This window comes from Gnatocerus cornutus, chromosome 1, assembly GCF_029298725.1.
Source record: "Gnatocerus cornutus isolate USDA-ARS CGAHR chromosome 1, icGnaCorn1.1, whole genome shotgun sequence".
Taxonomy (NCBI): Eukaryota; Metazoa; Arthropoda; class Insecta; order Coleoptera; family Tenebrionidae; genus Gnatocerus; species Gnatocerus cornutus.
Window position 1 is genome coordinate 22377177 of NC_142233.1, and position 72089 is coordinate 22449265.

Below are 72089 nucleotides of genomic sequence, written 5' to 3' on the forward strand. Positions count from 1 at the left end.
GTTGTTTTCTGGCTTGAATTCGCAAAGAAGAGCACGAAATCTACAAAATCATGACTTTTTACCAAGATTCAACGGCTGAATTGCAAGAAAACAGCAGAATTATGCACGAAATCATCAAAATTCTTACAGAAAACCGCCTATTTCGATGCAAAACAACGATTTCTCGCCGATTTTCGTTGTTTTCTGGCTTGAATTCGCAAAGAAGAGCACGAAATCTACAAAATCATCACTTTTTACCAAGATTCTACGGCTGAATTGCAAGAAAACAGCAGAATTCTGCACGAAATCATCAAAATTCTTACAGAAAACCGCATATTTCGATGCAAAACGACGATTTCTCGCCGATTTTTGTTGTTTTCTGGCTTGAATTCGCAAAGAAGAGCACGAAATCTACAAAATCATAACTTTTTACCAAGATTCAACGGCTGAATTGCAAGAAAACAGCAGAATTCTGCACGAAATCATCGAAATTCTTAGAGAAAACCGCATATTTCGATGCAAAACGACGATTTCTCGCTGATTTTCGTTGTTTTCTATCTTGAATTTGCAAAAAGCACGAAATCTACAAAATTATGACTTTTTACCAAGATTCAACGGCTGAATTGGAAGAAAACAGCAGAATTCTGCACGAAATCGTCAAAATTCTTAGAGAAAACCGCATATTTCGATGCAAAACGACGATTTCTCGCCGATTTTCGTTGATTTCTGGCTTGAATTCGCAAAGAAGAGCACGAAATCTACTAAATCATGACTTTTTACCTAGATTCAACGGCTGAATTGCAAGAAAACAGCAGAATTCTGCACGAAATCATCAAAATTCTTACAGAAAACCGCATTTTTCGATGCAAAACGACGATTTCTCGCCGATTTTCGTTGTTTTCTGGCTTGAATTCGCAAAGAAGAGCACGAAATCTACAAAATCATAACTTTTTACCAAGATTCAACGGCTGAATTGCAAAAAAACAGCAGAATTATGCACGAAATCATCAAAATTCTTACAGAAAACCGCATATTTCGATGCAAAACAACGATTTCTCGCCGATTTTCGTTGTTTTCTGGCTTGAATTCGCAAAGAAGAGCACGAAATCTACAAAATCATCACTTCTTACCAAGATTCTACGGCTGAATTGCAAGAAAACGGCAGAATTCTGCACGAAATCATCAAAATTCTTACAGAAAACCGCATATTTCGATGCAAAACGACGATTTCTCGCCGATTTTCGTTGTTTTCTGGCTTGAATTCGCAAAGAAGAGCACGAAATCTACAAAATCATGACTTTTTACCAAGATTCAACGGCTGAATTGCAAGAAAACAGCAGAATTCTGCACGAAATCATCAAAATTCTTAGAGAAAACTGCATATTTCGATGCAAAACAACGATTTCTCGCCGATTTTCGTTGTTTTCTATCTTGAATTCGCCAAGAAGAGCACGAAATCTACAAAATCATGACTTTTTACATAGATTCAACGGCTGAATTGCAAGAAAACAGCAGAATTCTGCACGAAATCATCAAAATTCTTACAGAAAACCGCATATTTCGATGCAAAACAACGATTTCTCGCCGATTTTCGTTGTTTTCTATCTTGAATTCGCCAAGAAGAGCACGAAATCTACAAAATCATAACTTTTTACCTAGATTCAACGGCTGAATTGCAAGAAAACAGCAGAATTCTGCACGAAATCATCAAAATTCTTACAGAAAACCGCATATTTTGATGCAAAACGAAGATTTCTCGCCGATTTTCGTTGTTTTCTGGCTTGAATTCGCAAAGAAGAGAACAAAATCTACAAAATCATGACTTTTTACCAAGATTCAACGGCTGAATTGCAAGAAAACAGCAGAATTCTGCACAAAATCATCAAAATTCTTACAGAAAACCGCATATTTCGATGCAAAACGACGATTTCTCGACGATCTTCGTTGTTTTCTGGCATGAATTTGCAAAGAAGAGCACGAAATCTACAAAATCATGACTTTTTACCAAGATTCAACGGCTGAATTGCAAGAAAACAGCAGAATTCTGCACGAAATCATCAAAATTCTTAGAGAAAACCGCATATTTCGATGCAAAACGACGATTTCTCGCTGATTTTCGTTGTTTTCTATCTTGAATTCGCAAAAAGCACAAAATCTACAAAATCATGACTTTTTGCCAAGATTCAACGGCTGAATTGCAAGAAAACAGCAGAATTCTGCACGAAATCGTCAAAATTCTTAGAGAAAACCGCATATTTCGATGCAAAACGACGATTTCTCGCCGATTTTCGTTGTTTTCTGGCTTGAATTCGCAAAGAAGAGCACAAAATCAACAAAATCATGACTTTTTACCAAGATTCAACGGCTGAATTGCAAGAAAACAGCAGAATTCTGCACGAAATCATCAAAATTCTTACAGAAAACCGCATTTTTCGATGCAAAACGACGATTTCTCGCCGATTTTCGTTGTTTTCTGGCTTGAATTCGCAAAGAAGAGCACGAAATCTACAAAATCATGACTTTTTACCAAGATTCAACGGCTGAATTGCAAGAAAACAGCAGAATTATGCACGAAATCATCAAAATTCTTACAGAAAACCGCCTATTTCGATGCAAAACAACGATTTCTCGCCGATTTTCGTTGTTTTCTGGCTTGAATTCGCAAAGAAGAGCACGAAATCTACAAAATCATCACTTTTACCAAGATTCTACGGCTGAATTGCAAGAAAACAGCAGAATTCTGCACGAAATCATCAAAATTCTTACAGAAAACCGCATATTTCGATGCAAAACGACGATTTCTCGCCGATTTTCGTTGTTTTCTGGCTTGAATTCGCAAAGAAGAGCACGAAATCTACAAAATCATAACTTTTTACCAAGATTCAACGGCTGAATTGCAAGAAAACAGCAGAATTCTGCACGAAATCATCAAAATTCTTAGAGAAAACAGCATATTTCGATGCAAAACAACGATTTCTCGCCGATTTTCGTTGTTTTCTATCTTGAATTCGCCAAGAAGAGCACGAAATCTACAAAATCATGACTTTTTACCTAGATTCAACGGCTGAATTGCAAGAAAACAGCAGAATTCTGCACGAAATCATCAAAATTCTTACAGAAAACCGCATATTTCGATGCAAAACGAAGATTTCTCGCCGATTTTCGTTGTTTTCTGGCTTGAATTCGCAAAGAAGAGAACGAAATCTACAAAATCATGACTTTTTACCAAGATTCAACGGCTGAATGCAAGAAAACAGCAGAATTCTGCACAAAATCATCAAAATTCTTACAGAAAACCGCATATTTCGATGCAAAACGACGATTTCTCGCTGATCTTCGTTGTTTTCTGGCATAAATTTGCAAAGAAGAGCACGAAATCTACAAAATCATGACTTTTTACCAAGATTCAACGGTTGAATTGCAAGAAAACAGCAGAATTCTGCACGAAATCATCAAAATTCTTAGAGAAAACCGCATATTTCGATGCAAAACGACGATTTCTCGGCGATTTTCGTTGATTTCTGGCTTGAATTCGCAAAGAAGAGCACGAAATCTACTAAATCATGACTTTTTACCAATATTCAACGGCTGAATTGCAAGAAAACAGCAGAATTCTGCACGAAATCATCAAAATTCTTACAGAAAACCGCATTTTTCGATGCAAAACGACGATTTCTCGCCGATTTTCGTTGTTTTCTGGCTTGAATTCGCAAAGAAGAGCACGAAATCTACAAAATCATCACTTTTTACCAAGATTCTACGGCTGAATTGCAAGAAAACGGCAGAATTCTGCACGAAATCATCAAAATTCTTACAGAAAACCGCATATTTCGATGCAAAACGACGATTTCTCGCCGATTTTCGTTGTTTTCTGGCTTGAATTCGCAAAGAAGAGCATGAAATCTACAAAATCATGACTTTTTACCAAGATTCAACGGCTGAATTGCAAGAAAACAGCAGAATTCTGCACGAAATCATCAAAATTCTTAGAGAAAACCGCATATTTCGATGCAAAACGACGATTTCTCGCTGATTTTCGTTGTTTTCTATCTTGATTTCGCAAAAAGCACGAAATCTACAAAATTATGACTTTTTACCAAGATTCAACGGCTGAATTGCAAGAAAACAGCAGAATTCTGCACGAAATCGTCAAAATTCTTAGAGAAAACCGCATATTTCGATGCAAAACGACGATTTCTCGCCGATTTTCGTTGATTTCTGGCTTGAATTCGCAAAGAAGAGCACGAAATCTACTAAATCATGACTTTTTACCAAGATTCAACGGCTGAATTGCAAGAAAACAGCAGAATTCTGCACGAAATCATCAAAATTCTTACAGAAAACCGCATATTTCGATGCAAAACGACGATTTCTCGCTGATCTTCGTTGTTTTCTGGCATAAATTTGCAAAGAATAGCACGAAATCTACAAAATCATGACTTTTTACCAACATTCAACGGCTGAATTGCAAGAAAACAGCAGAATTCTGCACGAAATCATCAAAATTCTTACAGAAAACCGCATTTTTCGATGCAAAACGACGATTTCTCGCCGATTTTCGTTGTTTTCTGGCTTGAATTCGCAAAGAAGAGCACGAAATCTACAAAATCATGACTTTTTACCAAGATTCAACGGCTGAATTGCAAGAAAACAGCAGAATTATGCACGAAATCATCAAAATTCTTACAGAAAACCGCCTATTTCGATGCAAAACAACGATTTCTCGCCGATTTTCGTTGTTTTCTGGCTTGAATTCGCAAAGAAGAGCACGAAATCTACAAAATCATCACTTTTTACCAAGATTCTACGGCTGAATTGCAAGAAAACAGCAGAATTCTGCACGAAATCATCAAAATTCTTACAGAAAACCGCATATTTCGATGCAAAACGACGATTTCTCGCCGATTTTTGTTGTTTTCTGGCTTGAATTCGCAAAGAAGAGCACGAAATCTACAAAATCATAACTTTTTACCAAGATTCAACGGCTGAATTGCAAGAAAACAGCAGAATTCTGCACGAAATCATCGAAATTCTTAGAGAAAACCGCATATTTCGATGCAAAACGACGATTTCTCGCTGATTTTCGTTGTTTTCTATCTTGAATTTGCAAAAAGCACGAAATCTACAAAATTATGACTTTTTACCAAGATTCAACGGCTGAATTGGAAGAAAACAGCAGAATTCTGCACGAAATCGTCAAAATTCTTAGAGAAAACCGCATATTTCGATGCAAAACGACGATTTCTCGCCGATTTTCGTTGATTTCTGGCTTGAATTCGCAAAGAAGAGCACGAAATCTACTAAATCATGACTTTTTACCTAGATTCAACGGCTGAATTGCAAGAAAACAGCAGAATTCTGCACGAAATCATCAAAATTCTTACAGAAAACCGCATTTTTCGATGCAAAACGACGATTTCTCGCCGATTTTCGTTGTTTTCTGGCTTGAATTCGCAAAGAAGAGCACGAAATCTACAAAATCATAACTTTTTACCAAGATTCAACGGCTGAATTGCAAAAAAACAGCAGAATTATGCACGAAATCATCAAAATTCTTACAGAAAACCGCATATTTCGATGCAAAACAACGATTTCTCGCCGATTTTCGTTGTTTTCTGGCTTGAATTCGCAAAGAAGAGCACGAAATCTACAAAATCATCACTTCTTACCAAGATTCTACGGCTGAATTGCAAGAAAACGGCAGAATTCTGCACGAAATCATCAAAATTCTTACAGAAAACCGCATATTTCGATGCAAAACGACGATTTCTCGCCGATTTTCGTTGTTTTCTGGCTTGAATTCGCAAAGAAGAGCACGAAATCTACAAAATCATGACTTTTTACCAAGATTCAACGGCTGAATTGCAAGAAAACAGCAGAATTCTGCACGAAATCATCAAAATTCTTAGAGAAAACTGCATATTTCGATGCAAAACAACGATTTCTCGCCGATTTTCGTTGTTTTCTATCTTGAATTCGCCAAGAAGAGCACGAAATCTACAAAATCATGACTTTTTACATAGATTCAACGGCTGAATTGCAAGAAAACAGCAGAATTCTGCACGAAATCATCAAAATTCTTACAGAAAACCGCATATTTCGATGCAAAACAACGATTTCTCGCCGATTTTCGTTGTTTTCTATCTTGAATTCGCCAAGAAGAGCACGAAATCTACAAAATCATAACTTTTTACCTAGATTCAACGGCTGAATTGCAAGAAAACAGCAGAATTCTGCACGAAATCATCAAAATTCTTACAGAAAACCGCATATTTTGATGCAAAACGAAGATTTCTCGCCGATTTTCGTTGTTTTCTGGCTTGAATTCGCAAAGAAGAGAACAAAATCTACAAAATCATGACTTTTTACCAAGATTCAACGGCTGAATTGCAAGAAAACAGCAGAATTCTGCACAAAATCATCAAAATTCTTACAGAAAACCGCATATTTCGATGCAAAACGACGATTTCTCGCCGATCTTCGTTGTTTTCTGGCATGAATTTGCAAAGAAGAGCACGAAATCTACAAAATCATGACTTTTTACCAAGATTCAACGGCTGAATTGCAAGAAAACAGCAGAATTCTGCACGAAATCATCAAAATTCTTAGAGAAAACCGCATATTTCGATGCAAAACGACGATTTCTCGCTGATTTTCGTTGTTTTCTATCTTGAATTCGCAAAAAGCACAAAATCTACAAAATCATGACTTTTTGCCAAGATTCAACGGCTGAATTGCAAGAAAACAGCAGAATTCTGCACGAAATCGTCAAAATTCTTAGAGAAAACCGCATATTTCGATGCAAAACGACGATTTCTCGCCGATTTTCGTTGTTTTCTGGCTTGAATTCGCAAAGAAGAGCACAAAATCAACAAAATCATGACTTTTTACCAAGATTCAACGGCTGAATTGCAAGAAAACAGCAGAATTCTGCACGAAATCATCAAAATTCTTACAGAAAACCGCATTTTTCGATGCAAAACGACGATTTCTCGCCGATTTTCGTTGTTTTCTGGCTTGAATTCGCAAAGAAGAGCACGAAATCTACAAAATCATGACTTTTTACCAAGATTCAACGGCTGAATTGCAAGAAAACAGCAGAATTATGCACGAAATCATCAAAATTCTTACAGAAAACCGCCTATTTCGATGCAAAACAACGATTTCTCGCCGATTTTCGTTGTTTTCTGGCTTGAATTCGCAAAGAAGAGCACGAAATCTACAAAATCATCACTTTTACCAAGATTCTACGGCTGAATTGCAAGAAAACAGCAGAATTCTGCACGAAATCATCAAAATTCTTACAGAAAACCGCATATTTCGATGCAAAACGACGATTTCTCGCCGATTTTCGTTGTTTTCTGGCTTGAATTCGCAAAGAAGAGCACGAAATCTACAAAATCATAACTTTTTACCAAGATTCAACGGCTGAATTGCAAGAAAACAGCAGAATTCTGCACGAAATCATCAAAATTCTTAGAGAAAACAGCATATTTCGATGCAAAACAACGATTTCTCGCCGATTTTCGTTGTTTTCTATCTTGAATTCGCCAAGAAGAGCACGAAATCTACAAAATCATGACTTTTTACCTAGATTCAACGGCTGAATTGCAAGAAAACAGCAGAATTCTGCACGAAATCATCAAAATTCTTACAGAAAACCGCATATTTCGATGCAAAACGAAGATTTCTCGCCGATTTTCGTTGTTTTCTGGCTTGAATTCGCAAAGAAGAGAACGAAATCTACAAAATCATGACTTTTTACCAAGATTCAACGGCTGAATGCAAGAAAACAGCAGAATTCTGCACAAAATCATCAAAATTCTTACAGAAAACCGCATATTTCGATGCAAAACGACGATTTCTCGCTGATCTTCGTTGTTTTCTGGCATAAATTTGCAAAGAAGAGCACGAAATCTACAAAATCATGACTTTTTACCAAGATTCAACGGTTGAATTGCAAGAAAACAGCAGAATTCTGCACGAAATCATCAAAATTCTTAGAGAAAACCGCATATTTCGATGCAAAACGACGATTTCTCGGCGATTTTCGTTGATTTCTGGCTTGAATTCGCAAAGAAGAGCACGAAATCTACTAAATCATGACTTTTTACCAACATTCAACGGCTGAATTGCAAGAAAACAGCAGAATTCTGCACGAAATCATCAAAATTCTTACAGAAAACCGCATTTTTCGATGCAAAACGACGATTTCTCGCCGATTTTCGTTGTTTTCTGGCTTGAATTCGCAAAGAAGAGCACGAAATCTACAAAATCATCACTTTTTACCAAGATTCTACGGCTGAATTGCAAGAAAACGGCAGAATTCTGCACGAAATCATCAAAATTCTTACAGAAAACCGCATATTTCGATGCAAAACGACGATTTCTCGCCGATTTTCGTTGTTTTCTGGCTTGAATTCGCAAAGAAGAGCATGAAATCTACAAAATCATGACTTTTTACCAAGATTCAACGGCTGAATTGCAAGAAAACAGCAGAATTCTGCACGAAATCATCAAAATTCTTAGAGAAAACCGCATATTTCGATGCAAAACGACGATTTCTCGCTGATTTTCGTTGTTTTCTATCTTGATTTCGCAAAAAGCACGAAATCTACAAAATTATGACTTTTTACCAAGATTCAACGGCTGAATTGCAAGAAAACAGCAGAATTCTGCACGAAATCGTCAAAATTCTTAGAGAAAACCGCATATTTCGATGCAAAACGACGATTTCTCGCCGATTTTCGTTGATTTCTGGCTTGAATTCGCAAAGAAGAGCACGAAATCTACTAAATCATGACTTTTTACCAAGATTCAACGGCTGAATTGCAAGAAAACAGCAGAATTCTGCACGAAATCATCAAAATTCTTACAGAAAACCGCATTTTTCGATGCAAAACGACGATTTCTCGCCGATTTTCGTTGTTTTCTGGCTTGAATTCGCAAAGAAGAGCACGAAATCTACAAAATCATAACTTTTTACCAAGATTCAACGGCTGAATTGCAAGAAAACAGCAGAATTATGCACGAAATCATCAAAATTCTTACAGAAAACCGCATATTTCGATGCAAAACAACGATTTCTCGCCGATTTTCGTTGTTTTCTGGCTTGAATTCGCAAAGAAGAGCACGAAATCTACAAAATCATCACTTTTTACCAAGATTCTACGGCTGAATTGCAAGAAAACGGCAGAACTCTGCACGAAATCATCAAAATTCTTACAGAAAACCGCATATTTCGATGCAAAACGACGATTTCTCGCCGATTTTCGTTGTTTTCTGGCTTGAATTCGCAAAGAAGAGCACGAAATCTACAAAATCATGACTTTTTACCAAAATTCAACGGCTGAATTGCAAGAAAACAGCAGAATTCTACACGAAATCATCAAAATTCTTAGAGAAAACTGCATATTTCGAGGCAAAACAACGATTTCTCGCCGATTTTCGTTGTTTTCTATCTTGAATTCGCCAAGAAGAGCACGAAATCCACAAAATCATGACTTTTTTCATAGATTCAACGGCTGAATTACAAGAAAACAGCAGAATTCTGCACGAAATCATCAAAATTCTTACAGAAAACGGCATATTTCGATGCAAAACAACGATTTCTCGCCGATTTTCGTTGTTTTCTATCTTGAATTCGCCAAGACGACCACGAAATCTAAAAAATCATGACATTTTACCTAGATTCAACGGCTGAATTGCAAGAAAACAGCAGAATTCTGCACGAAATCATCAAAATTCTTACAGAAAACCGCATTTTTCGATGCAAAACGACGATTTCTCGCCGATTTTCGTTGTTTTCTGGCTTGAATTCGCAAAGAAGAGCACGAAATCTACAAAATCATGACTTTTTACCAAGATTCAACGGCTGAATTGCAAGAAAACAGCAGAATTATGCACGAAATCATCAAAATTCTTACTGAAAACCGCCAATTTCGATGCAAAACAACGATTTCTCGCCGATTTTCGTTGTTTTCTGGCTTGAATTCGCAAAGAAGAGCACGAAATCTACAAAATCATCACTTTTTACCAAGATTCTACGGCTGAATTGCAAGAAAACAGCAGAATTCTGCACGAAATCATCAAAATTCTTACAGAAAACCGCATATTTCGATGCAAAACGACGATTTCTCGCCGATTTTCGTTGTTTTCTGGCTTGAATTCGCAAAGAAGAGCACGAAATCTACAAAATCATAACTTTTTACCAAGATTCAACGGCTGAATTGCAAGAAAACAGCAGAATTCTGCACGAAATCATCGAAATTCTTAGAGAAAACCGCATATTTCGATGCAAAACGACGATTTCTCGCTGATTTTCGTTGTTTTCTATCTTGAATTTGCAAAAAGCACGAAATCTACAAAATTATGACTTTTTACCAAGATTCAACGGCTGAATTGGAAGAAAACAGCAGAATTCTGCACGAAATCGTCAAAATTCTTAGAGAAAACCGCATATTTCGATGCAAAACGACGATTTCTCGCCGATTTTCGTTGATTTCTGGCTTGAATTCGCAAAGAAGAGCACGAAATCTACTAAATCATGACTTTTTACCTAGATTCAACGGCTGAATTGCAAGAAAACAGCAGAATTCTGCACGAAATCATCAAAATTCTTACAGAAAACCGCATTTTTCGATGCAAAACGACGATTTCTCGCCGATTTTCGTTGTTTTCTGGCTTGAATTCGCAAAGAAGAGCACGAAATCTACAAAATCATAACTTTTTACCAAGATTCAACGGCTGAATTGCAAAAAAACAGCAGAATTATGCACGAAATCATCAAAATTTTTACAGAAAACCGCATATTTCGATGCAAAACAACGATTTCTCGCCGATTTTCGTTGTTTTCTGGCTTGAATTCGCAAAGAAGAGCACGAAATCTACAAAATCATCACTTCTTACCAAGATTCTACGGCTGAATTGCAAGAAAACGGCAGAATTCTGCACGAAATCATCAAAATTCTTACAGAAAACCGCATATTTCGATGCAAAACGACGATTTCTCGCCGATTTTCGTTGTTTTCTGGCTTGAATTCGCAAAGAAGAGCACGAAATCTACAAAATCATGACTTTTTACCAAGATTCAACGGCTGAATTGCAAGAAAACAGCAGAATTCTGCACGAAATCATCAAAATTCTTAGAGAAAACTGCATATTTCGATGCAAAACAACGATTTCTCGCCGATTTTCGTTGTTTTCTATCTTGAATTCGCCAAGAAGAGCACGAAATCTACAAAATCATGACTTTTTACATAGATTCAACGGCTGAATTACAAGAAAACAGCAGAATTCTGCACGAAATCATCAAAATTCTTACAGAAAACGGCATATTTCGATGCAAAACAACGATTTCTCGCCGATTTTCGTTGTTTTCTATCTTGAATTCGCCAAGACGACCACCAAATCTAAAAAATCATGACATTTTACCTAGATTCAACGGCTGAATTGCAAGAAAACAGCAGAATTCTGCACGAAATCATCAAAATTCTTACAGAAAACCGCATATTTCGATGCAAAACGACGATTTCTCGCCGATTTTCGTTGTTTTCTGGCTTGAATTCGCAAAGAAGAGCACGAAATCTACAAAACCATGACTTTTTACCAAGATTCAACGGCTGAATTGCAAGAAAACAGCAGAATTCTGCACGAAATCATCAACATTCTTACAGAAAACCGCATATTTCGATGCAAAACAACGATTTCTCGCCGATTTTCGTTGTTTTCTGGCTTGAATTCGCAAAGAAGAGCGCGAAATCTACAAAATCATCACTTTTTACCAAGATTCTACGGCTGAATTGCAAGAAAACAGCAGAATTCTGCACGAAATCATCAAAATTCTTAGAGAAAACCGCATATTTCGATGCAAAACGACGATTTCTCGCTGATTTTCGTTGTTTTCTATCTTGAATTCGCAAAGAAGAGCACGAAATCTACAAAATCATGACTTTTTACCAAGATTCAACGGCTGAATTGCAAGAAAACAGCAGAATTTTGCACGAAATCGTCAAAATTCTTAGAGAAAACCGCATATTTCGATGCAAAACGACGATTTCTCGCCGATTTTCGTTGTTTTCTGGCTTGAATTCGCAAAGAAGAGCACGAAATCTACAAAATCATCACTTTTTACCAAGATTCAACGGCTGAATTGCAAGAAAACAGCAGAATTCTGCACGAAATCTTCAAAATTCTTAGAGAAAACCGCATATTTCGATGCAAAACGACGATTTCTCGCCGATTTTCGTTGTTTTCTGGCTTGAATTTGCAAAGAAGAGCACGAAATCTACAAAATCATCACTTTTTACCAAGATTCAACGGCTGAATTGCAAGAAAACAGCAGAATTCTGCACGAAATCATCAAAATTCTTACAGAAAACCGCATTTTTCGATGCAAAACGACGATTTCTCGCCGATTTTCGTTGTTTTCTGGCTTGAATTCGCAAAGAAGAGCACGAAATCTACAAAATCATCACTTTTTACCAAGATTCTACAGCTGAATTGCAAGAAAACGGCAGAATTCTGCACGAAATCATCAAAATTCTTACAGAAAACCGCATATTTCGATGCAAAACGACGATTTCTCGCCGATTTTCGTTGTTTTCTGGCTTGAATTCGCAAAGAAGAGCACGAAATCTACAAAATCATGACTTTTTACCAAGATTCAACGGCTGAATTGCAAGAAAACAGCAGAATTCTGCACGAAATCATCAAAATTCTTAGAGAAAACCGCATATTTCGATGCAAAACGACGATTTCTCGCTGATTTTCGTTGTTTTCTATCTTGATTTCGCAAAAAGCACGAAATCTACAAAATTATGACTTTTTACCAAGATTCAACGGCTGAATTGCAAGAAAACAGCAGAATTCTGCACGAAATCGTCAAAATTCTTAGAGAAAACCGCATATTTCGATGCAAAACGACGATTTCTCGCCGATTTTCGTTGATTTCTGGCTTGAATTCGCAAAGAAGAGCACGAAATCTACAAAATCATAACTTTTTACCAAGATTCAACGGCTGAATTGCAAGAAAACAGCAGAATTATGCACGAAATCATCAAAATTCTTACAGAAAACCGCATATTTCGATGCAAAACAACGATTTCTCGCCGATTTTCGTTGTTTTCTGGCTTGAATTCGCAAAGAAGAGCACGAAATCTACAAAATCATCACTTTTTACCAAGATTCTACGGCTGAATTGCAAGAAAACGGCAGAACTCTGCACGAAATCATCAAAATTCTTACAGAAAACCGCATATTTCGATGCAAAACGACGATTTCTCGCCGATTTTCGTTGTTTTCTGGCTTGAATTCGCAAAGAAGAGCACGAAATCTACAAAATCATGACTTTTTACCAAGATTCAACGGCTGAATTGCAAGAAAACAGCAGAATTCTGCACGAAATCATCAAAATTCTTAGAGAAAACTGCATATTTCGAGGCAAAACAACGATTTCTCGCCGATTTTCGTTGTTTTCTATCTTGAATTCGCCAAGAAGAGCACGAAATCTACAAAATCATGACTTTTTTCATAGATTCAACGGCTGAATTACAAGAAAACAGCAGAATTCTGCACGAAATCATCAAAATTCTTACAGAAAACGGCATATTTCGATGCAAAACAACGATTTCTCGCCGATTTTCGTTGTTTTCTATCTTGAATTCGCCAAGACGACCACGAAATCTAAAAAATCATGACATTTTACCTAGATTCAACGGCTGAATTGCAAGAAAACAGCAGAATTCTGCACGAAATCATCAAAATTCTTACAGAAAACCGCATTTTTCGATGCAAAACGACGATTTCTCGCCGATTTTCGTTGTTTTCTGGCTTGAGTTCGCAAAGAAGAGCACGAAATCTACAAAATCATGACTTTTTACCAAGATTCAACGGCTGAATTGCAAGAAAACAGCAGAATTATGCACGAAATCATCAAAATTCTTACAGAAAACCGCCTATTTCGATGCAAAACAACGATTTCTCGCCGATTTTCGTTGTTTTCTGGCTTGAATTCGCAAAGAAGAGCACGAAATCTACAAAATCATCACTTTTTACCAAGATTCTACGGCTGAATTGCAAGAAAACAGCAGAATTCTGCACGAAATCATCAAAATTCTTACAGAAAACCGCATATTTCGATGCAAAACGACGATTTCTCGCCGATTTTCGTTGTTTTCTGGCTTGAATTCGCAAAGAAGAGCACGAAATCTACAAAATCATAACTTTTTACCAAGATTCAACGGCTGAATTGCAAGAAAACAGCAGAATTCTGCACGAAATCATCGAAATTCTTAGAGAAAACCGCATATTTCGATGCAAAACGACGATTTCTCGCTGATTTTCGTTGTTTTCTATCTTGAATTTGCAAAAAGCACGAAATCTACAAAATTATGACTTTTTACCAAGATTCAACGGCTGAATTGGAAGAAAACAGCAGAATTCTGCACGAAATCATCAAAATTCTTACAGAAAACGGCATATTTCGATGCAAAACAACGATTTCTCGCCGATTTTCGTTGTTTTCTATCTTGAATTCGCCAAGACGACCACGAAATCTAAAAAATCATGACATTTTACCTAGATTCAACGGCTGAATTGCAAGAAAACAGCAGAATTCTGCACGAAATCATCAAAATTCTTACAGAAAACCGCATTTTTCGATGCAAAACGACGATTTCTCGCCGATTTTCGTTGTTTTCTGGCTTGAATTCGCAAAGAAGAGCACGAAATCTACAAAATCATCACTTTTTACCAAGATTCTACGGCTGAATTGCAAGAAAACAGCAGAATTCTGCACGAAATCATCAAAATTCTTACAGAAAACCGCATATTTCGATGCAAAACGACGATTTCTCGCCGATTTTCGTTGTTTTCTGGCTTGAATTCGCAAAGAAGAGCACGAAATCTACAAAATCATGACTTTTTACCAAGATTCAACGGCTGAATTGCAAGAAAACAGCAGAATTCTGCACGAAATCATCAAAATTCTTAGAGAAAACCGCATATTTCGATGCAAAACGACGATTTCTCGCTGATTTTCGTTGTTTTCTATCTTGATTTCGCAAAAAGCACGAAATCTACAAAACCATGACTTTTTACCAAGATTCAACGGCTGAATTGCAAGAAAACAGCAGAATTCTGCACGAAATCATCAACATTCTTACAGAAAACCGCATATTTCGATGCAAAACAACGATTTCTCGCCGATTTTCGTTGTTTTCTGGCTTGAATTCGCAAAGAAGAGCGCGAAATCTACAAAATCATCACTTTTTACCAAGATTCTACGGCTGAATTGCAAGAAAACAGCAGAATTCTGCACGAAATCATCAAAATTCTTAGAGAAAACCGCATATTTCGATGCAAAACGACGATTTCTCGCTGATTTTCGTTGTTTTCTATCTTGAATTCGCAAAGAAGAGCACGAAATCTACAAAATCATGACTTTTTACCAAGATTCAACGGCTGAATTGCAAGAAAACAGCAGAATTTTGCACGAAATCGTCAAAATTCTTAGAGAAAACCGCATATTTCGATGCAAAACGACGATTTCTCGCCGATTTTCGTTGTTTTCTGGCTTGAATTCGCAAAGAAGAGCACGAAATCTACAAAATCATCACTTTTTACCAAGATTCAACGGCTGAATTGCAAGAAAACAGCAGAATTCTGCACGAAATCTTCAAAATTCTTAGAGAAAACCGCATATTTCGATGCAAAACGACGATTTCTCGCCGATTTTCGTTGTTTTCTGGCTTGAATTTGCAAAGAAGAGCACGAAATCTACAAAATCATCACTTTTTACCAAGATTCAACGGCTGAATTGCAAGAAAACAGCAGAATTCTGCACGAAATCATCAAAATTCTTACAGAAAACCGCATTTTTCGATGCAAAACGACGATTTCTCGCCGATTTTCGTTGTTTTCTGGCTTGAATTCGCAAAGAAGAGCACGAAATCTACAAAATCATCACTTTTTACCAAGATTCTACAGCTGAATTGCAAGAAAACGGCAGAATTCTGCACGAAATCATCAAAATTCTTACAGAAAACCGCATATTTCGATGCAAAACGACGATTTCTCGCCGATTTTCGTTGTTTTCTGGCTTGAATTCGCAAAGAAGAGCACGAAATCTACAAAATCATGACTTTTTACCAAGATTCAACGGCTGAATTGCAAGAAAACAGCAGAATTCTGCACGAAATCATCAAAATTCTTAGAGAAAACCGCATATTTCGATGCAAAACGACGATTTCTCGCTGATTTTCGTTGTTTTCTATCTTGATTTCGCAAAAAGCACGAAATCTACAAAATTATGACTTTTTACCAAGATTCAACGGCTGAATTGCAAGAAAACAGCAGAATTCTGCACGAAATCGTCAAAATTCTTAGAGAAAACCGCATATTTCGATGCAAAACGACGATTTCTCGCCGATTTTCGTTGATTTCTGGCTTGAATTCGCAAAGAAGAGCACGAAATCTACAAAATCATAACTTTTTACCAAGATTCAACGGCTGAATTGCAAGAAAACAGCAGAATTATGCACGAAATCATCAAAATTCTTACAGAAAACCGCATATTTCGATGCAAAACAACGATTTCTCGCCGATTTTCGTTGTTTTCTGGCTTGAATTCGCAAAGAAGAGCACGAAATCTACAAAATCATCACTTTTTACCAAGATTCTACGGCTGAATTGCAAGAAAACGGCAGAACTCTGCACGAAATCATCAAAATTCTTACAGAAAACCGCATATTTCGATGCAAAACGACGATTTCTCGCCGATTTTCGTTGTTTTCAGGCTTGAATTCGCAAAGAAGAGCACGAAATCTACAAAATCATGACTTTTTACCAAGATTCAACGGCTGAATTGCAAGAAAACAGCAGAATTCTGCACGAAATCATCAAAATTCTTAGAGAAAACTGCATATTTCGAGGCAAAACAACGATTTCTCGCCGATTTTCGTTGTTTTCTATCTTGAATTCGCCAAGAAGAGCACGAAATCTACAAAATCATGACTTTTTTCATAGATTCAACGGCTGAATTACAAGAAAACAGCAGAATTCTGCACGAAATCATCAAAATTCTTACAGAAAACGGCATATTTCGATGCAAAACAACGATTTCTCGCCGATTTTCGTTGTTTTCTATCTTGAATTCGCCAAGACGACCACGAAATCTAAAAAATCATGACATTTTACCTAGATTCAACGGCTGAATTGCAAGAAAACAGCAGAATTCTGCACGAAATCATCAAAATTCTTACAGAAAACCGCATTTTTCGATGCAAAACGACGATTTCTCGCCGATTTTCGTTGTTTTCTGGCTTGAGTTCGCAAAGAAGAGCACGAAATCTACAAAATCATGACTTTTTACCAAGATTCAACGGCTGAATTGCAAGAAAACAGCAGAATTATGCACGAAATCATCAAAATTCTTACAGAAAACCGCCTATTTCGATGCAAAACAACGATTTCTCGCCGATTTTCGTTGTTTTCTGGCTTGAATTCGCAAAGAAGAGCACGAAATCTACAAAATCATCACTTTTTACCAAGATTCTACGGCTGAATTGCAAGAAAACAGCAGAATTCTGCACGAAATCATCAAAATTCTTACAGAAAACCGCATATTTCGATGCAAAACGACGATTTCTCGCCGATTTTCGTTGTTTTCTGGCTTGAATTCGCAAAGAAGAGCACGAAATCTACAAAATCATAACTTTTTACCAAGATTCAACGGCTGAATTGCAAGAAAACAGCAGAATTCTGCACGAAATCATCGAAATTCTTAGAGAAAACCGCATATTTCGATGCAAAACGACGATTTCTCGCTGATTTTCGTTGTTTTCTATCTTGAATTTGCAAAAAGCACGAAATCTACAAAATTATGACTTTTTACCAAGATTCAACGGCTGAATTGGAAGAAAACAGCAGAATTCTGCACGAAATCATCAAAATTCTTACAGAAAACGGCATATTTCGATGCAAAACAACGATTTCTCGCCGATTTTCGTTGTTTTCTATCTTGAATTCGCCAAGACGACCACGAAATCTAAAAAATCATGACATTTTACCTAGATTCAACGGCTGAATTGCAAGAAAACAGCAGAATTCTGCACGAAATCATCAAAATTCTTACAGAAAACCGCATTTTTCGATGCAAAACGACGATTTCTCGCCGATTTTCGTTGTTTTCTGGCTTGAATTCGCAAAGAAGAGCACGAAATCTACAAAATCATCACTTTTTACCAAGATTCTACGGCTGAATTGCAAGAAAACAGCAGAATTCTGCACGAAATCATCAAAATTCTTACAGAAAACCGCATATTTCGATGCAAAACGACGATTTCTCGCCGATTTTCGTTGTTTTCTGGCTTGAATTCGCAAAGAAGAGCACGAAATCTACAAAATCATGACTTTTTACCAAGATTCAACGGCTGAATTGCAAGAAAACAGCAGAATTCTGCACGAAATCATCAAAATTCTTAGAGAAAACCGCATATTTCGATGCAAAACGACGATTTCTCGCTGATTTTCGTTGTTTTCTATCTTGATTTCGCAAAAAGCACGAAATCTACAAAATTATGACTTTTTACCAAGATTCAACGGCTGAATTGCAAGAAAACAGCAGAATTCTGCACGAAATCGTCAAAATTCTTAGAGAAAACCGCATATTTCGATGCAAAACGACGATTTCTCGCCGATTTTCGTTGATTTCTGGCTTGAATTCGCAAAGAAGAGCACGAAATCTACTAAATCATGACTTTTTACCAAGATTCAACGGCTGAATTGCAAGAAAACAGCAGAATTCTGCACGAAATCATCAAAATTCTTACAGAAAACCGCATTTTTCGATGCAAAACGACGATTTCTCGCCGATTTTCGTTGTTTTCTGGCTTGAATTCGCAAAGAAGAGCACGAAATCTACAAAATCATAACTTTTTACCAAGATTCAACGGCTGAATTGCAAGAAAACAGCAGAATTATGCACGAAATCATCAAAATTCTTACAGAAAACCGCATATTTCGATGCAAAACAACGATTTCTCGCCGATTTTCGTTGTTTTCTGGCTTGAATTCGCAAAGAAGAGCACGAAATCTACAAAATCATCACTTTTTACCAAGATTCTACGGCTGAATTGCAAGAAAACGGCAGAACTCTGCACGAAATCATCAAAAATCTTACAGAAAACCGCATATTTCGATGCAAAACGACGATTTCTCGCCGATTTTCGTTGTTTTCTGGCTTGAATTCGCAAAGAAGAGCACGAAATCTACAAAATCATGACTTTTTACCAAGATTCAACGGCTGAATTGCAAGAAAACAGCAGAATTCTGCACGAAATCATCAAAATTCTTAGAGAAAACTGCATATTTCGAGGCAAAACAACGATTTCTCGCCGATTTTCGTTGTTTTCTATCTTGAATTCGCCAAGAAGAGCACGAAATCTACAAAATCATGACTTTTTTCATAGATTCAACGGCTGAATTACAAGAAAACAGCAGAATTCTGCACGAAATCATCAAAATTCTTACAGAAAACCGCATATTTCGATGCAAAACAACGATTTCTCGCCGATTTTCGTTGTTTTCTGGCTTGAATTCGCAAAGAAGAGCACGAAATCTACAAAATCATCACTTCTTACCAAGATTCTACGGCTGAATTGCAAGAAAACGGCAGAATTCTGCACGAAATCATCAAAATTCTTACAGAAAACCGCATATTTCGATGCAAAACGACGATTTCTCGCCGATTTTCGTTGTTTTCTGGCTTGAATTCGCAAAGAAGAGCACGAAATCTACAAAATCATGACTTTTTACCAAGATTCAACGGCTGAATTGCAAGAAAACAGCAGAATTCTGCACGAAATCATCAAAATTCTTAGAGAAAACTGCATATTTCGATGCAAAACAACGATTTCTCGCCGATTTTCGTTGTTTTCTATCTTGAATTCGCCAAGAAGAGCACGAAATCTACAAAATCATGACTTTTTACATAGATTCAACGGCTGAATTACAAGAAAACAGCAGAATTCTGCACGAAATCATCAAAATTCTTACAGAAAACGCCATATTTCGATGCAAAACAACGATTTCTCGCCGATTTTCGTTGTTTTCTATCTTGAATTCGCCAAGACGACCACCAAATCTAAAAAATCATGACATTTTACCTAGATTCAACGGCTGAATTGCAAGAAAACAGCAGAATTCTGCACGAAATCATCAAAATTCTTACAGAAAACCGCATATTTCGATGCAAAACGACGATTTCTCGCCGATTTTCGTTGTTTTCTGGCTTGAATTCGCAAAGAAGAGCACGAAATCTACAAAACCATGACTTTTTACCAAGATTCAACGGCTGAATTGCAAGAAAACAGCAGAATTCTGCACGAAATCATCAAAATTCTTACAGAAAACCGCATATTTCGATGCAAAACAACGATTTCTCGCCGATTTTCGTTGTTTTCTGGCTTGAATTCGCAAAGAAGAGCACGAAATCTACAAAATCATCACTTTTTACCAAGATTCTACGGCTGAATTGCAAGAAAACAGCAGAATTCTGCACGAAATCATCAAAATTCTTAGAGAAAACCGCATATTTCGATGCAAAACGACGATTTCTCGCTGATTTTCGTTGTTTTCTATCTTGAATTCGCAAAGAAGAGCACGAAATCTACAAAATCATGACTTTTTACCAAGATTCAACGGCTGAATTGCAAGAAAACAGCAGAATTTTGCACGAAATCGTCAAAATTCTTAGAGAAAACCGCATATTTCGATGCAAAACGACGATTTCTCGCCGATTTTCGTTGTTTTCTGGCTTGAATTCGCAAAGAAGAGCACGAAATCTACAAAATCATCACTTTTTACCAAGATTCAACGGCTGAATTGCAAGAAAACAGCAGAATTCTGCACGAAATCGTCAAAATTCTTAGAGAAAACCGCATATTTCGATGCAAAACGACGATTTCTCGCCGATTTTCGTTGATTTCTGGCTTGAATTCGCAAAGAAGAGCACGAAATCTACTAAATCATGACTTTTTACCAAGATTCAACGGCTGAATTGCAAGAAAACAGCAGAATTCTGCACGAAATCATCAAAATTCTTACAGAAAACCGCATTTTTCGATGCAAAACGACGATTTCTCGCCGATTTTCGTTGTTTTCTGGCTTGAATTCGCAAAGAAGAGCACGAAATCTACAAAATCATAACTTTTTACCAAGATTCAACGGCTGAATTGCAAGAAAACAGCAGAATTATGCACGAAATCATCAAAATTCTTACAGAAAACCGCATATTTCGATGCAAAACAACGATTTCTCGCCGATTTTCGTTGTTTTCTGGCTTGAATTCGCAAAGAAGAGCACGAAATCTACAAAATCATCACTTTTTACCAAGATTCTACGGCTGAATTGCAAGAAAACGGCAGAACTCTGCACGAAATCATCAAAAATCTTACAGAAAACCGCATATTTCGATGCAAAACGACGATTTCTCGCCGATTTTCGTTGTTTTCTGGCTTGAATTCGCAAAGAAGAGCACGAAATCTACAAAATCATGACTTTTTACCAAGATTCAACGGCTGAATTGCAAGAAAACAGCAGAATTCTGCACGAAATCATCAAAATTCTTAGAGAAAACTGCATATTTCGAGGCAAAACAACGATTTCTCGCCGATTTTCGTTGTTTTCTATCTTGAATTCGCCAAGAAGAGCACGAAATCTACAAAATCATGACTTTTTTCATAGATTCAACGGCTGAATTACAAGAAAACAGCAGAATTCTGCACGAAATCATCAAAATTCTTACAGAAAACCGCATATTTCGATGCAAAACAACGATTTCTCGCCGATTTTCGTTGTTTTCTGGCTTGAATTCGCAAAGAAGAGCACGAAATCTACAAAATCATCACTTCTTACCAAGATTCTACGGCTGAATTGCAAGAAAACGGCAGAATTCTGCACGAAATCATCAAAATTCTTACAGAAAACCGCATATTTCGATGCAAAACGACGATTTCTCGCCGATTTTCGTTGTTTTCTGGCTTGAATTCGCAAAGAAGAGCACGAAATCTACAAAATCATGACTTTTTACCAAGATTCAACGGCTGAATTGCAAGAAAACAGCAGAATTCTGCACGAAATCATCAAAATTCTTAGAGAAAACTGCATATTTCGATGCAAAACAACGATTTCTCGCCGATTTTCGTTGTTTTCTATCTTGAATTCGCCAAGAAGAGCACGAAATCTACAAAATCATGACTTTTTACATAGATTCAACGGCTGAATTACAAGAAAACAGCAGAATTCTGCACGAAATCATCAAAATTCTTACAGAAAACGGCATATTTCGATGCAAAACAACGATTTCTCGCCGATTTTCGTTGTTTTCTATCTTGAATTCGCCAAGACGACCACCAAATCTAAAAAATCATGACATTTTACCTAGATTCAACGGCTGAATTGCAAGAAAACAGCAGAATTCTGCACGAAATCATCAAAATTCTTACAGAAAACCGCATATTTCGATGCAAAACGACGATTTCTCGCCGATTTTCGTTGTTTTCTGGCTTGAATTCGCAAAGAAGAGCACGAAATCTACAAAACCATGACTTTTTACCAAGATTCAACGGCTGAATTGCAAGAAAACAGCAGAATTCTGCACGAAATCATCAAAATTCTTACAGAAAACCGCATATTTCGATGCAAAACAACGATTTCTCGCCGATTTTCGTTGTTTTCTGGCTTGAATTCGCAAAGAAGAGCACGAAATCTACAAAATCATCACTTTTTACCAAGATTCTACGGCTGAATTGCAAGAAAACAGCAGAATTCTGCACGAAATCATCAAAATTCTTAGAGAAAACCGCATATTTCGATGCAAAACGACGATTTCTCGCTGATTTTCGTTGTTTTCTATCTTGAATTCGCAAAGAAGAGCACGAAATCTACAAAATCATGACTTTTTACCAAGATTCAACGGCTGAATTGCAAGAAAACAGCAGAATTTTGCACGAAATCGTCAAAATTCTTAGAGAAAACCGCATATTTCGATGCAAAACGACGATTTCTCGCCGATTTTCGTTGTTTTCTGGCTTGAATTCGCAAAGAAGAGCACGAAATCTACAAAATCATCACTTTTTACCAAGATTCAACGGCTGAATTGCAAGAAAACAGCAGAATTCTGCACGAAATCTTCAAAATTCTTAGAGAAAACCGCATATTTCGATGCAAAACGACGATTTCTCGCCGATTTTCGTTGTTTTCTGGCTTGAATTTGCAAAGAAGAGCACGAAATCTACAAAATCATCACTTTTTACCAAGATTCAACGGCTGAATTGCAAGAAAACAGCAGAATTCTGCACGAAATCATCAAAATTCTTACAGAAAACCGCATATTTCGATGCAAAACGACGATTTCTCGCCGATTTTCGTTGTTTTCTGGCATGAATTTGCAAAGAAGAGCACGAAATCTACAAAATCATGACTTTTTACCAAGATTCAACTGCCGAATTGCAAGAAAACAGCAGAATTCTGCACGAAATCATCAAAATTCTTAGAGAAAACCGCATATTTCGATGCAAAACAATGATTTCTCGCTGATTTTCGTTGTTTTCTGTCTTAAATTCGCAAAGAAGAGCACGAAATCTACAAAATCATGACTTTTTACCAAGATTCAACGGCTGAATTACAAGAAAACAGCAGAATTCTGCACGAAATCATCAAAATTCTTACAGAAAACGGCATATTTCGATGCAAAACAACGATTTCTCGAAGATTTTCGTTGTTTTCTATCTTGAATTCGCCAAGACGACCACGAAATCTAAAAAATCATGACATTTTACCTAGATTCAACGGCTGAATTGCAAGAAAACAGCAGAATTCTGCACGAAATCATCAAAATTCTTACAGAAAACCGCATATTTCGATGCAAAACGACGATTTCTCGCCGATTTTCGTTGTTTTCTGGCTTGAATTCGCAAAGAAGAGCACGAAATCTACAAAACCATGACTTTTTACCAAGATTCAACGGCTGAATTGCAAGAAAACAGCAGAATTCTGCACGAAATCATCAAAATTCTTACAGAAAACCGCATATTTCGATGCAAAACAACGATTTCTCGCCGATTTTCGTTGTTTTCTGGCTTGAATTCGCAAAGAAGAGCACGAAATCTACAAAATCATCACTTTTTACCAAGATTCTACGGCTGAATTGCAAGAAAACAGCAGAATTCTGCACGAAATCATCAAAATTCTTAGAGAAAACCGCATATTTCGATGCAAAACGACGATTTCTCGCTGATTTTCGTTGTTTTCTATCTTGAATTCGCAAAGAAGAGCACGAAATCTACAAAATCATGACTTTTTACCAAGATTCAACGGCTGAATTGCAAGAAAACAGCAGAATTCTGCACGAAATCGTCAAAATTCTTAGAGAAAACCGCATATTTCGATGCAAAACGACGATTTCTCGCCGATTTTCGTTGTTTTCTGGCTTGAATTCGCAAAGAAGAGCACGAAATCTACAAAATCATCACTTTTTACCAAGATTCAACGGCTGAATTGCAAGAAAACAGCAGAATTCTGCACGAAATCTTCAAAATTCTTAGAGAAAACCGCATATTTCGATGCAAAACGACGATTTCTCGCCGATTTTCGTTGTTTTCTGGCTTGAATTTGCAAAGAAGAGCACGAAATCTACAAAATCATCACTTTTTACCAAGATTCAACGGCTGAATTGCAAGAAAACAGCAGAATTCTGCACGAAATCATCAAAATTCTTACAGAAAACCGCATATTTCGATGCAAAACGACGATTTCTCGCCGATTTTCGTTGTTTTCTGGCATGAATTTGCAAAGAAGAGCACGAAATCTACAAAATCATGACTTTTACCAAGATTCAACTGCCGAATTGCAAGAAAACAGCAGAATTCTGCACGAAATCATCAAAATTCTTAGAGAAAACCGCATATTTCGATGCAAAACAATGATTTCTCGCTGATTTTCGTTGTTTTCTGTCTTAAATTCGCAAAGAAGAGCACGAAATCTACAAAATCATGAATTTTTACCAAGATTCAACGGCTGAATTGCAAGTAAACAGCAGAATTCTGCACGAAATCGTCAAAATTCTTAAGGAAAACCGCATATTTCGATGCAAAACGACGATTTCTCGCCGATTTTCGTTGTTTTCTGGCATGAATTTGCAAAGAAGAGCACGAAATCTACAAAATCATGACTTTTTACCAAGATTCAACTGCCGAATTGCAAGAAAACAGCAGAATTCTGCACGAAATCATCAAAATTCTTACAGAAAACCGCATTTTTCGATGCAAAACGACGATTTCTCGCCGATTTTCGTTGTTTTCTGGCTTGAATTCGCAAAGAAGAGCACGAAATCTACAAAATCATGACTTTTTACCAAGATTCAACGGCTGAATTGCAAGAAAACAGCAGAATTATGCACGAAATCATCAAAATTCTTACAGAAAACCGCCTATTTCGATGCAAAACAACGATTTCTCGCCGATTTTCGTTGTTTTCTGGCTTGAATTCGCAAAGAAGAGCACGAAATCTACAAAATCATCACTTTTTACCAAGATTCTACGGCTGAATTGCAAGAAAACAGCAGAATTCTGCACGAAATCATCAAAATTCTTACAGAAAACCGCATATTTCGATGCAAAACGACGATTTCTCGCCGATTTTCGTTGTTTTCTGGCTTGAATTCGCAAAGAAGAGCACGAAATCTACAAAATCATAACTTTTTACCAAGATTCAACGGCTGAATTGCAAGAAAACAGCAGAATTCTGCACGAAATCATCGAAATTCTTAGAGAAAACCGCATATTTCGATGCAAAACGACAATTTCTCGCTGATTTTCGTTGTTTTCTATCTTGAATTTGCAAAAAGCACGAAATCTACAAAATTATGACTTTTTACCAAGATTCAACGGCTGAATTGGAAGAAAACAGCAGAATTCTGCACGAAATCGTCAAAATTCTTAGAGAAAACCGCATATTTCGATGCAAAACGACGATTTCTCGCCGATTTTCGTTGTTTTCTGGCTTGAATTCGCAAAGAAGAGCACGAAATCTACAAAATCATAACTTTTTACCAAGATTCAACGGCTGAATTGCAAAAAAACAGCAGAATTATGCACGAAATCATCAAAATTCTTACAGAAAACCGCATATTTCGATGCAAAACAACGATTTCTCGCCGATTTTCGTTGTTTTCTGGCTTGAATTCGCAAAGAAGAGCACGAAATCTACAAAATCATCACTTCTTACCAAGATTCTACGGCTGAATTGCAAGAAAACGGCAGAATTCTGCACGAAATCATCAAAATTCTTACAGAAAACCGCATATTTCGATGCAAAACGACGATTTCTCGCCGATTTTCGTTGTTTTCTGGCTTGAATTCGCAAAGAAGAGCACGAAATCTACAAAATCATGACTTTTTACCAAGATTCAACGGCTGAATTGCAAGAAAACAGCAGAATTCTGCACGAAATCATCAAAATTCTTAGAGAAAACTGCATATTTCGATGCAAAACAACGATTTCTCGCCGATTTTCGTTGTTTTCTATCTTGAATTCGCCAAGAAGAGCACGAAATCTACAAAATCATGACTTTTTACATAGATTCAACGGCTGAATTACAAGAAAACAGCAGAATTCTGCACGAAATCATCAAAATTCTTACAGAAAACGGCATATTTCGATGCAAAACAACGATTTCTCGCCGATTTTCGTTGTTTTCTATCTTGAATTCGCCAAGACGACCACCAAATCTAAAAAATCATGACATTTTACCTAGATTCAACGGCTGAATTGCAAGAAAACAGCAGAATTCTGCACGAAATCATCAAAATTCTTACAGAAAACCGCATATTTCGATGCAAAACGACGATTTCTCGCCGATTTTCGTTGTTTTCTGGCTTGAATTCGCAAAGAAGAGCACGAAATCTACAAAACCATGACTTTTTACCAAGATTCAACCGCTGAATTGCAAGAAAACAGCAGAATTCTGCACGAAATCATCAAAATTCTTACAGAAAACCGCATATTTCGATGCAAAACAACGATTTCTCGCCGATTTTCGTTGTTTTCTGGCTTGAATTCGCAAAGAAGAGCACGAAATCTACAAAATCATCACTTTTTACCAAGATTCTACGGCTGAATTGCAAGAAAACAGCAGAATTCTGCACGAAATCATCAAAATTCTTAGAGAAAACCGCATATTTCGATGCAAAACGACGATTTCTCGCTGATTTTCGTTGTTTTCTATCTTGAATTCGCAAAGAAGAGCACGAAATCTACAAAATCATGACTTTTTACCAAGATTCAACGGCTGAATTGCAAGAAAACAGCAGAATTCTGCACGAAATCGTCAAAATTCTTAGAGAAAACCGCATATTTCGATGCAAAACGACGATTTCTCGCCGATTTTCGTTGTTTTCTGGCTTGAATTCGCAAAGAAGAGCACGAAATCTACAAAATCATCACTTTTTACCAAGATTCAACGGCTGAATTGCAAGAAAACAGCAGAATTCTGCACGAAATCTTCAAAATTCTTAGAGAAAACCGCATATTTCGATGCAAAACGACGATTTCTCGCCGATTTTCGTTGTTTTCTGGCTTGAATTTGCAAAGAAGAGCACGAAATCTACAAAATCATCACTTTTTACCAAGATTCAACGGCTGAATTGCAAGAAAACAGCAGAATTCTGCACGAAATCATCAAAATTCTTACAGAAAACCGCATATTTCGATGCAAAACGACGATTTCTCGCCGATTTTCGTTGTTTTCTGGCATGAATTTGCAAAGAAGAGCACGAAATCTACAAAATCATGACTTTTTACCAAGATTCAACTGCCGAATTGCAAGAAAACAGCAGAAATCTGCACGAAATCATCAAAATTCTTAGAGAAAACCGCATATTTCGATGCAAAACAATGATTTCTCGCTGATTTTCGTTGTTTTCTGTCTTAAATTCGCAAAGAAGAGCACGAAATCTACAAAATCATGACTTTTTACCAAGATTCAACGGCTGAATTACAAGAAAACAGCAGAATTCTGCACGAAATCATCAAAATTCTTACAGAAAACGGCATATTTCGATGCAAAACAACGATTTCTCGCCGATTTTCGTTGTTTTCTATCTTGAATTCGCCAAGACGACCACGAAATCTAAAAAATCATGACATTTTACCTAGATTCAACGGCTGAATTGCAAGAAAACAGCAGAATTCTGCACGAAATCATCAAAATTCTTACAGAAAACCGCATATTTCGATGCAAAACGACGATTTCTCGCCGATTTTCGTTGTTTTCTGGCTTGAATTCGCAAAGAAGAGCACGAAATCTACAAAACCATGACTTTTTACCAAGATTCAACGGCTGAATTGCAAGAAAACAGCAGAATTCTGCACGAAATCATCAAAATTCTTACAGAAAACCGCATATTTCGATGCAAAACAACGATTTCTCGCCGATTTTCGTTGTTTTCTGGCTTGAATTCGCAAAGAAGAGCACGAAATCTACAAAATCATCACTTTTTACCAAGATTCTACGGCTGAATTGCAAGAAAACAGCAGAATTCTGCACGAAATCATCAAAATTCTTAGAGAAAACCGCATATTTCGATGCAAAACGACGATTTCTCGCTGATTTTCGTTGTTTTCTATCTTGAATTCGCAAAGAAGAGCACGAAATCTACAAAATCATCACTTTTTACCAAGATTCAACGGCTGAATTGCAAGAAAACAGCAGAATTCTGCACGAAATCATCAAAATTCTTACAGGAAACCGCATATTTCGATGCAAAACGACGATTTCTCGCCGATTTTCGTTGTTTTCTGGCATGAATTTGCAAAGAAGAGCACGAAATCTACAAAATCATGACTTTTTACCAAGATTCAACTGCCGAATTGCAAGAAAACAGCAGAATTCTGCACGAAATCATCAAAATTCTTAGAGAAAACCGCATATTTCGATGCAAAACAATGATTTCTCGCTGATTTTCGTTGTTTTCTGTCTTAAATTCGCAAAGAAGAGCACGAAATCTACAAAATCATGACTTTTTACCAAGATTCAACGGCTGAATTACAAGAAAACAGCAGAATTCTGCACGAAATCATCAAAATTCTTACAGAAAACGGCATATTTCGATGCAAAACAACGATTTCTCGCCGATTTTCGTTGTTTTCTATCTTGAATTCGCCAAGACGACCACGAAATCTAAAAAATCATGACATTTTACCTAGATTCAACGGCTGAATTGCAAGAAAACAGCAGAATTCTGCACGAAATCATCAAAATTCTTACAGAAAACCGCATATTTCGATGCAAAACGACGATTTCTCGCCGATTTTCGTTGTTTTCTGGCTTGAATTCGCAAAGAAGAGCACGAAATCTACAAAACCATGACTTTTTACCAAGATTCAACGGCTGAATTGCAAGAAAACAGCAGAATTCTGCACGAAATCATCAAAATTCTTACAGAAAACCGCATATTTCGATGCAAAACAACGATTTCTCGCCGATTTTCGTTGTTTTCTGGCTTGAATTCGCAAAGAAGAGCACGAAATCTACAAAACCATGACTTTTTACCAAGATTCAACGGCTGAATTGCAAGAAAACAGCAGAATTCTGCACGAAATCATCAAAATTCTTACAGAAAACCGCATATTTCGATGCAAAACAACGATTTCTCGCCGATTTTCGTTGTTTTCTGGCTTGAATTCGCAAAGAAGAGCACGAAATCTACAAAATCATCACTTTTTACCAAGATTCTACGGCTGAATTGCAAGAAAACAGCAGAATTCTGCACGAAATCATCAAAATTCTTAGAGAAAACCGCATATTTCGATGCAAAACGACGATTTCTCGCTGATTTTCGTTGTTTTCTATCTTGAATTCGCAAAGAAGAGCACGAAATCTACAAAATCATGACTTTTTACCAAGATTCAACGGCTGAATTGCAAGAAAACAGCAGAATTCTGCACGAAATCGTCAAAATTCTTAGAGAAAACCGCATATTTCGATGCAAAACGACGATTTCTCGCCGATTTTCGTTGTTTTCTGGCTTGAATTCGCAAAGAAGAGCACGAAATCTACAAAATCATCACTTTTTACCAAGATTCAACGGCTGAATTGCAAGAAAACAGCAGAATTCTGCACGAAATCGTCAAAATTCTTAGAGAAAACCGCATATTTCGATGCAAAACGACGATTTCTCGCCGATTTTCGTTGTTTTCTGGCTTGAATTCGCAAAGAAGAGCACGAAATCTACAAAATCATCACTTTTTACCAAGATTCAACGGCTGAATTGCAAGAAAACAGCAGAATTCTGCACGAAATCTTCAAAATTCTTAGAGAAAACCGCATATTTTGATGCAAAACGACGATTTCTCGCCGATTTTCGTTGTTTTCTGGCTTGAATTTGCAAAGAAGAGCACGAAATCTACAAAATCATCACTTTTACCAAGATTCAACGGCTGAATTGCAAGAAAACAGCAGAATTCTGCACGAAATCATCAAAATTCTTACAGAAAACCGCATATTTCGATGCAAAACGACGATTTCTCGCCGATTTTCGTTGTTTTCTGGCATGAATTTGCAAAGAAGAGCACGAAATCTACAAAATCATGACTTTTTACCAAGATTCAACTGCCGAATTGCAAGAAAACAGCAGAATTCTGCACGAAATCATCAAAATTCTTAGAGAAAACCGCATATTTCGATGCAAAACAATGATTTCTCGCTGATTTTCGTTGTTTTCTGTCTTAAATTCGCAAAGAAGAGCACGAAATCTACAAAATCATGACTTTTTACCAAGATTCAACGGCTGAATTACAAGAAAACAGCAGAATTCTGCACGAAATCATCAAAATTCTTACAGAAAACGGCATATTTCGATGCAAAACAACGATTTCTCGCCGATTTTCGTTGTTTTCTATCTTGAATTCGCCAAGACGACCACGAAATCTAAAAAATCATGACATTTTACCTAGATTCAACGGCTGAATTGCAAGAAAACAGCAGAATTCTGCACGAAATCATCAAAATTCTTACAGAAAACCGCATATTTCGATGCAAAACGACGATTTCTCGCCGATTTTCGTTGTTTTCTGGCTTGAATTCGCAAAGAAGAGCACGAAATCTACAAAACCATGACTTTTTACCAAGATTCAACGGCTGAATTGCAAGAAAACAGCAGAATTCTGCACGAAATCATCAAAATTCTTACAGAAAACCGCATATTTCGATGCAAAACAACGATTTCTCGCCGATTTTCGTTGTTTTCTGGCTTGAATTCGCAAAGAAGAGCACGAAATCTACAAAATCATCACTTTTTACCAAGATTCTACGGCTGAATTGCAAGAAAACAGCAGAATTCTGCACGAAATCATCAAAATTCTTAGAGAAAACCGCATATTTCGATGCAAAACGACGATTTCTCGCTGATTTTCGTTGTTTTCTATCTTGAATTCGCAAAGAAGAGCACGAAATCTACAAAATCATGACTTTTTACCAAGATTCAACGGCTGAATTGCAAGAAAACAGCAGAATTCTGCACGAAATCGTCAAAATTCTTAGAGAAAACCGCATATTTCGATGCAAAACGACGATTTCTCGCCGATTTTCGTTGTTTTCTGGCTTGAATTCGCAAAGAAGAGCACGAAATCTACAAAATCATCACTTTTTACCAAGATTCAACGGCTGAATTGCAAGAAAACAGCAGAATTCTGCACGAAATCGTCAAAATTCTTAGAGAAAACCGCATATTTCGATGCAAAACGACGATTTCTCGCCGATTTTCGTTGTTTTCTGGCTTGAATTCGCAAAGAAGAGCACGAAATCTACAAAATCATCACTTTTTACCAAGATTCAACGGCTGAATTGCAAGAAAACAGCAGAATTCTGCACGAAATCATCAAAATTCTTACAGAAAACCGCATATTTCGATGCAAAACGACGATTTCTCGCCGATTTTCGTTGTTTTCTGGCTTGAATTCGCAAAGAAGAGCACGAAATCTACAAAATCATCACTTTTTACCAAGATTCAACGGCTGAATTGCAAGAAAACAGCAGAATTCTGCACGAAATCATCAAAATTCTTACAGGAAACCGCATATTTCGATGCAAAACGACGATTTCTCGCCGATTTTCGTTGTTTTCTGGCATGAATTTGCAAAGAAGAGCACGAAATCTACAAAATCATGACTTTTTACCAAGATTCAACTGCCGAATTGCAAGAAAACAGCAGAATTCTGCACGAAATCATCAAAATTCTTAGAGAAAACCGCATATTTCGATGCAAAACAATGATTTCTCGCTGATTTTCGTTGTTTTCTGTCTTAAATTCGCAAAGAAGAGCACGAAATCTACAAAATCATGACTTTTTACCAAGATTCAACGGCTGAATTACAAGAAAACAGCAGAATTCTGCACGAAATCATCAAAATTCTTACAGAAAACGGCATATTTCGATGCAAAACAACGATTTCTCGCCGATTTTCGTTGTTTTCTATCTTGAATTCGCCAAGACGACCACGAAATCTAAAAAATCATGACATTTTACCTAGATTCAACGGCTGAATTGCAAGAAAACAGCAGAATTCTGCACCAAATCATCAAAATTCTTACAGAAAACCGCATATTTCGATGCAAAACGACGATTTCTCGCCGATTTTCGTTGTTTTCTGGCTTGAATTCGCAAAGAAGAGCACGAAATCTACAAAACCATGACTTTTTACCAAGATTCAACGGCTGAATTGCAAGAAAACAGCAGAATTCTGCACGAAATCATCAAAATTCTTACAGAAAACCGCATATTTCGATGCAAAACAACGATTTCTCGCCGATTTTCGTTGTTTTCTGGCTTGAATTCGCAAAGAAGAGCACGAAATCTACAAAATCATCACTTTTTACCAAGATTCTACGGCTGAATTGCAAGAAAACAGCAGAATTCTGCACGAAATCATCAAAATTCTTAGAGAAAACCGCATATTTCGATGCAAAACGACGATTTCTCGCTGATTTTCGTTGTTTTCTATCTTGAATTCGCAAAGAAGAGCACGAAATCTACAAAATCATGACTTTTTACCAAGATTCAACGGCTGAATTGCAAGAAAACAGCAGAATTCTGCACGAAATCGTCAAAATTCTTAGAGAAAACCGCATATTTCGATGCAAAACGACGATTTCTCGCCGATTTTCGTTGTTTTCTGGCTTGAATTCGCAAAGAAGAGCACGAAATCTACAAAATCATCACTTTTTACCAAGATTCAACGGCTGAATTGCAAGAAAACAGCAGAATTCTGCACGAAATCGTCAAAATTCTTAGAGAAAACCGCATATTTCGATGCAAAACGACGATTTCTCGCCGATTTTCGTTGTTTTCTGGCTTGAATTCGCAAAGAAGAGCACGAAATCTACAAAATCATCACTTTTTACCAAGATTCAACGGCTGAATTGCAAGAAAACAGCAGAATTCTGCACGAAATCATCAAAATTCTTACAGAAAACCGCATATTTCGATGCAAAACGACGATTTCTCGCCGATTTTCGTTGTTTTCTGGCTTGAATTCGCAAAGAAGAGCACGAAATCTACAAAATCATCACTTTTTACCAAGATTCAACGGCTGAATTGCAAGAAAACAGCAGAATTCTGCACGAAATCATCAAAATTCTTACAGGAAACCGCATATTTCGATGCAAAACGACGATTTCTCGCCGATTTTCGTTGTTTTCTGGCATGAATTTGCAAAGAAGAGCACGAAATCTACAAAATCATGACTTTTTACCAAGATTCAACTGCCGAATTGCAAGAAAACAGCAGAATTCTGCACGAAATCATCAAAATTCTTAGAGAAAACCGCATATTTCGATGCAAAACAATGATTTCTCGCTGATTTTCGTTGTTTTCTGTCTTAAATTCGCAAAGAAGAGCACGAAATCTACAAAATCATGACTTTTTACCAAGATTCAACGGCTGAATTACAAGAAAACAGCAGAATTCTGCACGAAATCATCAAAATTCTTACAGAAAACGGCATATTTCGATGCAAAACAACGATTTCTCGCCGATTTTCGTTGTTTTCTATCTTGAATTCGCCAAGACGACCACGAAATCTAAAAAATCATGACATTTTACCTAGATTCAACGGCTGAATTGCAAGAAAACAGCAGAATTCTGCACCAAATCATCAAAATTCTTACAGAAAACCGCATATTTCGATGCAAAACGACGATTTCTCGCCGATTTTCGTTGTTTTCTGGCTTGAATTCGCAAAGAAGAGCACGAAATCTACAAAACCATGACTTTTTACCAAGATTCAACGGCTGAATTGCAAGAAAACAGCAGAATTCTGCACGAAATCATCAAAATTCTTACAGAAAACCGCATATTTCGATGCAAAACAACGATTTCTCGCCGATTTTCGTTGTTTTCTATCTTGAATTCGCAAAGAAGAGCACGAAATCTACAAAATCATGACTTTTTACCAAGATTCAACGGCTGAATTGCAAGAAAACAGCAGAATTCTGCACGAAATCGTCAAAATTCTTAGAGAAAACCGCATATTTCGATGCAAAACGACGATTTCTCGCCGATTTTCGTTGTTTTCTGGCTTGAATTCGCAAAGAAGAGCACGAAATCTACAAAATCATCACTTTTTACCAAGATTCAACGGCTGAATTGCAAGAAAACAGCAGAATTCTGCACGAAATCTTCAAAATTCTTAGAGAAAACCGCATATTTTGATGCAAAACGACGATTTCTCGCCGATTTTCGTTGTTTTCTGGCTTGAATTTGCAAAGAAGAGCACGAAATCTACAAAATCATCACTTTTACCAAGATTCAACGGCTGAATTGCAAGAAAACAGCAGAATTCTGCACGAAATCATCAAAATTCTTACAGAAAACCGCATATTTCGATGCAAAACGACGATTTCTCGCCGATTTTCGTTGTTTTCTGGCATGAATTTGCAAAGAAGAGCACGAAATCTACAAAATCATGACTTTTTACCAAGATTCAACTGCCGAATTGCAAGAAAACAGCAGAATTCTGCACGAAATCATCAAAATTCTTAGAGAAAACCGCATATTTCGATGCAAAACAATGATTTCTCGCTGATTTTCGTTGTTTTCTGTCTTAAATTCGCAAAGAAGAGCACGAAATCTACAAAATCATGACTTTTTACCAAGATTCAACGGCTGAATTACAAGAAAACAGCAGAATTCTGCACGAAATCATCAAAATTCTTACAGAAAACGGCATATTTCGATGCAAAACAACGATTTCTCGCCGATTTTCGTTGTTTTCTATCTTGAATTCGCCAAGACGACCACGAAATCTAAAAAATCATGACATTTTACCTAGATTCAACGGCTGAATTGCAAGAAAACAGCAGAATTCTGCACGAAATCATCAAAATTCTTACAGAAAACCGCATATTTCGATGCAAAACGACGATTTCTCGCCGATTTTCGTTGTTTTCTGGCTTGAATTCGCAAAGAAGAGCACGAAATCTACAAAACCATGACTTTTTACCAAGATTCAACGGCTGAATTGCAAGAAAACAGCAGAATTCTGCACGAAATCATCAAAATTCTTACAGAAAACCGCATATTTCGATGCAAAACAACGATTTCTCGCCGATTTTCGTTGTTTTCTGGCTTGAATTCGCAAAGAAGAGCACGAAATCTACAAAATCATCACTTTTTACCAAGATTCTACGGCTGAATTGCAAGAAAACAGCAGAATTCTGCACGAAATCATCAAAATTCTTAGAGAAAACCGCATATTTCGATGCAAAACGACGATTTCTCGCTGATTTTCGTTGTTTTCTATCTTGAATTCGCAAAGAAGAGCACGAAATCTACAAAATCATGACTTTTTACCAAGATTCAACGGCTGAATTGCAAGAAAACAGCAGAATTCTGCACGAAATCGTCAAAATTCTTAGAGAAAACCGCATATTTCGATGCAAAACGACGATTTCTCGCCGATTTTCGTTGTTTTCTGGCTTGAATTCGCAAAGAAGAGCACGAAATCTACAAAATCATCACTTTTTACCAAGATTCAACGGCTGAATTGCAAGAAAACAGCAGAATTCTGCACGAAATCGTCAAAATTCTTAGAGAAAACCGCATATTTCGATGCAAAACGACGATTTCTCGCCGATTTTCGTTGTTTTCTGGCTTGAATTCGCAAAGAAGAGCACGAAATCTACAAAATCATCACATTTTACCAAGATTCAACGGCTGAATTGCAAGAAAACAGCAGAATTCTGCACGAAATCATCAAAATTCTTACAGAAAACCGCATATTTCGATGCAAAACGACGATTTCTCGCCGATTTTCGTTGTTTTCTGGCATGAATTTGCAAAGAAGAGCACGAAATCTACAAAATCATGACTTTTTACCAAGATTCAACTGCCGAATTGCAAGAAAACAGCAGAATTCTGCACGAAATCATCAAAATTCTTAGAGAAAACCGCATATTTCGATGCAAAACAATGATTTCTCGCTGATTTTCGTTGTTTTCTGTCTTAAATTCGCAAAGAAGAGCACGAAATCTACAAAATCATGACTTTTTACCAAGATTCAACGGCTGAATTACAAGAAAACAGCAGAATTCTGCACGAAATCATCAAAATTCTTACAGAAAACGGCATATTTCGATGCAAAACAACGATTTCTCGCCGATTTTCGTTGTTTTCTATCTTGAATTCGCCAAGACGACCACGAAATCTAAAAAATCATGACATTTTACCTAGATTCAACGGCTGAATTGCAAGAAAACAGCAGAATTCTGCACGAAATCATCAAAATTCTTACAGAAAACCGCATATTTCGATGCAAAACGACGATTTCTCGCCGATTTTCGTTGTTTTCTGGCTTGAATTCGCAAAGAAGAGCACGAAATCTACAAAACCATGACTTTTTACCAAGATTCAACGGCTGAATTGCAAGAAAACAGCAGAATTCTGCACGAAATCATCAAAATTCTTACAGAAAACCGCATATTTCGATGCAAAACAACGATTTCTCGCCGATTTTCGTTGTTTTCTGGCTTGAATTCGCAAAGAAGAGCACGAAATCTACAAAACCATGACTTTTTACCAAGATTCAACGGCTGAATTGCAAGAAAACAGCAGAATTCTGCACGAAATCATCAAAATTCTTACAGAAAACCGCATATTTCGATGCAAAACAACGATTTCTCGCCGATTTTCGTTGTTTTCTGGCTTGAATTCGCAAAGAAGAGCACGAAATCTACAAAATCATCACTTTTTACCAAGATTCTACGGCTGAATTGCAAGAAAACAGCAGAATTCTGCACGAAATCATCAAAATTCTTAGAGAAAACCGCATATTTCGATGCAAAACGACGATTTCTCGCTGATTTTCGTTGTTTTCTATCTTGAATTCGCAAAGAAGAGCACGAAATCTACAAAATCATGACTTTTTACCAAGATTCAACGGCTGAATTGCAAGAAAACAGCAGAATTCTGCACGAAATCGTCAAAATTCTTAGAGAAAACCGCATATTTCGATGCAAAACGACGATTTCTCGCCGATTTTCGTTGTTTTCTGGCTTGAATTCGCAAAGAAGAGCACGAAATCTACAAAATCATCACTTTTTACCAAGATTCAACGGCTGAATTGCAAGAAAACAGCAGAATTCTGCACGAAATCTTCAAAATTCTTGGAGAAAACCGCATATTTTGATGCAAAACGACGATTTCTCGCCGATTTTCGTTGTTTTCTGGCTTGAATTTGCAAAGAAGAGCACGAAATCTACAAAATCATCACTTTTACCAAGATTCAACGGCTGAATTGCAAGAAAACAGCAGAATTCTGCACGAAATCATCAAAATTCTTACAGAAAACCGCATATTTCGATGCAAAACGACGATTTCTCGCCGATTTTCGTTGTTTTCTGGCATGAATTTGCAAAGAAGAGCACGAAATCTACAAAATCATGACTTTTTACCAAGATTCAACTGCCGAATTGCAAGAAAACAGCAGAATTCTGCACGAAATCATCAAAATTCTTAGAGAAAACCGCATATTTCGATGCAAAACAATGATTTCTCGCTGATTTTCGTTGTTTTCTGTCTTAAATTCGCAAAGAAGAGCACGAAATCTACAAAATCATGACTTTTTACCAAGATTCAACGGCTGAATTACAAGAAAACAGCAGAATTCTGCACGAAATCATCAAAATTCTTACAGAAAACGGCATATTTCGATGCAAAACAACGATTTCTCGCCGATTTTCGTTGTTTTCTATCTTGAATTCGCCAAGACGACCACGAAATCTAAAAAATCATGACATTTTACCTAGATTCAACGGCTGAATTGCAAGAAAACAGCAGAATTCTGCACGAAATCATCAAAATTCTTACAGAAAACCGCATATTTCGATGCAAAACGACGATTTCTCGCCGATTTTCGTTGTTTTCTGGCTTGAATTCGCAAAGAAGAGCACGAAATCTACAAAACCATGACTTTTTACCAAGATTCAACGGCTGAATTGCAAGAAAACAGCAGAATTCTGCACGAAATCATCAAAATTCTTACAGAAAACCGCATATTTCGATGCAAAACAACGATTTCTCGCCGATTTTCGTTGTTTTCTGGCTTGAATTCGCAAAGAAGAGCACGAAATCTACAAAATCATCACTTTTTACCAAGATTCTACGGCTGAATTGCAAGAAAACAGCAGAATTCTGCACGAAATCATCAAAATTCTTAGAGAAAACCGCATATTTCGATGCAAAACGACGATTTCTCGCTGATTTTCGTTGTTTTCTATCTTGAATTCGCAAAGAAGAGCACGAAATCTACAAAATCATGACTTTTTACCAAGATTCAACGGCTGAATTGCAAGAAAACAGCAGAATTCTGCACGAAATCGTCAAAATTCTTAGAGAAAACCGCATATTTCGATGCAAAACGACGATTTCTCGCCGATTTTCGTTGTTTTCTGGCTTGAATTCGCAAAGAAGAGCACGAAATCTACAAAATCATCACTTTTTACCAAGATTCAACGGCTGAATTGCAAGAAAACAGCAGAATTCTGCACGAAATCGTCAAAATTCTTAGAGAAAACCGCATATTTCGATGCAAAACGACGATTTCTCGCCGATTTTCGTTGTTTTCTATCTTGAATTCGCCAAGACGACCACGAAATCTAAAAAATCATGACATTTTACCTAGATTCAACGGCTGAATTGCAAGAAAACAGCAGAATTCTGCACGAAATCATCAAAATTCTTACAGAAAACCGCATATTTCGATGCAAAACGACGATTTCTCGCCGATTTTCGTTGTTTTCTGGCTTGAATTCGCAAAGAAGAGCACGAAATCTACAAAACCATGACTTTTTACCAAGATTCAACGGCTGAATTGCAAGAAAACAGCAGAATTCTGCACGAAATCATCAAAATTCTTACAGAAAACCGCATATTTCGATGCAAAACAACGATTTCTCGCCGATTTTCGTTGTTTTCTGGCTTGAATTCGCAAAGAAGAGCACGAAATCTACAAAATCATCACTTTTTACCAAGATTCAACGGCTGAATTGCAAGAAAACAGCAGAATTCTGCACGAAATCTTCAAAATTCTTGGAGAAAACCGCATATTTTGATGCAAAACGACGATTTCTCGCCGATTTTCGTTGTTTTCTGGCTTGAATTTGCAAAGAAGAGCACGAAATCTACAAAATCATCACTTTTACCAAGATTCAACGGCTGAATTGCAAGAAAACAGCAGAATTCTGCACGAAATCATCAAAATTCTTACAGAAAACCGCATATTTCGATGCAAAACGACGATTTCTCGCCGATTTTCGTTGTTTTCTGGCATGAATTTGCAAAGAAGAGCACGAAATCTACAAAATCATGACTTTTTACCAAGATTCAACTGCCGAATTGCAAGAAAACAGCAGAATTCTGCACGAAATCATCAAAATTCTTAGAGAAAACCGCATATTTCGATGCAAAACAATGATTTCTCGCTGATTTTCGTTGTTTTCTGTCTTAAATTCGCAAAGAAGAGCACGAAATCTACAAAATCATGACTTTTTACCAAGATTCAACGGCTGAATTACAAGAAAACAGCAGAATTCTGCACGAAATCATCAAAATTCTTACAGAAAACGGCATATTTCGATGCAAAACAACGATTTCTCGCCGATTTTCGTTGTTTTCTATCTTGAATTCGCCAAGACGACCACGAAATCTAAAAAATCATGACATTTTACCTAGATTCAACGGCTGAATTGCAAGAAAACAGCAGAATTCTGCACGAAATCATCAAAATTCTTACAGAAAACCGCATATTTCGATGCAAAACGACGATTTCTCGCCGATTTTCGTTGTTTTCTGGCTTGAATTCGCAAAGAAGAGCACGAAATCTACAAAACCATGACTTTTTACCAAGATTCAACGGCTGAATTGCAAGAAAACAGCAGAATTCTGCACGAAATCATCAAAATTCTTACAGAAAACCGCATATTTCGATGCAAAACAACGATTTCTCGCCGATTTTCGTTGTTTTCTGGCTTGAATTCGCAAAGAAGAGCACGAAATCTACAAAATCATCACTTTTTACCAAGATTCTACGGCTGAATTGCAAGAAAACAGCAGAATTCTGCACGAAATCATCAAAATTCTTAGAGAAAACCGCATATTTCGATGCAAAACGACGATTTCTCGCTGATTTTCGTTGTTTTCTATCTTGAATTCGCAAAGAAGAGCACGAAATCTACAAAATCATGACTTTTTACCAAGATTCAACGGCTGAATTGCAAGAAAACAGCAGAATTCTGCACGAAATCGTCAAAATTCTTAGAGAAAACCGCATATTTCGATGCAAAACGACGATTTCTCGCCGATTTTCGTTGTTTTCTGGCTTGAATTCGCAAAGAAGAGCACGAAATCTACAAAATCATCACTTTTTACCAAGATTCAACGGCTGAATTGCAAGAAAACAGCAGAATTCTGCACGAAATCGTCAAAATTCTTAGAGAAAACCGCATATTTCGATGCAAAACGACGATTTCTCGCCGATTTTCGTTGTTTTCTATCTTGAATTCGCCAAGACGACCACGAAATCTAAAAAATCATGACATTTTACCTAGATTCAACGGCTGAATTGCAAGAAAACAGCAGAATTCTGCACGAAATCATCAAAATTCTTACAGAAAACCGCATATTTCGATGCAAAACGACGATTTCTCGCCGATTTTCGTTGTTTTCTGGCTTGAATTCGCAAAGAAGAGCACGAAATCTACAAAACCATGACTTTTTACCAAGATTCAACGGCTGAATTGCAAGAAAACAGCAGAATTCTGCACGAAATCATCAAAATTCTTACAGAAAACCGCATATTTCGATGCAAAACAACGATTTCTCGCCGATTTTCGTTGTTTTCTGGCTTGAATTCGCAAAGAAGAGCACGAAATCTACAAAACCATGACTTTTTACCAAGATTCAACGGCTGAATTGCAAGAAAACAGCAGAATTCTGCACGAAATCATCAAAATTCTTACAGAAAACCGCATATTTCGATGCAAAACGACGATTTCTCGCCGATTTTCGTTGTTTTCTGGCTTGAATTCGCAAAGAAGAGCACGAAATCTACAAAACCATGACTTTTTACCAAGATTCAACGGCTGAATTGCAAGAAAACAGCAGAATTCTGCACGAAATCATCAAAATTCTTACAGAAAACCGCATATTTCGATGCAAAACAACGATTTCTCGCCGATTTTCGTTGTTTTCTGGCTTGAATTCGCAAAGAAGAGCACGAAATCTACAAAACCATGACTTTTTACCAAGATTCAACGGCTGAATTGCAAGAAAACAGCAGAATTCTGCACGAAATCATCAAAATTCTTACAGAAAACCGCATATTTCGATGCAAAACAACGATTTCTCGCCGATTTTCGTTGTTTTCTGGCTTGAATTCGCAAAGAAGAGCACGAAATCTACAAAATCATCACTTTTTACCAAGATTCTACGGCTGAATTGCAAGAAAACAGCAGAATTCTGCACGAAATCATCAAAATTCTTAGAGAAAACCGCATATTTCGATGCAAAACGACGATTTCTCGCTGATTTTCGTTGTTTTCTATCTTGAATTCGCAAAGAAGAGCACGAAATCTACAAAATCATGACTTTTTACCAAGATTCAACGGCTGAATTGCAAGAAAACAGCAGAATTCTGCACGAAATCGTCAAAATTCTTAGAGAAAACCGCATATTTCGATGCAAAACGACGATTTCTCGCCGATTTTCGTTGTTTTCGGGCTTGAATTCGCAAAGAAGAGCACGAAATCTACAAAATCATCACTTTTTACCAAGATTCAACGGCTGAATTGCAAGAAAACAGCAGAATTCTGCACGAAATCTTCAAAATTCTTAGAGAAAACCGCATATTTCGATGCAAAACGACGATTTCTCGCCGATTTTCGTTGTTTTCTGGCTTGAATTTGCAAAGAAGAGCACGAAATCTACAAAATCATCACTTTTACCAAGATTCAACGGCTGAATTGCAAGAAAACAGCAGAATTCTGCACGAAATCATCAAAATTCTTACAGAAAACCGCATATTTCGATGCAAAACGACGATTTCTCGCCGATTTTCGTTGTTTTCAGGCATGAATTTGCAAAGAAGAGCACGAAATCTACAAAATCATCACTTTTACCAAGATTCAACGGCTGAATTGCAAGAAAACAGCAGAATTCTGCACGAAATCATCAAAATTCTTACAGAAAACCGCATATTTCGATGCAAAACGACGATTTCTCGCCGATTTTCGTTGTTTTCTGGCTTGAATTCGCAAAGAAGAGCACGAAATCTACAAAACCATGACTTTTTACCAAGATTCAACGGCTGAATTGCAAGAAAACAGCAGAATTCTGCACGAAATCATCAAAATTCTTACAGAAAACCGCATATTTCGATGCAAAACAACGATTTCTCGCCGATTTTCGTTGTTTTCTGGCTTGAATTCGCAAAGAAGAGCACGAAATCTACAAAACCATGACTTTTTACCAAGATTCAACGGCTGAATTGCAAGAAAACAGCAGAATTCTGCACGAAATCATCAAAATTCTTACAGAAAACCGCATATTTCGATGCAAAACGACGATTTCTCGCCGATTTTCGTTGTTTTCTGGCTTGAATTCGCAAAGAAGAGCACGAAATCTACAAAACCATGACTTTTTACCAAGATTCAACGGCTGAATTGCAAGAAAACAGCAGAATTCTGCACGAAATCATCAAAATTCTTACAGAAAACCGCATATTTCGATGCAAAACAACGATTTCTCGCCGATTTTCGTTGTTTTCTGGCTTGAATTCGCAAAGAAGAGCACGAAATCTACAAAACCATGACTTTTTACCAAGATTCAACGGCTGAATTGCAAGAAAACAGCAGAATTCTGCACGAAATCATCAAAATTCTTACAGAAAACCGCATATTTCGATGCAAAACAACGATTTCTCGCCGATTTTCGTTGTTTTCTGGCTTGAATTCGCAAAGAAGAGCACGAAATCTACAAAATCATCACTTTTTACCAAGATTCAACGGCTGAATTGCAAGAAAACAGCAGAATTCTGCACGAAATCTTCAAAATTCTTAGAGAAAACCGCATATTTCGATGCAAAACGACGATTTCTCGCCGATTTTCGTTGTTTTCTGGCTTGAATTTGCAAAGAAGAGCACGAAATCTACAAAATCATCACTTTTACCAAGATTCAACGGCTGAATTGCAAGAAAACAGCAGAATTCTGCACGAAATCATCAAAATTCTTACAGAAAACCGCATATTTCGATGCAAAACGACGATTTCTCGCCGATTTTCGTTGTTTTCAGGCATGAATTTGCAAAGAAGAGCACGAAATCTACAAAATCATCACTTTTACCAAGATTCAACGGCTGAATTGCAAGAAAACAGCAGAATTCTGCACGAAATCATCAAAATTCTTACAGAAAACCGCATATTTCGATGCATAACGACGATTTCTCGCCGATTATTGTTGTTTTCTGGCTTGAATTCGCAAAGAAGAGCACGAAATCTACAAAATCATGACTTTTTACCAAGATTCAACAGCTGAATTGCAAGAAAACAGCAGAATTCTGCACGAAATCATCAAAATTCTTACAGAAAACCGCATATTTCGATGCAAAACGACGATTCCTCGCCGATTTTCGTTGTTTTCTGGCTTGAATTCGCAAAGAAGAGCACGAAATCTACAAAATCATGACGTTTTACCAAGATTCAACGGCTGAATTGCAAGAAAACAGCAGAATTCTGCACGAAATCATCAAAATTCTTAGAGAAAACCGCATATTTCGATGCAAAACGACGATTTCTCGCTGATTTTCGTTGTTTTCTATCTTGAATTTGCAAAGAAGAGCACGAAATCTACAAAATCATGACTTTTTACCAAGATTCAACAGCTGAATTGCAAGTAAACAGCAGAATTCTGCACGAAATCGTCAAAATTCTTAGAGAAATCCGCATATTTCGATGCAAAACGACGATTTCTCGCCGATTTTCGTTGTTTTCTGGCTTGAATTCGCAAAGAAGAGCACGAAATCTACAAAATCATCACTTTTTACCAAGATTCAACGGCTGAATTGCAAGAAAACAGCAGAATTCTGCACGAAATCATCAAAATTCTTAAAGAAAACCGCATATTTCGATGCAAAACGACGATTTCTTGCCGATTTTCGTTGTTTTCTGGCTTGAATTCGCAAAGAAGAGCACGAAATATACAAAATCATCACTTTTTACCAAGATTCAACGGCTGAATTGCAAGAAAACAGCAGAATTCTGCACGAAATCATCAAAATTCTTAGAGAAAACCGCATATTTCGATGCAAAACGACGATTTCTCGCTGATTTTCGTTGTTTTCTATCTTGAATTCGCAAAGAAGAGCACGGAATCTACAAAATCATGATTTTTACCAAGATTCAACAGCTGAATTGCAAGAAAACAGCAGAATTCTGCACGAAATGATCAAAATTCCTACAGAAAACCGCATATTTCGATGCAAAACGACGATTTCTCGCCGATTTTCGTTGTTTTCTGGCTTGAATTCGCAAAGAAGAGCACGAAATCTACAAAATCATCACTTTTTACCAAGATTCAACGGCTGAATTGCAAGAAAACAGCGGAATTTTGCACGAAATCATCAAAATTCTTACAGAAAACCGCATATTTCGATGCAAAGCGACGATTTCTCGCCGATTTTCGTTGTTTTCTGGCTTGAATTCGCAAAGAAGAGCACGAAATCTACAAAATCATCACTTTTTACCAAGATTCGACGGCTGAATTGCAAGAAAACAGCAGAATTCTGCACGAAATCATCAAAATTCTTAGAGAAAACTGCATATTTCGATGCAAAACAACGATTTCTCGCCGATTTTCGTTGTTTTCTATCTTGAATTCGCCAAGAAAAGCACGAAATCTACAAAATCATGACTTTTTACCAAGATTCAACGGCTGAATTGCAAGAAAACAGCAGAATTCTGCACGAAATCGTCAAAATTCTTAGAGAAAACCGCATATTTCGATGCAAAACGACGATTTCTCGCCGATTTTCGTTGTTTTCTGGCTTGAATTCGCAAAGAGCACGAAATCTACAAAATCATCACTTTTTACCAAGATTCAACGGCTGAATTGCAAGAAAACAGCAGAATTCTGCACGAAATCATCAAAATTCTCAGAGAAAACCGCATATTTCGATGCAAAACGACGATTTCTCGCCGATTTTTGTGGTTTTCTGGCTTGAATTCGCAAAATAGAGCACAAAATCTACAAAATCATGACTTTTTACCAAGATTCAACGGCTGAATTGCAAGAAAACAGCAGAATTCTGCACGAAATCATCAAAATTCTTACAGAAAACCGCATATTTCGATGCAAAACGACGATTTCTCGCCGATTTTCGTTGTTTTCTGGCTTGAATTCGCAAAGAAGAGCACGAAATATACAAAATCATCACTTTTTACCAAGATTCTACGGCTGAATTGCAAGAAAACAGCAGAATTCTGCACGAAATCATCAAAATTCTTACAGAAAACCGCATATTTCGATGCAAAACAACGATTTCTCGCCGATTTTCGTTGTTTTCTGGCTTGAATTCGTAAAGAAGAGCACGAAATCTACAAAATCATCACTTTCTACCAAGATTCTACGGCTGAATTGCAAGAAAACAGCAGAATTCTGCACGAAATCATCAAAATTCTTACAGAAAACCGCATATTTCGATGCAAAACGACGATTTCTCGCCGATTTTCGTTGTTTTCTGGCTTGAATTCGCAAAGAAGAGCACGAAATCGACAAAATCATCACTTTTTACCAAGATTCTACGGCTGAATTGCAAGAAAACAGCAGAATTCTGCACGAAATCATCAAAATTCTTAGAGAAAACTGCATATTTCGATGCAAAACAACGATTTCTCGCCGATTTTCGTTGTTTTCTATCTTGAATTCGCCAAGAAAAGCACGAAATCTACAAAATCATGACTTTTTACCAAGATTCAACGGCTGAATTGCAAGAAAACAGCAGAATTCTGCACGAAATCGTCAAAATTCTTAGAGAAAACCGCATATTTCGATGCAAAACGACGATTTCTCGCCGATTTTCGTTGTTTTCTGGCTTGAATTCGCAAAGAAGAGCACGAAATCTACAAAATCATCACTTTTTACCAAGATTCAACGGCTGAATTGCAAGAAAACAGCAAAATTCTGCACGAAATCATCAAAATTCTTACAGAAAACCGCATATTTCGATGCAAAACGATTATTTCTCGCCGATTTTCGTTGTTTTCTGGCTTGAATTCGCAAAGAAGAGCACGAAATCTACAAAATCATGACTTTTTACCAAGATTCAACGGCTGAATTGCAAGATAACAGCAGAATTCTGCACGAAATCATCAGAATTCTTAGAGAAAACCGCATATTTCGATGCAAAACGACGATTTTGCGCTGATTTTCGTTGTTTTCTATCTTGAATTCGCAAAGAAGAGCACGAAATCTACAAAATCATGACATTTTACCAAGATTCGACGGCTGAATTGCAAGAAAACAGCAGAATTCTGCACGAAATCATCAAAATTCTTACAGAAAACCGCATATTTCGATGCAAAACGACGATTTCTCGCCGATTTTCGTTGTTTTCTGGCTTGAATTCGCAAAGAAGAGCACGAAATCTACAAAATCATCACTTTTTACCAAGATTCAACGGCTGAATTGCAAGAAAACAGCAGAATTCTGCACGAAATCATCAAAATTCTTACAGAAAACCGCATATTTCGATGCAAAACGACGATTTCTCGCCGATTTTCGTTGTTTTCTGGCTTGAATTCGCAAAGAAAAGCACGAAATCTACAAAATCATCACTTTTTACCAAGATTCTACGGCTGAATTGCAAGAAAACAGCAGAATTCTGCACGAAATCATCAAAATTCTTACAGAAAACCGCATATTTCGATGCAAAACAACGATTTCTCGCCGATTTTCGTTGTTTTCTGGCTTGAATTCGCAAAGAAGAGCACGAAATCTACAAAATCATCACTTTCTACCAAGATTCTACGGCTGAATTGCAAGAAAACAGCAGAATTCTGCACGAAATCATCAAAATTCTTACAGAAAACCGCATATTTCGATGCAAAACGACGATTTCTCGCCGATTTTCGTTGTTTTCTGGCTTGAATTCGCAAAGAAGAGCACGAAATCTACAAAATCATCACTTTTTACCAAGATTCTACGGCTGAATTGCAAGAAAACAGCAGAATTCTGCACGAAATCATCAAAATTCTTAGAGAAAACTGCATATTTCGATGCAAAACAACGATTTCTCGCCGATTTTCGTTGTTTTCTATCTTGAATTCGCCAAGAAAAGCACGAAATCTACAAAATCATGACTTTTTACCAAGATTCAACGGCTGAATTGCAAGAAAACAGCAGAATTCTGCACGAAATCGTCAAAATTCTTAGAGAAAACAGCATATTTCGATGCAAAACGACGATTTCTCGCCGATTTTCGTTGTTTTCTATCTTGAATTTGCCAAGAAAAGCACGAAATCTACAAAATCATGACTTTTTACCAAGATTCAACGGCTGAATTGTAAGAAAACAGCAGAATTCTGCACGAAATCATCAAAATTCTTACAGAAAACCGCATATTTCGATGCAAAACGACGATTTCTCGCCGATTTTCGTTGTTTTCTGGCTTGAATTCGCAAAGAAGAGCACGAAATATACAAAATCATCACTTTTTACCAAGATTCTACGGCTGAATTGCAAGAAAACAGCAGAATTCTGCACGAAATCATCAAAATTCTTCCAGAAAACCGCATATTTCGATGCAAAACAACGATTTCTCGCCGATTTTCGTTGTTTTCTGGCTTGAATCCGTAAAGAAGAGCACGAAATCTACAAAATCATCACTTTCTACCAAGATTCTACGGCTGAATTGCAAGAAAACAGCAGAATTCTGCACGAAATCATCAAAATTCTTACAGAAAACCGCATATTTCGATGCAAAACGACGATTTCTCGCCGATTTTCGTTGTTTTCTATCTTGAATTTGCCAAGAAAAGCACGAAATCTACAAAATCATGACTTTTTACCAAGATTCAACGGCTGAATTGTAAGAAAACAGCAGAATTCTGCACGAAATCATCAAAATTCTTACAGAAAACCGCATATTTCGATGCAAAACGACGATTTCTCGCCGATTTTCGTTGTTTTCTGGCTTGAATTCGCAAAGAAGAGCACGAAATCTACAAAATCATCACTTTTTACCAAGATTCAACGGCTGAATTGCAAGAAAACAGCAGAATTCTGCACGAAATCATAAAAATTCTCAGAGAAAACCGCATATTTCGATGCAAAACGACGATTTCTCGCCGATTTTTGTGGTTTTCTGGCTTGAATTCGCAAAATAGAGCACGAAATCTACAAAATCATGACTTTTTACCAAGATTCAACGGCTGAATTGCAAGAAAACAGCAAAATTCTGCACGAAATCATCAAAATTCTTACAGAAAACCGCATATTTCGATGCAAAACGATTATTTCTCGCCGATTTTCGTTGTTTTCTGGCTTGAATTCGCAAAGAAGAGCACGAAATCTACAAAATCATGACTTTTTACCAAGATTCAACGGCTGAATTGCAAGATAACAGCAGAATTCTGCACGAAATCATCAAAATTCTTAGAGAAAACCGCATATTTCGATGCAAAACGACGATTTCTCGCCGATTTTCGTTGTTTTCTGGCTTGAATTCGCAAAGAAGAGCACGAAATCTACAAAATCATGACTATTTACCAAGATTCAACGGCTGAATTGCAAGAAAACAGCAGAATTCTGCACGAAATCATCAAAATTCTTACAGAAAACCGCATATTTCGATGCAAAACGATTATTTCTCGCCGATTTTCGTTGTTTTCTGGCTTGAATTCGCAAAGAAGAGCACGAAATCTACAAAATCATGACTTTTTACCAAGATTCAACGGCTGAATTGCAAGATAACAGCAGAATTCTGCACGAAATCATCAAAATTCTTACAGAAAACCGCATATTTCGATGCAAAACGACGATTTCTCGCCGATTTTCGTTGTTTTCTGGCTTGAATTCGCAAAGAAGAGCACGAAATCTACAAAACCATCACTTTTTACCAAGATTCTACGGCTGAATTGCAAGAAAACAGCAGAATTCTGCACGAAATCATCAAAATTCTTACAGAAAACCGCATATTTCGATGCAAAACGACGATTTCTCGCCGATTTTCGTTGTTTTCTGGCTTGAATTCGCAAAGAAGAGCACGAAATCTACAAAATCATGACTTTTTACCAAGATTCAACGGCTGAATTGCAAGAAAACAGCAGAATTCTGCACGAAATCATCAGAATTCTTAGAGAAAACCGCATATTTCGATGCAAAACGACGATTTCGCGCTGATTTTCGTTGTTTTCTATCTTGAATTCGCAAAGAAGAGCACGAAATCTACAAAATCATGACATTTTACCAAGATTCAACGGCTGAATTGCAAGAAAACAGCAGAATTCTGCACGAAATCATCAAAATTCTTACAGAAAACCGCATATTTCGATGCAAAACGACGATTTCTCGCTGATTTTTGTTGTTTTCAGGCTTTAATTCGCAAAGAAGGGCACGAAATCTACTAAATAATCACTTTTTACCAAGATTCAACGGCTGAATTGCAAGAAAACAGCAGAATTCTGCACGAAATCGTCAAAATTCTTAGAGAAAACCGCATATTTCGAGGCAAAACGACGATTTCTCGCCGATTTTCGTTGTTTTCTGGCTTGAATTCGCAAAGAAGAGCACAAAATCTACAAAATCATCATTTTTTACCAAGATTCAACGGCTGAATTGCAAGAAAACAGCAGAATTCTGCACAAAATCATCAGAATTCTTAGAGAAAACCGCATATTTCGATGCAAAACGACGATTTCTCGCTGATTATCGTTGTTTTCTATCTTGAATTCGCATAGAAGAGCACGAAATCTACAAAATCATGACTTTTTACCAAGATTCAACGGCTGAATTGCAAGAAAACAGCAGAATTCTGCACGAAATCATCAAAATTCTTACAGAAAACCGCATTTTTCGATGCAAAACGACGTTTTCTCGAAGATTTTCGTTGTTTTCTGGCTTGAATTCGCAAAGAAGAGCACGAAATCTACAAAATCATGACTTTTTACCAAGATTCAACAGCTGAATTGCAAGAAAACAGCAGAATTCTGCACGAAATCATCAAAATTCTTGCAGAAAACCGCATATTTCGATGCAAAACGACGATTTCTCGCCGATTTTCGTTGTTTTCTGGCTTGAATTCGCAAAGAAGAGCAGAAATCTACAAAATCATGACTTTTTACCAAGATTCAACGGCTGAATGCAAGGAAACAGCAGAATTCTGCACGAAATCATCAAAATTCTTACAGAAAACCGCATATTTCGATGCAAAACGATTATTTCTCGCCGATTTTCGTTGTTTTCTGGCTTGAATTCGCAAAGAAGAGCACGAAATCTACAAAATCATGACTTTTTACCAAGATTCAACGGCTGAATTGCAAGAAAACAGCAAAATTCTGCACGAAATCATCAAAATTCTTACAGAAAACCGCATATTTCGATGCAAAACGATTATTTCTCGCCGATTTTCGTTGTTTTCTGGCTTGAATTCGCAAAGAAGAGCACGAAATCTACAAAATCATGACTTTTTACCAAGATTCAACGGCTGAATTGCAAGATAACAGCAGAATTCTGCACGAAATCATCAAAATTCTTAGAGAAAACCGCATATTTCGATGCAAAACGACGATTTCTCGCCGATTTTCGTTGTTTTCTGGCTTGAATTCGCAAAGAAGAGCACGAAATCTACAAAATCATGACTATTTACCAAGATTCAACGGCTGAATTGCAAGAAAACAGCAGAATTCTGCACGAAATCATCAAAATTCTTACAGAAAACCGCATATTTCGATGCAAAACGATTATTTCTCGCCGATTTTCGTTGTTTTCTGGCTTGAATTCGCAAAGAAGAGCACGAAATCTACAAAATCATGACTTTTTACCAAGATTCAACGGCTGAATTGCAAGATAACAGCAGAATTCTGCACGAAATCATCAAAATTCTTACAGAAAACCGCATATTTCGATGCAAAACGACGATTTCTCGCCGATTTTCGTTGTTTTCTGGCTTGAATTCGCAAAGAAGAGCACGAAATCTACAAAACCATCACTTTTTACCAAGATTCTACGGCTGAATTGCAAGAAAACAGCAGAATTCTGCACGAAATCATCAAAATTTTTACAGAAAACCGCATATTTCGATGCAAAACGACGATTTCTCGCCGATTTTCGTTGTTTTCTGGCTTGAATTCGCAAAGAAGAGCACGAAATCTACAAAATCATGACTTTTTACCAAGATTCAACGGCTGAATTGCAAGAAAACAGCAGAATTCTGCACGAAATCATCAGAATTCTTAGAGAAAACCGCATATTTCGATGCAAAACGACGATTTCGCGCTGATTTTCGTTGTTTTCTATCTTGAATTCGCAAAGAAGAGCACGAAATCTACAAAATCATGACATTTTACCAAGATTCAACGGCTGAATTGCAAGAAAACAGCAGAATTCTGCACGAAATCATCAAAATTCTTACAGAAAACCGCATATTTCGATGCAAAACGACGATTTCTCGCTGATTTTTGTTGTTTTCAGGCTTTAATTCGCAAAGAAGGGCACGAAATCTACTAAATAATCACTTTTTACCAAGATTCAACGGCTGAATTGCAAGAAAACAGCAGAATTCTGCACGAAATCGTCAAAATTCTTAGAGAAAACCGCATATTTCGAGGCAAAACGACGATTTCTCGCCGATTTTCGTTGTTTTCTGGCTTGAATTCGCAAAGAAGAGCACAAAATCTACAAAATCATCATTTTTTACCAAGATTCAACGGCTGAATTGCAAGAAAACAGCAGAATTCTGCACAAAATCATCAGAATTCTTAGAGAAAACCGCATATTTCGATGCAAAACGACGATTTCTCGCTGATTATCGTTGTTTTCTATCTTGAATTCGCATAGAAGAGCACGAAATCTACAAAATCATGACTTTTTACCAAGATTCAACGGCTGAATTGCAAGAAAACAGCAGAATTCTGCACGAAATCATCAAAATTCTTACAGAAAACCGCATTTTTCGATGCAAAACGACGTTTTCCTCGCCGATTTTCGTTGTTTTCTGGCTTGAATTCGCAAAGAAGAGCACGAAATCTACAAAATCATGACTTTTTACCAAGATTCAACAGCTGAATTGCAAGAAAACAGCAGAATTCTGCACGAAATCATCAAAATTCTTGCAGAAAACCGCATATTTCGATGCAAAACGACGATTTCTCGCCGATTTTCGTTGTTTTCTGGCTTGAATTCGCAAAGAAGAGCAGAAATCTACAAAATCATGACTTTTTACCAAGATTCAACGGCTGAATGCAAGGAAACAGCAGAATTCTGCACGAAATCATCAAAATTCTTACAGAAAACCGCATATTTCGATGCAAAACGACGATTTCTCGCCGATTTTCGTTGTTTTCTGACTTGAATTCGCAAAGAAGAGCACGAAATCTACAAAATCATGACTTTTTACCAAGATTCAACGGCTGAATTGCAAGAAAACAGCAGAATTCTGCACGAAATCATCAAAATTCTTACAGAAAACCGCATATTTCGATGCAAAACGATTATTTCTCGCCGATTTTCGTTGTTTTCTGGCTTGAATTCGCAAAGAAGAGCACGAAATCTACAAAATCATGACTTTTTACCAAGATTCAACGGCTGAATTGCAAGAAAACAGCAGAATTCTGCACGAAATCATCAAAATTCTTACAGAAAACCGCATATTTCGATGCAAAACGACGATTTCTCGCCGATTTTCGTTGTTTTCTGGCTTGAATTCGCAAAGAAGAGCACGAAATCTACAAAATCATGACTTTTTTCCAAGATTCAACAGCTGAATTGCAAGAAAACAGCAGAATTCTGCACGAAATCATCAAAATTCTTACAGAAAACCGCATATTTCGAGGCAAAACGACGATTCCTCGCCGATTTTCGTTGTTTTCTGGCTTGAATTCGCAAAGAAGAGCACGAAATCTACAAAATCATGACTTTTTACCAAGATTCAACGGCTGAATTGCAAGAAAACAGCAGAATTCTGCACGAAATCATCAAAATTCTTAGAGAAAACCGCATATTTCGATGCAAAACGACGATTTCTCGCTGATTTTCGTTGTTTTCTATCTTGAATTCGCAAAGAAGAGCACGAAATCTACAAAATCATGACTTTTTACCAAGATTCAACGGCTGAATTGCAAGAAAACAGCAGAATTCTGCACGAAATCATCAAAATTCTTACAGAAAACCGCATATTTCGATGCAAAACGATTATTTCTCGCCGATTTTCGTTGTTTTCTGGCTTGAATTCGCAAAGAAGAGCACGAAATCTACAAAATCATGACTTTTTACCAAGATTCAACGGCTGAATTGCAAGATAACAGCAGAATTCTGCACGAAATCATCAAAATTCTTACAGAAAACCGCATATTTCGATGCAAAACGACGATTTCTCGCCGATTTTCGTTGTTTTCTGGCTTGAATTCGCAAAGAAGAGCACGAAATCTACAAAACCATCACTTTTTACCAAGATTCTACGGCTGAATTGCAAGAAAACAGCAGAATTCTGCACGAAATCATCAAAATTTTTACAGAAAACCGCATATTTCGATGCAAAACGACGATTTCTCGCCGATTTTCGTTGTTTTCTGGCTTGAATTCGCAAAGAAGAGCACGAAATCTACAAAATCATGACTTTTTACCAAGATTCAACGGCTGAATTGCAAGAAAACAGCAGAATTCTGCACGAAATCATCAGAATTCTTAGAGAAAACCGCATATTTCGATGCAAAACGACGATTTCGCGCTGATTTTCGTTGTTTTCTATCTTGAATTCGCAAAGAAGAGCACGAAATCTACAAAATCATGACATTTTACCAAGATTCAACGGCTGAATTGCAAGAAAACAGCAGAATTCTGCACGAAATCATCAAAATTCTTACAGAAAACCGCATATTTCGATGCAAAACGACGATTTCTCGCTGATTTTTGTTGTTTTCAGGCTTTAATTCGCAAAGAAGGGCACGAAATCTACTAAATAATCACTTTTTACCAAGATTCAACGGCTGAATTGCAAGAAAACAGCAGAATTCTGCACGAAATCGTCAAAATTCTTAGAGAAAACCGCATATTTCGAGGCAAAACGACGATTTCTCGCCGATTTTCGTTGTTTTCTGGCTTGAATTCGCAAAGAAGAGCACAAAATCTACAAAATCATCATTTTTTACCAAGATTCAACGGCTGAATTGCAAGAAAACAGCAGAATTCTGCACAAAATCATCAGAATTCTTAGAGAAAACCGCATATTTCGATGCAAAACGACGATTTCTCGCTGATTATCGTTGTTTTCTATCTTGAATTCGCATAGAAGAGCACGAAATCTACAAAATCATGACTTTTTACCAAGATTCAACGGCTGAATTGCAAGAAAACAGCAGAATTCTGCACGAAATCATCAAAATTCTTACAGAAAACCGCATTTTTCGATGCAAAACGACGTTTTCTCGCCGATTTTCGTTGTTTTCTGGCTTGAATTCGCAAAGAAGAGCACGAAATCTACAAAATCATGACTTTTTACCAAGATTCAACAGCTGAATTGCAAGAAAACAGCAGAATTCTGCACGAAATCATCAAAATTCTTGCAGAAAACCGCATATTTCGATGCAAAACGACGATTTCTCGCCGATTTTCGTTGTTTTCTGGCTTGAATTCGCAAAGAAGAGCAGAAATCTACAAAATCATGACTTTTTACCAAGATTCAACGGCTGAATGCAAGGAAACAGCAGAATTCTGCACGAAATCATCAAAATTCTTACAGAAAACCGCATATTTCGATGCAAAACGACGATTTCTCGCCGATTTTCGTTGTTTTCTGACTTGAATTCGCAAAGAAGAGCACGAAATCTACAAAATCATGACTTTTTACCAAGATTCAACGGCTGAATTGCAAGAAAACAGCAGAATTCTGCACGAAATCATCAAAATTCTTACAGAAAACCGCATATTTCGATGCAAAACGATTATTTCTCGTCGATTTTCGTTGTTTTCTGGCTTGAATTCGCAAAGAAGAGCACGAAATCTACAAAATCATGACTTTTTACCAAGATTCAACGGCTGAATTGCAAGAAAACAGCAGAATTCTGCACGAAATCATCAAAATTCTTACAGAAAACCGCATATTTCGATGCAAAACGACGATTTCTCGCCGATTTTCGTTGTTTTCTGGCTTGAATTCGCAAAGAAGAGCACGAAATCTACAAAATCATGACTTTTTTCCAAGATTCAACAGCTGAATTGCAAGAAAACAGCAGAATTCTGCACGAAATCATCAAAATTCTTACAGAAAACCGCATATTTCGAGGCAAAACGACGATTCCTCGCCGATTTTCGTTGTTTTCTGGCTTGAATTCGCAAAGAAGAGCACGAAATCTACAAAATCATGACTTTTTACCAAGATTCAACGGCTGAATTGCAAGAAAACAGCAGAATTCTGCACGAAATCATCAAAATTCTTAGAGAAAACCGCATATTTCGATGCAAAACGACGATTTCTCGCTGATTTTCGTTGTTTTCTATCTTGAATTCGCAAAGAAGAGCACGAAATCTACAAAATCATGACTTTTTACCAAGATTCAACGGCTGAATTGCAAGAAAACAGCAGAATTCTGCACGAAATCATCAAAATTCTTACAGAAAACCGCATATTTCGATGCAAAACGACGATTTCTCGCCGATTTTCGTTGTTTTCTGGCTTGAATTCGCAAAGAAGAGCACGAAATCTACAAAATCATGACTTTTTACCAAGATTCAACAGCTGAATTGCAAGAAAACAGCAGAATTCTGCACGAAATCATCAAAATTCTTACAGAAAACCGCATATTTCGATGCAAAACGACGATTTCTCGCCGATTTTCGTTGTTTTCTGGCTTGAATTCGCAAAGAAGAGCAGAAATCTACAAAATCATGACTTTTTACCAAGATTCAACGGCTGAATGCAAGGAAACAGCAGAATTCTGCACGAAATCATCAAAATTCTTACAGAAAACCGCATATTTCGATGCAAAACGACGATTTCTCGCCGATTTTCGTTGTTTTCTGACTTGAATTCGCAAAGAAGAGCACGAAATCTACAAAATCATGACTTTTTACCAAGATTCAACGGCTGAATTGCAAGAAAACAGCAGAATTCTGCACGAAATCATCAAAATTCTTACAGAAAACCGCATATTTCGATGCAAAACGATTATTTCTCGCCGATATTCGTTGTTTTCTGGCTTGAATTCGCAAAGAAGAGCACGAAATCTACAAAATCATGACTTTTTACCAAGATTCAACGGCTGAATTGCAAGAAAACAGCAGAATTCTGCACGAAATCATCAAAATTCTTACAGAAAACCGCATATTTCGATGCAAAACGACGATTTCTCGCCGATTTTCGTTGTTTTCTGGCTTGAATTCGCAAAGAAGAGCACGAAATCTACAAAATCATGACTTTTTACGAAGATTCAACAGCTGAATTGCAAGAAAACAGCAGAATTCTGCACGAAATCATCAAAATTCTTACAGAAAACCGCATATTTCGAGGCAAAACGACGATTCCTCGCCGATTTTCGTTGTTTTCTGGCTTGAATTCGCAAAGAAGAGCACGAAATCTACAAAATCATGACTTTTTACCAAGATTCAACGGCTGAATTGCAAGAAAACAGCAGAATTCTGCACGAAATCATCAAAATTCTTAGAGAAAACCGCATATTTCGATGCAAAACGACGATTTCTCGCTGATTTTCGTTGTTTTCTATCTTGAATTCGCAAAGAAGAGCACGAAATCTACAAAATCATGACTTTTTACCAAGATTCAACGGCTGAATTGCAAGTAAACAGCAGAATTCTGCACGAAATCGTCAAAATTCTTAGAGAAAACCGCATATTTCGATGCAAAACGACGATTTCTCGCCGATTTTCGTTGTTTTCTGGCTTGAATTCGCAAAGAAGAGCACGAAATCTACAAAACCATCACTTTTTACCAAGATTCTACGGCTGAATTGCAAGAAAACAGCAGAATTCTGCACGAAATCATCAAAATTTTTACAGAAAACCGCATATTTCGATGCAAAACGACGATTTCTCGCCGATTTTCGTTGTTTTCTGGCTTGAATTCGCAAAGAAGAGCACGAAATCTACAAAATCATGACTTTTTACCAAGATTCAACGGCTGAATTGCAAGAAAACAGCAGAATTCTGCACGAAATCATCAGAATTCTTAGAGAAAACCGCATATTTCGATGCAAAACGACGATTTCGCGCTGATTTTCGTTGTTTTCTATCTTGAATTCGCAAAGAAGAGCACGAAATCTACAAAATCATGACATTTTACCAAGATTCAACGGCTGAATTGCAAGAAAACAGCAGAATTCTGCACGAAATCATCAAAATTCTTACAGAAAACCGCATATTTCGATGCAAAACGACGATTTCTCGCTGATTTTTGTTGTTTTCAGGCTTTAATTCGCAAAGAAGGGCACGAAATCTACTAAATAATCACTTTTTACCAAGATTCAACGGCTGAATTGCAAGAAAACAGCAGAATTCTGCACGAAATCGTCAAAATTCTTAGAGAAAACCGCATATTTCGAGGCAAAACGACGATTTCTCGCCGATTTTCGTTGTTTTCTGGCTTGAATTCGCAAAGAAGAGCACAAAATATACAAAATCATCATTTTTTACCAAGATTCAACGGCTGAATTGCAAGAAAACAGCAGAATTCTGCACAAAATCATCAGAATTCTTAGAGAAAACCGCATATTTCGATGCAAAACGACGATTTCTCGCTGATTATCGTTGTTTTCTATCTTGAATTCGCATAGAAGAGCACGAAATCTACAAAATCATGACTTTTTACCAAGATTCAACGGCTGAATTGCAAGAAAACAGCAGAATTCTGCACGAAATCATCAAAATTCTTACAGAAAACCGCATTTTTCGATGCAAAACGACGTTTTCTCGCCGATTTTCGTTGTTTTCTGGCTTGAATTCGCAAAGAAGAGCACGAAATCTACAAAATCATGACTTTTTACCAAGATTCAACAGCTGAATTGCAAGAAAACAGCAGAATTCTGCACGAAATCATCAAAATTCTTGCAGAAAACCGCATATTTCGATGCAAAACGACGATTTCTCGCCGATTTTCGTTGTTTTCTGGCTTGAATTCGCAAAGAAGAGCAGAAATCTACAAAATCATGACTTTTTACCAAGATTCAACGGCTGAATGCAAGGAAACAGCAGAATTCTGCACGAAATCATCAAAATTCTTACAGAAAACCGCATATTTCGATGCAAAACGACGATTTCTCGCCGATTTTCGTTGTTTTCTGACTTGAATTCGCAAAGAAGAGCACGAAATCTACAAAATCATGACTTTTTACCAAGATTCAACGGCTGAATTGCAAGAAAACAGCAGAATTCTGCACGAAATCATCAAAATTCTTACAGAAAACCGCATATTTCGATGCAAAACGATTATTTCTCGCCGATTTTCGTTGTTTTCTGGCTTGAATTCGCAAAGAAGAGCACGAAATCTACAAAATCATGACTTTTTACCAAGATTCAACGGCTGAATTGCAAGAAAACAGCAGAATTCTGCACGAAATCATCAAAATTCTTACAGAAAACCGCATATTTCGATGCAAAACGACGATTTCTCGCCGATTTTCGTTGTTTTCTGGCTTGAATTCGCAAAGAAGAGCACGAAATCTACAAAATCATGACTTTTTTCCAAGATTCAACAGCTGAATTGCAAGAAAACAGCAGAATTCTGCACGAAATCATCAAAATTCTTACAGAAAACCGCATATTTCGAGGCAAAACGACGATTCCTCGCCGATTTTCGTTGTTTTCTGGCTTGAATTCGCAAAGAAGAGCACGAAATCTACAAAATCATGACTTTTTACCAAGATTCAACGGCTGAATTGCAAGAAAACAGCAGAATTCTGCACGAAATCATCAAAATTCTTAGAGAAAACCGCATATTTCGATGCAAAACGACGATTTCTCGCTGATTTTCGTTGTTTTCTATCTTGAATTCGCAAAGAAGAGCACGAAATCTACAAAATCATGACTTTTTACCAAGATTCAACGGCTGAATTGCAAGAAAACAGCAGAATTCTGCACGAAATCATCAAAATTCTTACAGAAAACCGCATATTTCGATGCAAAACGACGATTTCTCGCCGATTTTCGTTGTTTTCTGGCTTGAATTCGCAAAGAAGAGCACGAAATCTACAAAATCATGACTTTTTACCAAGATTCAACAGCTGAATTGCAAGAAAACAGCAGAATTCTGCACGAAATCATCAAAATTCTTACAGAAAACCGCATATTTCGATGCAAAACGACGATTTCTCGCCGATTTTCGTTGTTTTCTGGCTTGAATTCGCAAAGAAGAGCAGAAATCTACAAAATCATGACTTTTTACCAAGATTCAACGGCTGAATGCAAGGAAACAGCAGAATTCTGCACGAAATCATCAAAATTCTTACAGAAAACCGCATATTTCGATGCAAAACGACGATTTCTCGCCGATTTTCGTTGTTTTCTGACTTGAATTCGCAAAGAAGAGCACGAAATCTACAAAATCATGACTTTTTACCAAGATTCAACGGCTGAATTGCAAGAAAACAGCAGAATTCTGCACGAAATCATCAAAATTCTTACAGAAAACCGCATATTTCGATGCAAAACGATTATTTCTCGCCGATATTCGTTGTTTTCTGGCTTGAATTCGCAAAGAAGAGCACGAAATCTACAAAATCATGACTTTTTACCAAGATTCAACGGCTGAATTGCAAGAAAACAGCAGAATTCTGCACGAAATCATCAAAATTCTTACAGAAAACCGCATATTTCGATGCAAAACGACGATTTCTCGCCGATTTTCGTTGTTTTCTGGCTTGAATTCGCAAAGAAGAGCACGAAATCTACAAAATCATGACTTTTTACGAAGATTCAACAGCTGAATTGCAAGAAAACAGCAGAATTCTGCACGAAATCATCAAAATTCTTACAGAAAACCGCATATTTCGAGGCAAAACGACGATTCCTCGCCGATTTTCGTTGTTTTCTGGCTTGAATTCGCAAAGAAGAGCACGAAATCTACAAAATCATGACTTTTTACCAAGATTCAACGGCTGAATTGCAAGAAAACAGCAGAATTCTGCACGAAATCATCAAAATTCTTAGAGAAAACCGCATATTTCGATGCAAAACGACGATTTCTCGCTGATTTTCGTTGTTTTCTATCTTGAATTCGCAAAGAAGAGCACGAAATCTACAAAATCATGACTTTTTACCAAGATTCAACGGCTGAATTGCAAGTAAACAGCAGAATTCTGCACGAAATCGTCAAAATTCTTAGAGAAAACCGCATATTTCGATGCAAAACGACGATTTCTCGCCGATTTTCGTTGTTTTCTGGCTTGAATTCGCAAAGAAGAGCACGAAATCTACAAAATCATCACTTTTTACCAAGATTCAACGGCTGAATTGCAAGAAAACAGCAGAATTCTGCACGAAATCATCAAAATTCTTAAAGAAAACCGCATATTTCGATGCAAAACGACGATTTCTTGCCGATTTTCGTTGTTTTCTGGCTTGAATTCGCAAAGAAGAGCACGAAATATACAAAATCATCACTTTTTACCAAGATTCAACGGCTGAATTGCAAGAAAACAGCAGAATTCTGCACGAAATCATCAAAATTCTTAGAGAAAACCGCATATTTCGATGCAAAACGACGATTTCTCGCTGATTTTCGTTGTTTTCTATCTTGAATTCGCAAAGAAGAGCACGGAATCTACAAAATCATGATTTTTACCAAGATTCAACAGCTGAATTGCAAGAAAACAGAAGAATTCTGCACGAAATGATCAAAATTCCTACAGAAAACCGCATATTTCGATGCAAAACGACGATTTCTCGCCGATTTTCGTTGTTTTCTGGCTTGAATTCGCAAAGAAGAGCACGAAATCTACAAAATCATCACTTTTTACCAAGATTCAACGGCTGAATTGCAAGAAAACAGCAGAATTCTGCACGAAATCATCAAAATTCTTACAGAAAACCGCATATTTCGATGCAAAACGACGATTTCTCGCCGATTTTCGTTGTTTTCTGGCTTGAATTCGCAAAGAAGAGCACGAAATCTACAAAATCATCATTTTTTACCAAGATTCTACGGCTGAATTGCAAGAAAACAGCAGAATTCTGCACGAAATCATCAAAATTCTTACAGAAAACCGCATATTTCGATGCAAAACAACGATTTCTCGCCGATTTTCGTTGTTTTCTGGCTTGAATTCGCAAAGAAGAGCACGAAATCTACAAAATCATCACTTTCTACCAAGATTCTACGGCTGAATTGCAAGAAAACAGCAGAATTCTGCACGAAATCATCAAAATTCTTACAGAAAACCGCATATTTCGATGCAAAACGACGATTTCTCGCCGATTTTCGTTGTTTTCTGGCTTGAATTCGCAAAGAAGAGCACGAAATCTACAAAATCATCACTTTTTACCAAGATTCTACGGCTGAATTGCAAGAAAACAGCAGAATTCTGCACGAAATCATCAAAATTCTTAGAGAAAACTGCATATTTCGATGCAAAACAACGATTTCTCGCCGATTTTCGTTGTTTTCTATCTTGAATTCGCCAAGAAAAGCACGAAATCTACAAAATCAAGACTTTTTACCAAGATTCAACGGCTGAATTGCAAGAAAACAGCAGAATTCTGCACGAAATCGTCAAAATTCTTAGAGAAAACCGCATATTTCGATGCAAAACGACGATTTCTCGCCGATTTTCGTTGTTTTCTGGCTTGAATTCGCAAAGAGCACGAAATCTACAAAATCATCACTTTTTACCAAGATTCAACGGCTGAATTGCAAGAAAACAGCAGAATTCTGCACGAAATCATCAAAATTCTCAGAGAAAACCGCATATTTCGATGCAAAACGACGATTTCTCGCCGATTTTTGTGGTTTTCTGGCTTGCATTCGCAAAATAGAGCACAAAATCTACAAAATCATGACTTTTTACCAAGATTCAACGGCTGAATTGCAAGAAAACAGCAGAATTCTGCACGAAATCATCAAAATTCTTACAGAAAACCGCATATTTCGATGCAAAACGACGATTTCTCGCCGATTTTCGTTGTTTTCTGGCTTGAATTCGCAAAGAAGAGCACGAAATATACAAAATCATCACTTTTTACCAAGATTCTACGGCTGAATTGCAAGAAAACAGCAGAATTCTGCACGAAATCATCAAAATTCTTACAGAAAACCGCATATTTCGATGCAAAACAACGATTTCTCGCCGATTTTCGTTGTTTTCTGGCTTGAATTCGTAAAGAAGAGCACGAAATCTACAAAATCATCACTTTCTACCAAGATTCTACGGCTGAATTGCAAGAAAACAGCAGAATTCTGCACGAAATCATCAAAATTCTTACAGAAAACCGCATATTTCGATGCAAAACGACGATTTCTCGCCGATTTTCGTTGTTTTCTGGCTTGAATTCGCAAAGAAGAGCACGAAATCTACAAAATCATCACTTTTTACCAAGATTCTACGGCTGAATTGCAAGAAAACAGCAGAATTCTGCACGAAATCATCAAAGTTCTTAGAGAAAACTGCATATTTCGATGCAAAACAACGATTTCTCGCCGATTTTCGTTGTTTTCTATCTTGAATTCGCCAAGAAAAGCACGAAATCTACAAAATCATGACTTTTTACCAAGATTCAACGGCTGAATTGCAAGAAAACAGCAGAATTCTGCACGAAATCGTCAAAATTCTTAGAGAAAACCGCATATTTCGATGCAAAACGACGATTTCTCGCCGATTTTCGTTGTTTTCTGGCTTGAATTCGCAAAGAAGAGCACGAAATCTACAAAATCATCACTTTTTACCAAGATTCAACGGCTGAATTGCAAGAAAACAGCAGAATTCTGCACGAAATCATCAAAATTCTCAGAGAAAACCGCATATTTCAATGCAAAACGACGATTTCTCGCCGATTTTTGTGGTTTTCTGGCTTGAATTCGCAAAATAGAGCACGAAATCTACAAAATCATGACTTTTTACCAAGATTCAACGGCTGAATTGCAAGAAAACAGCAAAATTCTGCACGAAATCATCAAAATTCTTACAGAAAACCGCATATTTCGATGCAAAACGATTATTTCTCGCCGATTTTCGTTGTTTTCTGGCTTGAATTTGCAAAGAAGAGCACGAAATCTACAAAATCATGACTTTTTACCAAGATTCAACGGCTGAATTGCAAGATAACAGCAGAATTCTGCACGAAATCATCAAAATTCTTACAGAAAACCGCATATTTCGATGCAAAACGACGATTTCTCGCCGATTTTCGTTGTTTTCTGGCTTGAATTCGCAAAGAGGAGCACGAAATCTACAAAATCATGACTTTTTACCAAGATTCAACGGCTGAATTGCAAGAAAACAGCAGAATTCTGCACGAAATCATCAAAATTCTTACAGAAAACCGCATATTTCGATGCAAAACGACGATTTCTCGCCGATTTTCGTTGTTTTCTGGCTTGAATTCGCAAAGAAGAGCACGAAATATACAAAATCATCACTTTTTACCAAGATTCTACGGCTGAATTGCAAGAAAACAGCAGAATTCTGCACGAAATCATCAAAATTCTTACAGAAAACCGCATATTTCGATGCAAAACAACGATTTCTCGCCGATTTTCGTTGTTTTCTGGCTTGAATTCGTAAAGAAGAGCACGAAATCTACAAAATCATCACTTTCTACCAAGATTCTACGGCTGAATTGCAAGAAAACAGCAGAATTCTGCACGAAATCATCAAAATTCTTACAGAAAACCGCATATTTCGATGCAAAACGACGATTTCTCGCCGATTTTCGTTGTTTTCTGGCTTGAATTCGCAAAGAAGAGCACGAAATCTACAAAATCATCACTTTTTACCAAGATTCTACGGCTGAATTGCAAGAAAACAGCAGAATTCTGCACGAAATCATCAAAATTCTTACAGAAAACCGCATATTTCGATGCAAAACGACGATTTCTCGCCGATTTTCGTTGTTTTCTGGCTTGAATTCGCAAAGAGGAGCACGAAATCTACAAAATCATGACTTTTTACCAAGATTCAACGGCTGAATTGCAAGAAAACAGCAGAATTCTGCACGAAATCATCAAAATTCTTACAGAAAACCGCATATTTCGATGCAAAACGACGATTTCTCGCCGATTTTCGTTGTTTTCTGGCTTGAATTCGCAAAGAAGAGCACGAAATATACAAAATCATCACTTTTTACCAAGATTCTACGGCTGAATTGCAAGAAAACAGCAGAATTCTGCACGAAATCATCAAAATTCTTACAGAAAACCGCATATTTCGATGCAAAACAACGATTTCTCGCCGATTTTCGTTGTTTTCTGGCTTGAATTCGTAAAGAAGAGCACGAAATCTACAAAATCATCACTTTCTACCAAGATTCTACGGCTGAATTGCAAGAAAACAGCAGAATTCTGCACGAAATCATCAAAATTCTTACAGAAAACCGCATATTTCGATGCAAAACGACGATTTCTCGCCGATTTTCGTTGTTTTCTGGCTTGAATTCGCAAAGAAGAGCACGAAATCTACAAAATCATCACTTTTTACCAAGATTCTACGGCTGAATTGCAAGAAAACAGCAGAATTCTGCACGAAATCATCAAAATTCTTAGAGAAAACTGCATATTTCGATGCAAAACAACGATTTCTCGCCGATTTTCGTTGTTTTCTATCTTGAATTCGCCAAGAAAAGCACGAAATCTACAAAATCATGACTTTTTACCAAGATTCAACGGCTGAATTGCAAGAAAACAGCAGAATTCTGCACGAAATCGTCAAAATTCTTAGAGAAAACCGCATATTTCGATGCAAAACGACGATTTCTCGCCGATTTTCGTTGTTTTCTGGCTTGAATTCGCAAAGAAGAGCACGAAATCTACAAAATCATCACTTTTTACCAAGATTCAACGGCTGAATTGCAAGAAAACAGCAGAATTCTGCACGAAATCATCAAAATTCTCAGAGAAAACCGCATATTTCAATGCAAAACGACGATTTCTCGCCGATTTTTGTGGTTTTCTGGCTTGAATTCGCAAAATAGAGCACGAAATCTACAAAATCATGACTTTTTACCAAGATTCAACGGCTGAATTGCAAGAAAACAGCAAAATTCTGCACGAAATCATCAAAATTCTTACAGAAAACCGCATATTTCGATGCAAAACGATTATTTCTCGCCGATTTTCGTTGTTTTCTGGCTTGAATTCGCAAAGAAGAGCATGAAATCTACAAAATCATGACTTTTTACCAAGATTCAACGGCTGAATTGCAAGATAACAGCAGAATTCTGCACGAAATCATCAAAATTCTTACAGAAAACCGCATATTTCGATGCAAAACGACGATTTCTCGCCGATTTTCGTTGTTTTCTGGCTTGAATTCGCAAAGAGGAGCACGAAATCTACAAAATCATGACTTTTTACCAAGATTCAACGGCTGAATTGCAAGAAAACAGCAGAATTCTGCACGAAATCATCAAAATTCTTACAGAAAACCGCATATTTCGATGCAAAACAACGATTTCTCGCCGATTTTCGTTGTTTTCTGGCTTGAATTCGCAAAGAAGAGCACGAAATCTACAAAACCATCACTTTTTACCAAAATTCTACAGCTGAATTGCAAGAAAACAGCAGAATTCTGCACGAAATCATCAAAATTCTTACAGAAAACCGCATATTTCGATGCAAAACGACGATTTCTCGCCGATTTTCGTTGTTTTCTGGCTTGAATTCGCAAAGAAGAGCACGAAATCTACAAAATCATGACTTTTTACCAAGATTCAACGGCTGAATTGCAAGAAAACAGCAGAATTCTGCACGAAATCATCAGAATTCTTAGAGAAAACCGCATATTTCGATGCAAAACGACGATTTCGCGCTGATTTTCGTTGTTTTCTATCTTGAATTCGCAAAGAAGAGCACGAAATCTACAAAATCATGACATTTTACCAAGATTCAACGGCTGAATTGCAAGAAAACAGCAGAATTCTGCACGAAATCATCAAAATTCTTACAGAAAACCGCATATTTCGATGCAAAACGACGATTTCTCGCCGATTTTTGTTGTTTTCAGGCTTTAATTCGCAAAGAAGGGCACGAAATCTACTAAATAATCACGTTTTACCAAGATTCAACGGCTGAATTGCAAGAAAACAGCAGAATTCTGCACGAAATCGTCAAAATTCTTAGAGAAAACCGCATATTTCGAGGCAAAACGACGATTTCTCGCCGATTTTCGTTGTTTTCTGGCTTGAATTCGCAAAGAAGAGCACGAAATCTACAAAATCATCATTTTTTACCAAGATTCAACAGCTGAATTGCAAGAAAACAGCAGAATTCTGCACAAAATCATCAGAATTCTTAGAGAAAACCGCATATTTCGATGCAAAACGACGATTTCTCGCTGATTATCGTTGTTTTCTATCTTGAATTCGCATAGAAGAGCACGAAATCTACAAAATCATGACTTTTTACCAAGATTCAACGGCTGAATTGCAAGAAAACAGCAGAATTCTGCACGAAATCATCAAAATTCTTACAGAAAACCGCATTTTTCGATGCAAAACGACGTTTTCTCGCCGATTTTCGTTGTTTTCTGGCTTGAGTTCGCAAAGAAGAGCACGAAATCTACAAAATCATGACTTTTTACCAAGATTCAACAGCTGAATTGCAAGAAAACAGCAGAATTCTGCACGAAATCGTCAAAATTCTTAGAGAAAACCGCATATTTCGAGGCAAAACGACGATTTCTCGCCAATTTTCGTTGTTTTCTGGCTTGAATTCGCAAAGAAGAGCACGAAATCTACAAAATCATCACTTTTTACCAAGATTCAACGGCTGAATTGCAAGAAAGCAGCAGAATTCTGCACAAAATCATCAGAATTCTTAGAGAAAACCGCATATTTCGATGCAAAACGACGATTTCTCGCTGATTATCGTTGTTTTCTATCTTGAATTCGCATAGAAGAGCACGAAATCTACAAAATCATGACTTTTTACCAAGATTCAACGGCTGAATTGCAAGAAAACAGCAGAATTCTGCACGAAATCATCAAAATTCTTACAGAAAACCGCATTTTTCGATGCAAAACGACGTTTTCTCGCCGATTTTCGTTGTTTTCTGGCTTGAATTCGCAAAGAAGAGCACGAAATCTACAAAATCATGACTTTTTACCAAGATTCAACAGCTGAATTGCAAGAAAACAGCAGAATTCTGCACGAAATCATCAAAATTCTTACAGAAAACCGCATATTTCGATGCAAAACGATTATTTCTCGCCGATTTTCGTTGTTTTCTGGCTTGAATTCGCAAAGAAGAGCACGAAATCTACAAAATCATGACTTTTTACCAAGATTCAACGGCTGAATTGCAAGAAAACAGCAGAATTCTGCACGAAATCATCAAAATTCTTACAGAAAACCGCATATTTCGATGCAAAACGACGATTTCTCGCCGATTTTCGTTGTTTTCTGGCTTGAATTCGCAAAGAAGAGCACGAAATCTACAAAATCATGACTTTTTACCAAGATTCAACGGCTGAATTGCAAGAAAACAGCAGAATTCTGCACGAAATCATCAAAATTCTTACAGAAAACCGCATATTTCGACGCATAACAACGATTTCTCGCCGATTTTCGTTGTTTTCTGGCTTGAATTCGCAAAGAAGAGCACGAAATCTACAAAATCATCACTTTTTACCAAGATTCTACGGCTGAATTGCAAGAAAACAGCAGAATTCTGCACGAAATCATCAAAATTCTTACAGAAAACCGCATATTTCGATGCAAAACAACGATTTCTCGCCGATTTTCGTTGTTTTCTGGCTTGAATTCGTAAAGAAGAGCACGAAATCTACAAAATCATCACTTTCTACCAAGATTCTACGGCTGAATTGCAAGAAAACAGCAGAATTCTGCACGAAATCATCAAAATTCTTACAGAAAACCGCATATTTCGATGCAAAACGACGATTTCTCGCCGATTTTCGTTGTTTTCTGGCTTGAATTCGCAAAGAAGAGCACGAAATCTACAAAATCATCACTTTTTACCAAGATTCTACGGCTGAATTGCAAGAAAACAGCAGAATTCTGCACGAAATCATCAAAATTCTTACAGAAAACCGCATATTTTGATGCAAAACGACGATTTCTCGCCGATTTTCGTTGTTTTCTGGCTTGAATTCGCAAAGAGGAGCACGAAATCTACAAAATCATGACTTTTTACCAAGATTCAACGGCTGAATTGCAAGAAAACAGCAGAATTCTGCACGAAATCATCAAAATTCTTACAGAAAACCGCATATTTCGATGCAAAACGACGATTTCTCGCCGATTTTCGTTGTTTTCTGGCTTGAATTCGCAAAGAAGAGCACGAAATATACAAAATCATCACTTTTTACCAAGATTCTACGGCTGAATTGCAAGAAAACAGCAGAATTCTGCACGAAATCATCAAAATTCTTACAGAAAACCGCATATTTCGATGCAAAACAACGATTTCTCGCCGATTTTCGTTGTTTTCTGGCTTGAATTCGTAAAGAAGAGCACGAAATCTACAAAATCATCACTTTCTACCAAGATTCTACGGCTGAATTGCAAGAAAACAGCAGAATTCTGCACGAAATCATCAAAATTCTTACAGAAAACCGCATATTTCGATGCAAAACGACGATTTCTCGCCGATTTTCGTTGTTTTCTGGCTTGAATTCGCAAAGAAGAGCACGAAATCTACAAAATCATCACTTTTTACCAAGATTCTACGGCTGAATTGCAAGAAAACAGCAGAATTCTGCACGAAATCATCAAAATTCTTAGAGAAAACTGCATATTTCGATGCAAAACAACGATTTCTCGCCGATTTTCGTTGTTTTCTATCTTGAATTCGCCAAGAAAAGCACGAAATCTACAAAATCATGACTTTTTACCAAGATTCAACGGCTGAATTGCAAGAAAACAGCAGAATTCTGCACGAAATCGTCAAAATTCTTAGAGAAAACCGCATATTTCGATGCAAAACGACGATTTCTCGCCGATTTTCGTTGTTTTCTGGCTTGAATTCGCAAAGAAGAGCACGAAATCTACAAAATCATCACTTTTTACCAAGATTCAACGGCTGAATTGCAAGAAAACAGCAGAATTCTGCACGAAATCATCAAAATTCTCAGAGAAAACCGCATATTTCAATGCAAAACGACGATTTCTCGCCGATTTTTGTGGTTTTCTGGCTTGAATTCGCAAAATAGAGCACGAAATCTACAAAATCATGACTTTTTACCAAGATTCAACGGCTGAATTGCAAGAAAACAGCAAAATTCTGCACGAAATCATCAAAATTCTTACAGAAAACCGCATATTTCGATGCAAAACGATTATTTCTCGCCGATTTTCGTTGTTTTCTGGCTTGAATTCGCAAAGAAGAGCATGAAATCTACAAAATCATGACTTTTTACCAAGATTCAACGGCTGAATTGCAAGATAACAGCAGAATTCTGCACGAAATCATCAAAATTCTTACAGAAAACCGCATATTTCGATGCAAAACGACGATTTCTCGCCGATTTTCGTTGTTTTCTGGCTTGAATTCGCAAAGAGGAGCACGAAATCTACAAAATCATGACTTTTTACCAAGATTCAACGGCTGAATTGCAAGAAAACAGCAGAATTCTGCACGAAATCATCAAAATTCTTACAGAAAACCGCATATTTCGATGCAAAACAACGATTTCTCGCCGATTTTCGTTGTTTTCTGGCTTGAATTCGCAAAGAAGAGCACGAAATCTACAAAACCATCACTTTTTACCAAAATTCTACAGCTGAATTGCAAGAAAACAGCAGAATTCTGCACGAAATCATCAAAATTCTTACAGAAAACCGCATATTTCGATGCAAAACGACGATTTCTCGCCGATTTTCGTTGTTTTCTGGCTTGAATTCGCAAAGAAGAGCACGAAATCTACAAAATCATGACTTTTTACCAAGATTCAACGGCTGAATTGCAAGAAAACAGCAGAATTCTGCACGAAATCATCAGAATTCTTAGAGAAAACCGCATATTTCGATGCAAAACGACGATTTCGCGCTGATTTTCGTTGTTTTCTATCTTGAATTCGCAAAGAAGAGCACGAAATCTACAAAATAATGACATTTTACCAAGATTCAACGGCTGAATTGCAAGAAAACAGCAGAATTCTGCACGAAATCATCAAAATTCTTACAGAAAACCGCATATTTCGATGCAAAACGACGATTTCTCGCCGATTTTTGTTGTTTTCAGGCTTTAATTCGCAAAGAAGGGCACGAAATCTACTAAATAATCACGTTTTACCAAGATTCAACGGCTGAATTGCAAGAAAACAGCAGAATTCTGCACGAAATCGTCAAAATTCTTAGAGAAAACCGCATATTTCGAGGCAAAACGACGATTTCTCGCCGATTTTCGTTGTTTTCTGGCTTGAATTCGCAAAGAAGAGCACGAAATCTACAAAATCATCATTTTTTACCAAGATTCAACAGCTGAATTGCAAGAAAACAGCAGAATTCTGCACAAAATCATCAGAATTCTTAGAGAAAACCGCATATTTCGATGCAAAACGACGATTTCTCGCTGATTATCGTTGTTTTCTATCTTGAATTCGCATAGAAGAGCACGAAATCTACAAAATCATGACTTTTTACCAAGATTCAACGGCTGAATTGCAAGAAAACAGCAGAATTCTGCACGAAATCATCAAAATTCTTACAGAAAACCGCATTTTTCGATGCAAAACGACGTTTTCTCGCCGATTTTCGTTGTTTTCTGGCTTGAGTTCGCAAAGAAGAGCACGAAATCTACAAAATCATGACTTTTTACCAAGATTCAACAGCTGAATTGCAAGAAAACAGCAGAATTCTGCACGAAATCGTCAAAATTCTTAGAGAAAACCGCATATTTCGAGGCAAAACGACGATTTCTCGCCAATTTTCGTTGTTTTCTGGCTTGAATTCGCAAAGAAGAGCACGAAATCTACAAAATCATCACTTTTTACCAAGATTCAACGGCTGAATTGCAAGAAAGCAGCAGAATTCTGCACAAAATCATCAGAATTCTTAGAGAAAACCGCATATTTCGATGCAAAACGACGATTTCTCGCTGATTATCGTTGTTTTCTATCTTGAATTCGCATAGAAGAGCACGAAATCTACAAAATCATGACTTTTTACC